General features: G+C 62.4%; 8 protein-coding genes across 11 annotated transcripts in view; 5 read left to right on the top strand and 3 right to left on the bottom strand.

Annotated features, from left to right (window-relative positions):
- LOC135293120 (protein Smaug homolog 2-like) overlaps positions 1-4,365 on the bottom strand; it is a gene marked incomplete at its 3' end in the record, with an annotated part of 9,598 nt that extends 5,233 nt beyond the window's left edge. The window contains 3 exon segments of the mRNA XM_064407112.1: positions 16-453; positions 2,627-2,976; positions 4,130-4,365. Of these exon segments, the coding sequence (XP_064263182.1) occupies positions 16-453; positions 2,627-2,822 (634 nt within the window).
- Positions 4,366-5,606: 1,241 nt separating this feature from the next.
- LOC135293119 (leucine-rich repeat and fibronectin type III domain-containing protein 1-like) lies at positions 5,607-11,631 on the top strand. The gene is made up of 4 exons (XM_064407111.1): positions 5,607-6,056; positions 7,671-7,718; positions 8,712-10,083; positions 10,857-11,631. The coding sequence occupies exons 3-4, from the start codon at positions 8,726-8,728 to the stop codon at positions 11,404-11,406; spliced, it is 1,908 nt and encodes a 635-aa protein (XP_064263181.1). The 5' UTR covers positions 5,607-6,056; positions 7,671-7,718; positions 8,712-8,725; the 3' UTR covers positions 11,407-11,631.
- Positions 11,632-13,648: 2,017 nt separating this feature from the next.
- Positions 13,649-14,592, top strand: SYCN (syncollin). The gene is given in 2 exon segments (XM_064407113.1): positions 13,649-14,018; positions 14,020-14,592. Coding segments are annotated over 2 exon segments (408 nt in total). The 5' UTR covers positions 13,649-13,700; the 3' UTR covers positions 14,110-14,592.
- A 737-nt stretch (positions 14,593-15,329) lies between these two features.
- On the bottom strand, positions 15,330-25,139 carry PAK4 (p21 (RAC1) activated kinase 4). Of its 4 annotated transcripts, XM_064407108.1 has the most exons (10): positions 24,733-24,779; positions 24,396-24,454; positions 20,483-20,699; positions 18,997-19,506; positions 18,054-18,428; positions 16,930-17,063; positions 16,732-16,858; positions 16,525-16,650; positions 15,701-15,835; positions 15,330-15,624 (listed from the first exon to the last, which is right to left on the bottom strand). In XM_064407108.1, the coding sequence occupies exons 3-10, from the start codon at positions 20,681-20,683 to the stop codon at positions 15,469-15,471; spliced, it is 1,764 nt and encodes a 587-aa protein (XP_064263178.1). In that variant the 5' UTR covers positions 20,684-20,699; positions 24,396-24,454; positions 24,733-24,779; the 3' UTR covers positions 15,330-15,468. The 4 variants fall into 4 exon arrangements, with proteins under 4 accessions (XP_064263178.1, XP_064263177.1, XP_064263175.1 ...); XM_064407107.1 differs by lacking the exon at positions 24,733-24,779 and adding an exon at positions 25,013-25,139 and having other exon boundaries at positions 16,525-16,858; XM_064407105.1 differs by having other exon boundaries at positions 16,525-16,858.
- An 11-nt stretch (positions 25,140-25,150) lies between these two features.
- MRPS12 (mitochondrial ribosomal protein S12) lies at positions 25,151-27,796 on the top strand. The gene is made up of 2 exons (XM_064407109.1): positions 25,151-25,320; positions 27,309-27,796. Exon 2 carries the CDS (start codon positions 27,351-27,353, stop codon positions 27,681-27,683), a length of 333 nt encoding a protein of 110 aa, XP_064263179.1. The 5' UTR covers positions 25,151-25,320; positions 27,309-27,350; the 3' UTR covers positions 27,684-27,796.
- Positions 27,797-28,936: 1,140 nt separating this feature from the next.
- SARS2 (seryl-tRNA synthetase 2, mitochondrial) lies at positions 28,937-33,142 on the top strand. Its single transcript, XM_064407104.1, has 16 exons — positions 28,937-29,185; positions 29,311-29,406; positions 29,531-29,560; positions 29,633-29,773; positions 30,286-30,340; positions 30,631-30,694; positions 30,791-30,896; positions 31,197-31,244; positions 31,325-31,433; positions 31,612-31,657; positions 31,772-31,859; positions 31,941-32,053; positions 32,134-32,227; positions 32,517-32,609; positions 32,699-32,764; positions 32,843-33,142. Exons 1-16 carry the CDS (start codon positions 28,937-28,939, stop codon positions 32,981-32,983), a joined length of 1,539 nt encoding a protein of 512 aa, XP_064263174.1. The 3' UTR covers positions 32,984-33,142.
- Positions 33,143-33,521: 379 nt separating this feature from the next.
- Positions 33,522-37,273, bottom strand: NFKBIB (NFKB inhibitor beta). Its single transcript, XM_064407103.1, is given in 7 exon segments — positions 33,522-33,744; positions 33,911-34,090; positions 34,092-34,169; positions 34,274-34,362; positions 34,644-34,890; positions 35,980-36,085; positions 37,004-37,273. Coding segments are annotated over 7 exon segments (954 nt in total). The 5' UTR covers positions 37,210-37,273; the 3' UTR covers positions 33,522-33,696.
- A 56-nt stretch (positions 37,274-37,329) lies between these two features.
- On the top strand, positions 37,330-43,910 carry SIRT2 (sirtuin 2). The gene is made up of 15 exons (XM_064407102.1): positions 37,330-37,576; positions 37,678-37,717; positions 40,036-40,152; positions 41,232-41,273; positions 41,362-41,468; positions 41,556-41,612; positions 41,704-41,772; positions 41,867-41,996; positions 42,466-42,525; positions 42,632-42,687; positions 42,813-42,889; positions 42,980-43,031; positions 43,125-43,189; positions 43,433-43,499; positions 43,588-43,910. The coding sequence occupies exons 1-15, from the start codon at positions 37,400-37,402 to the stop codon at positions 43,894-43,896; spliced, it is 1,425 nt and encodes a 474-aa protein (XP_064263172.1). The 5' UTR covers positions 37,330-37,399; the 3' UTR covers positions 43,897-43,910.
- Positions 43,911-66,607: the final 22,697 nt, after the last annotated feature.

Here is a 66,607-nt window from a genome sequence, read left to right as displayed (position 1 = left end):
CCCATTTCCCCATACCCTGAAACGGAGGGTGCCCGTTCTCCCTCGGCCCCGCTGTCCCTGCTGTCCCCGCATGCTGCTGCTGCTGCTGCTGCTGCTGCTGCTGCTGCTGCTCGGCCCAGCCCGCCGCGCCGGCCTCGGGGGGCTCGGGGGGCCACTCGCGGTGGGCGCGGCGCGGCGCCGGCGGCGCCAGGCGCTCCTCCAGGTGCCCCAGCCACAGGGCGAGCGCGCTGCGGTCGTCGGCCGTGGTGGCGGGGTGGATGAGCGCGTAGGAGAGCAGCTGCCGCGACTCCTCCACGCAGCGGTTGCTCTCGATGGCGTCGGCCAGCACCTTCTGCAGCCGCTTCATGTACTCCGCCTTGGCCGCCGCGTTGCCGGGCTGCAGCAGCGGCAGGTGGGCCAGCAGCAGCGCCACGGCCGCCTCGGCGGGCTCCTGGGGCCACTGCGAGATGGCAGCTGGGGACAGGGACACACACAGGGTCACACACAGCCAGCAGGGACACACACAGGGACACACACAGGGACATACACAGGGTCAGCAGGGACACAGGGGACACACACAGGGACACACACGGCCAGCAGCAGCGCCACGGCCGCCTCGGCGGGCTCCTGGGGCCACTGCGAGATGGCAGCTGGGGACAGAGGGGACACTGGGTCAGCAGGGACACAAGGGACACACACAGGGACACACACGGCCAGCAGGGACACACAGGGACACACACAGGGTCAGCAGGGACACAGGGGACACACACAGGGACACACACAGGGACACACACGGCCAGCAGCAGCGGCAGGTGGGCCAGCAGCAGTGCCACGGCCGCCTTGGCGGGCTCCTGGGGCCACTGCGAGATGGCAGCTGGGGACAGAGGGGACACAGGGGTCACACACAGCCAGCAGGGACACACAGGGACACACACAGGGACACACACAGGGACACACACAGGGACACACACAGGACACACACAGGGTCAGCAGGGACACACAGGGACACACACAGGGACACACACAGGGACACACACAGGGTCAGCAGGGGACACAGGGGACACACATAGGGACACACACGGCCAGCAGCAGCGCCAACGGCCGCCTTGGCAGGCTCCTGGGGCCACTGGGAGATGGCAGCTGGGGACAGAGGGGACAGCGGGTCACACACAGCCAGCAGGGACACACACAGGGGACAGGGCCAGCAGGGACACGGGGTCACACACAGGGTCACACAGGACCAGCAGGGACACACACAGGGACACAGGGACACACACAGGGTCAGCAGGGACACACAGGGACACACACAGGGTCACACAGGACCAGCAGGGACACACACAGGGACACAGGGACACACACAGGGTCAAGCAGGGACACACAGGGACACACACAGGGGACACAGAGACACACACAGGGTCAGCAGGGACACACAGGGACACACACAGCCAGCAGGGACATGGGGTCACACACAGGGTCACACAGGACCAGCAGGGACACACACAGAGCCAATGGGACGCGGCAATCAGGGACAGGGACACAGGGGGACACACACGGGACACACACCCCACACAATGTGGGACACCACGTGGGGACACACGTGGGACACAGAGGGCCACCAGGAGATGGCCACTGGGACAGGAACACACAGGGAACCCCTGAGGGCCCCATGACACCTCTGGGCAGACACAAGGGACCCCAGAGACCCCTGTAACCCCCCAGGACCCCTGTAACACCCCAGACCCCTGACAGCCCCGTAACCCCCCTGTAACTGCCCCAGGACCCCCGTAACCCCCCTGTAACTGCCCCAGGACCCCCGTAACCCCCCTGTAACTGCCCCAGGACCCCCATAACCCCCCTGTAACTGCCCCAGGACCCCCGTAACCTCCCTGTAACTGCCCCAGGACCCCCGTAACCTTCCTGTAACTGCCCCAGGACCCCCGTAACCTCCCTGTAACTGCCCCAAGACCCCCGTAACCCCCCTGTAACTGCTCCAGGACCCCCGTAACCTCCCTGTAACTGCCCCAAGGACCCCCGTAACCCCCCTGTAACTGCCCCAGGACCCCCGTAACCCCCCTGTAACTGCTCCAGGACCCCCGTAACCTTCCTGTAACCCTCTGTAACCCCTCCAGGACCCCCGTATCCTCACATAACCCCCCCATAACACTGCCAGGACCCCCGTAACCCCCCTGTAACCCCTCTATAACACCTCCAGGACACCTGTAACACTCTGTAACTGCCCCAAGACCCCTGTAGCCCCCCTGTAACATCTCCAGGACCCCTGTAACCCCCCTGTGACCTCTCTATAACTGCCCCAGGACCCCCGTAACCTCCTCAGGACCCCCGTAATCCCCCTGACACCCCTCTATAACACCCCCAGGACCCCTGTAACCCCCTATAACTGCCCCAGGACCCCCTGACAGCCCCGTAACCCCCCTGTAACTGCCCCAGGACCCCCATAACCCCCCTGTAACACCCCCAGGACCCCTGTAACCCCCCTGTGACCCCTCTATAACACCCCCAGGACCCCCTGTAACACTCTCTAACTGCCCCAGGACCCCCTGACAGCCCCGTAACCCCCCCTGTAACTGCCCCAGGACCCCCATAACACCCCCCTGACACCCCCCAGGCCCCGTGCCCGGCCCCTCACCGGCGCTGTTGGCCTCGGCCTCCAGCAGGTGGATGTCGGGGCAGTCGGCCAGCGAGTGCTCCAGGCAGAGCTGCAGGAAGCGCGCCTGCGTGCGCGTCACGCGCTTCAGCAGCGCCAGCAGCGCCACCGTCTGCTCGCACTCGCTCCAGCCGCGGAACCAGCCCGCCACGATGCCCACCTGGTCCCGGAACATCATGGCTGGGGGGGCCGGGGGGGCGCGCAAACGGCCCTGCCCCCCCTCAGGGGGCGGGGGGGCCCCCCCGGGCCGGGCAGCACATTGGGGGGTGTCGGGGCGGGGGGTGCCCAGGGGCCCCCCCGGGCTGGGAGCGCGGCGCAGGGTCCGGAGGGTCCTGTGGGGAGAGAGGGGGAAATGGGGGTGAGGGGGGAACTGGGGGGACAGACCCCCTCCCCAGGGTCAGGGGGAGGGACAGGGAGAGACCCCCCTGGGGGTTTATGGACCCCCAAGAGACACCAAGGACCCCCAAGAGGAATTAGGGACCCCCAAGAGACACCAAGGACCCCCAAGAGGAATTAGGGACCCCCAAGAGACACCAAGGACCCCCAAGAGGAATCAGGAACCCCCTAAGAGGCACCAGGGACCCCCAAGAGGAATTAGGGACCCCCTAAGAGGCACCAGGGACCCCCAGAAGGAGCCAAGGACCCCCAAAAGGAACGAGAGACCCCCCAAGAGGGCACCAGAGACACCCAGAAGGAACTGGAGACCCCCCCCCCAAGAATCCTCACCCTCCTAAGGATCAAGGACCCTCCCTCAGGGACAGAGACCTGCTGCTTTGGGGGGACAGGGACCCCTGAGGGTGCCCGGGACCCTTCATGGTCACCGGGACGCCTCACGGGGACCCCTCACAGTGACAGGGACCCCTGAGAGTGACAGGGACCCCTCACGGTGACCCCTCACGGTAACCGGGATCCCTCATGGTAACAGGGACCCCTCACGGTGACTGGGACCCCTGAGGGTGACCGGGACACCTCACGGGGACCCCTCACGGTGACAGGAACCCCTCACAGTAACGGGGACCCCTGAGGGTGACCGGGACCCCTCACGGTGACCCCTCACAGTAACGGGGAACCCTCACGATAATGGGGACCCCTGAGGGTAACGAGAATCCCTCACGGGGACCCCTCACGGTAACGGGGACCCCTCACGGTAACGGGGACCCCTCACAGTAACGGGGACCCCTCACGGTCACCGGGACCCCCAAACCCACCGGGGCCTCCCCACCACGGCCCAGCCCCCTCCCCGGCCCCGCAGGGATCCCCCCGTTCCCACCACCGCCCGCTGTCCCCTCACGGTACCGGGGCTCGCCGCCCGCCCCGCTCTGCCCTCAGCGCGGGGGGCGCGGGCCCGGCGGGGCCGGGCGCGGCGGCGGGCCCGGGGCAGGCGCGGGGAGCCCGCGGGGGGCGCGGGGGGCCCCGGGCCGGGCGGGGCTCGGGGGTCCCGGGGGTCCCGGGGGGTCCCGGGGGTCGCGGCCGCCCCTCACTCACCGCCGCCGCCGCCGCCGCCGCGCAACGTCAGCGCGCACGGCGCGCACGCTCGCGTCGCTGCGTCACGGCGCCGCCGCCGCCGCCGGGCCAATGAGAGGGCGGGGAAGGAGCGGGGCGGCCAATGGGGGAGCCCGGCGCAGGCGCGCGCGCGCCGCGGGGGCGGGGCCCGGTGCGGTGCGCACGCGGAGCCCCGCCCCTCGCGCTGGGCCACGCCCCCTCCCCCTGCGACAAGCGTCAATCAAGGAGGCCACGCCCCCTCCCCTCGTGGCCACGCCTCCCCGCGCCGGGGGCGGGGCCTGGGAGCCCCCCAGGAACCCCCCAGTAACTCCCAGTGCCCCCCAGTACCTCCCAGTAACTCCCAGTGCCCCCCAGTGCCCTCCCAGTAACTCCCAGTGCCCCCCAGTGCCCTCCCAGTAACTCCCAGTAACTCCCAGTGCCCCCCCCAGTAACTCCCAGTGCCCTCCAGTGCCCCCCCAGTAACTCCCAGTGTCCCCCCCAGTAACTCCCAGTGCCCTCCAGTGCCCCCCCAGTAACTCCCAGTGTCCCCCAGTGCCCCCCAGTAACTCCCAGTAACTCCCAGTGCCCCCCAGTGCTCCCCAGTGTGTCCGTCTGTCCATCCTGGTGTCCACCCCTGTCTCCATCCCCGTGTCCCCATGTCCGTCTGTCCGTCCGTGCGTCCATTCCCCTGTCCGTCTGTCTTTCCGTGTGTCCATCTACATGTCCCCGTGCCCACCCCCGTGTCCCTGTGTCCATCCCAGTGCCTGTCTGTCTGTCTGTCTGTCTGCCCATCCACGTGTCCCTGTGTCCATCCCAGCGCCTGTCTGTCTGTCTGTCCATCCCCGTGTCCCTGTGTCCATCCCAGCGCCTGTCTGTCTGTCTGTCTGTCCACCCCCGTGTCCCTGTGTCCATCCCAGCGCCTGTCTGTCTGTCTGTCTGTCCATTCCCCCTGTCCGCCTGTCCGTCCCAGCGTCCATCCCGGTGTCTGTCTGTCCCTCCCCGTGTCCGTCCGTCCGTGTGTCTATCCCCGTGTCCCTCTGTCCGTCCGTGTGTCTATCCCCGTGTCCCTGTGCCCATCCCGGTGTCCCTCTGTCCATCCCCGTGTCCGTCCGTCCGTCCGTCCGTCCACCCGCGCCCCCCCCGCGGCCCCGCCCCGCCCCGCCCGGCCCCACCCACCCCGGCCCCGCCCCGCCCGGCCCCGCCCCGCCGGTTCTGCGGCTCCGAGCGGCGGCCGCGGCCTCACCGGGGCCTCTCCGGGGCCTCTCCGGGGCCTCACCGGGGCCTCACCGGGGCCTCACCGGGGCCTCTCCGGGGCCTCACCGGGGCCTCACCGGGCGGCGGCACCGGGACCGGGGCTGCTCCGGGACCCCGGCACCGCCAGCCCGGCGGCCGCGCCCGGGATCCATCCCCGATCCCCGATCCATCCCCGATCCATCCCCGGATCCCCGATCCATCCCGGCTCCATCCCCGATCCATCCCCGATCCCCGATCCATCCCTGCATCCCGGATCCCTCCCCGATCCATCCCGGATCCTTCCCGCTCCATCCCCGATCCCGAATCCCTCCCGGATCCACTCCCGGCATCCATCCCTGCATCCCCGCTCCACCTCGATCCATCCCCGCATCCCGGCCCCATCCCCGGATCCCTGCCCGGATCCTTCCCGATCCCGAATCCCTCCCCGATCCATTCCCGGATCCATCCCCGATCCCTCCCGGCCCCATCCCGGGATCCATCCCCGATCCCGACTCCATCCCGGCCCCATTCCCAATCCCGGATCCATTCCCGGTTCCCCTCCCCCCTCCCGGCGCCCCCTCCCCAATTCCCGGCGCCCCCCCCGGTGCCCCCCGATGCCCCCCCGGTAGGGCGAGGCCCGGCCCCCCCTCCCCCCCCGGAGCAGCGATGGGAGCGTCCGTGGGCTGAGCCCCCCCAGGTACGGCCGGGGCCACACTGGGGGGCACTGGGGGGCACTGGGAGGTGCTGGGGGGTGCTGGGGGGTGCTGGGATGTACTGGGATGTACTGGGAGGTGCTGGGAGGTGCTGGGGGGCACTGGGAGGTACTGGGGGGCACTGGGAGGTGCTGGGATGTACTGGAGTGTACTGGGATGTACTGGGGGGCACTGGGATGTACTGGGATGTACTGGGATGTACTGGGAGGTGCTGGGATGTACTGGGCCATGCTGGGATGTACTGGGCCATACTGGGAGGCACTGGGATGTGCTGGGAGGTGCTGGGAGGTGCTGGGAAGCACTGGGATGTACTGGGATGCACTGGGCCATACTGGGAGGCGCTGGGGTGTACTGGGCCATACTGGGATGTACTGGGAGCTGCTGGGATGTACTGGGATGTACTGGGAGGCACTGGGCCATGCTGGGAGTTGCTGGGCCATACTGGGAGGTACTGGGATGTACTGGGAGGTGGTGGGCCTGCACTGGCCTGCACTGGGCCATACTGGGAGGCACTGGGATGTACTGGGTCTGTATTGGTCTGCGCTGGGCCATACTGGGGTGTATTGGGTCTGCACTGGCCTGTACTGGGCCATACTGGTCTGTGCTGGGCTGTGCTGGGCTGTGCTGAGTTATATTGGGCTATGCTGGGATGTACTCAGATGTACTGGGTTATACTGGGCCATACTGGTCTGTACTGGTCCGTGCTGGGCTGTGCTGGGCCGTGCTGGGCTGTGCTGGGCCATACTGGTCTGTACTGGGCCGTGCTGGGCTGTGCTGTAATGTACTCAGTTGTACTGGGTTATACTGGACCGTACTGGTCTGTACTGGGCTGTGCTGGGCCATACTGGTCTGTACTGGGCCGTGCTGGGCTGTGCTGGGCTGTACTGGGCTGTGCTGGGCCATACTGGTCTGTACTGGGCCATACTGGTCTGTACTGGGCCGTGCTGGGCTGTACTGGGCCATGCTGGACCATACTGGGCCGTACTGGGCCGTACTGGGCTGTGCTGGGCTGTACTGGGCTGTGCTGGGCCGTGCTGGGCTATACTGGTCTGTACTGGGCCGTGCTGGGCCATACTGGTCTGTACTGGGCCATGCTGGACCATACTGGGCCGTACTGGGCCGTACTGGGCTGTGCTGGGCTATACTGGTCTGTACTGAGCCATGCTGGGCTGTACTGGGCCGTACTGGGCCGTGCTGGGCCGTACTCGTCTATACTGGGCTGTGCTGGGATGTACTGGGCTGAGCAGTGTCTGTACTGGTCCATACTAGTCCGTTCTGGCCTGTACTGGTCCGTACTGGTCTGTACTGGTCTGTACAGATCCATACTGGCCCATACTGGCCCATACTGGTCCGTACTGGTCCGTACTGGTCTATACTGGTCCATACTGGTCCATACTGGTCCGTGCTGGTCCGTACTGGTCCATACTGGTCTGTACTGCTCTGTACTGGTCCATACTGGTCCATACTGGTCCGTACTGGTCCGTACTGGTCTGTACTGCTCCGAACTGGTCTATACTGGTCCGTACTGGTCTGTACTGGTCTATACTGGTCCATGCTGGTCCGTACTGGTCCATACTGGGCTGTCCCTGTCCCTGCAGGCCCCACGGCGACGCCCGGACAGGACCAGCATGGAGCCCTGAGAGGAGGTACTGGGACAACTGGGAGAACTGGGAGACCTGGGACAGCTGGGACAGCTGGGATCTACCTGGGATCTACCTGGGATCTAACTAACTGGGACCACTGGGATCTAACTGGGACAACTGGGAGAACTGGGATCTAACTGGGATCACTGGGATCACTGGGATCCCACTGGGCTGTACTGGGATCTGCTGGGCCCTGCTGGGATCCGCTGGGATCCGCTGGGATCTCGTGGGCTCTTCCGGGTTCTCCTGGGGTCCTCTGGGCTGTGCTGGGATCTGCTGGGATCCCCAGGGATCTGCTGGGCTGTACTGGGATCTGCTGGGCTGTACTGGGATCTGCTGGGCTGTACTGGGATCTGCTGGGCCCTGCTGGGCTGTACTGGGATCTGCTGGGCTGTACTGGGATCTGCTGGGCTGTACTGGGATCTGCTGGGATCCTCAGGGATCTGCTGGGCCCTGCTGGCATCTACCAGGATCCACTGGGATGTGTTGGGCCCTGCTGGGATCTGCTGGGATCTCCTGGGCCGTGCTGGGATCCGCCAGGATCCACTGGGATCCTCTGGGCTCTCCCGGTCTCTCCTGGGATCCCCTGGGATCTCGTGGGGTCACCTGGGCCCTGCTGGGCTGTGTTGGGATCTACCAGGATCTCCTGGGCCCTGCTGGGATCTCCTGGGATCCTCTGGGATCTCCTGGGCCCTACTGGGCTGTGCTGGGATCCTCTGGGCTCTTCCGGGTTCTCCTGGGCCCTGCTGGGATCTCCTGGGATCCTCTGGGCTCTCCTGGGCCCTGCTGGGATCCTCTGGGATGTGTTGGGATCCGCTGGGATCTCCCAGGCGGTGCTGGGATCTACTGGCCTCTCCTGGGCTCTGCTGGGATCCCCCTGCACCCCCGGTGCCCCCCGTGCCCCGCTCTCTCCTGGGCCCTGCTGGGATCCAGTGGGATCTGCTGGGATCCCCCGGTGCCCCCCGTGACCCGCGCTCTCTCTCTCCCCCGTGGCAGGCGCGGCCGCGGCCATGGCGAAGCTGCTGGTGCCGCTGGTGGTGCTGGGGGCCGTGTCGGGGGTCCCGGGGGTCCCGGCGGCGGCGCCGTCGCCGCGCTGCCCCCCGCGCTGCCTGTGCCCCGCGGCCGCGCCCAGCCCCACGCTGCTGTGCGCCCGCACGGGGCTGCTGGCCGTGCCGCCCAGCCTGGACCGCGGCGCCGTGGAGCTGCGCCTGGCCGACAACTTCATCGGCGCCGTGGGCCGCGCCGACTTCGCCAACATGAGCAGCCTGGTGCACCTGACGCTGTCGCGCAACGGGCTGCGGCGGCTGGCGCCCGGCGCCTTCGCCGACCTGCGCGCGCTGCGGGCGCTGCACCTCGACGGCAACCGGCTGCCGGCGCTGAGTGGCCCGCAGCTGCGCGGGCTGGCCAGCCTGCGCCACCTCATCCTGGCCAACAACCAGCTGGCCGCCATCGACGCCGCCGCCTTCGCCGCCTTCGCCGCCACCGTGGAGGACCTGGACCTGTCGCACAACAACCTGCCGGCGCTGCCCTGGGACGCCGTGGCCGCCATGGGCAGCCTGGCCACGCTGACGCTGGACCACAACCTGCTGGAGCGGGTGCCGGCCGGCGCCGTGGCGCGGCTGCCGCGCCTGGCCCGGCTGGACCTGACGGCCAACCGGCTGCGGGCGCTGCCGCCGGTGCCGGGGCCGCCGGGGCCGGCGCTGGCGGCCGGGGGGAACCCGCTGCACTGCAACTGCGAGCTGCTGTGGCTGCGCCGCGTGGCCCAGCCGGGCCGCCTGGAGACCTGCGCCACGCCGGCGCCGCTGGCCGGGCGGCTGCTGGGCGCCGTGCCCGAGGAGGAGCTGACCTGCCGGGCGCCGGCCGTCACCGCCGCGGCCGCGCACCCGCCGGCCGTCACCGAGGGGCAGCCGCTGCGCCTGGGCTGCGCCGCCGTGGGCGACCCGCCGCCCGCGCTGCACTGGCTGGGCCCCGACGGCCGCGTGGTGCAGAACGGCTCCCGGCGCTCGGTGGGCGCCGACGGCTCCCTGGAGCTGCGCGTGGCCACCCTGAGGGACCACGGCGGCTTCACCTGCGTGGCCGCCAACGCCGCCGGCGAGGCGGCCGCCCGCGTCGAGGTGGTGGTGGTGCCGCTGCCGGTGCCGCGCGGCGACGGCGACGGCGCGGCCGCCGAGGCCGGGCCCGGGCCCTCGGACATGGCCCAGGCGGGCGGCAATGACACCTGGGGGGGGCCCGGGGAGCGGCGCGTGGTGGCGGCCGAGGTGACGGGGTCCTCGGTGCGCATCCGGTGGCTGCCGCAGCGCCACGTGCCCGGCGTGCGCATGGTGCAGATCCAGTACAACAGCTCGGCCGACGACGCCTTCGTCTACAGGTGGGCGCCAGGGCCGGGAGGGGGCCAGGGGAGGCGCCGGGGGGGTCTTGGGGGGCTCCAGGGGGTCTGGGGGGAGCTCTGGGGGGAGGTGGAGTGGGTTTGAGGCAGGGCTGGGGAGGTTGGGGGGGCTTCAAGTGGATTTTGGGGGGTCTTGAAGGCTCCAGGGGGTCTGGGGGGAGCTCGGCTGGGGTTTGAGGGTCCCTGTGGGGGTCCAGGGGTATTTAGAAAGGGTCTGGGGGAAGCTTGAGTGGGTTTGGGGCAGTGCTGGGGAGGTTGGGGGGGCTTCAAGTGGATTTTGGGGGTCCTGGGGGCTCCAGGGGGGTGTTCAGGTGGGTATTGGGGGGTCCTGGGGGTCTTTGAATGGATGTGGGGGACATCAAGGCAATTCTCCCTGTCTGGGGGGGCTTCAGGGGGGGGTCCCTGGCGAGGGGCACTCAGGGGGGGTCTCTGAGGAGTCTTTGAGCTGTTTGGGGAGGGGGATTGAGGTGTTTGGGGGATCCTGGCTTGTCCTTGAGGGGTCCTGGGGGTCTCTGAGGAGCATCAAGGGAATTCTCTGTGTCTGGGGGGCTTCAGGGGGGGGTCCCTGTCGAGGGGCACTCAGGGGGGGTCTCTGAGGAGTCTTTGAGCTGTTTGGGGAGGGGGATTGAGGAGGCGTTTGGGGGCTCCTGGCTCGTCCTTGAGGGGTCCTGGGTGGATTTTCAGCTTCCTGTGGTGGGTGGGGGCTCCGGGGGTGGTGCGGGGGTCTCACCCCTGTCCCCTCGCCCCCTCCCCAGGCTGCTGCCGCCCTCCAGCCGCACCTTCGTGCTGCGGGACCTGGCCCCGGGCCGGCAGTACGAGCTGTGCGTGTCCGCGCTGCGCGTGGCCGGCGACCCCCCGCCCGCCCCCCGCCCGCTCGGCTGCGTCTCCTTCGCCACGGCCGCCGCCCCCCCGGGCTGCGCCGCGCCCCCGCGCCCCCACTTCTTGGGGGGCACCGTCATCATCGTCATCGGCGCCGCCATCGCCGCCTCCGTGCTCGTCTTCATCCTCATCCTCACGGCGCGCTGGAAGGCGGCGGGGGCGCGGCGCCCCCCGCCCGCGCTCGCCAGCGTCTGCTCGCAGACCAACGGCGGCCCCCGGCCCGCCGAGACCCCCGAGCTGCCGCCGCTGCCCCCGCCGGCGGGCGGGGGGCGCGGGCTGTTCCCCAGCCACAGCTACCCGCGGCGGGCGCGGCCCCGGCGGCACGGCTCGCTGCCGCGGCTGGACGCCCCCGAGGGGACCCCCCTGGGGCCCCCCCTGCGCCCCTCCTTCGGCAGCACGCACTGGATGCTGGAGAGCACCGTGTGAGGGGGGGGGGGCACGGCGGGGACCCCCCTCCCCACGCCCCGGGGTGGTCCCGGGTGAGCAAACGCAGCCGCGGCGGTTTTTTGTGGGGAGGGGGCGTCGCGGGAGCGCCGGATCTCGGCCGGGTGCGGCCCCCCCGGACCCCCGTGGGTGTAGCTGGGATCTCGCCAGGTGTCCCCCCCCCCCCCAATTCTGGGGGTACCTGTATGCAAACCTTCCCCCCCCCCCCCCAAAAAGCCGCGTGGGGACCCCCGACTTGTGCGGGCAGCGCGACACGCGTGGGGGGGGGGCGTGACGGGGACCGTGACAGGGACCACCGCCCCCCCCCGAACGGCGTGTCCCCCCCCCGAGATGCGCACTTGGGACTTTGTGTGTGCGCCCCGACATTTGCGAGCCCCCCGCGCCCCCCCCCCCCCCCCCGCGGTGCCTTCGGCCGGGCCGGGGGGGGCCCCGCGCACGCCCCCCGACATCTCTGCACAGATGACACGAGACCCGCAGCCCCCCCCCCAAAAAAAACAAACAAAACCCACCCCCCCCCCACCGTGGGGAGGGTAAAAAATGGGGAGGGGGCTCCCCCGGATGCCTGGGGACCCCCCCGTGGCCTCTCCCCCCCCCCCAAACTCGACCCGGGGGTTCCTATCTGGCTGGTCTGGATAACCCTGGGGGGGCGCCCCCAGCCCCCCCACCCATTTCCCTCCCAGCCCCATTCTCCCACCCCAACCCCCCCCCCCAAAAAAAAAAAAAAAAGCCTCAGCTCCTCCCCATCGCCCCCTCCCCAAAACGCCGCCCCCCCCACCAGCCGCCCCCCCCCCCGCAGTGTTTAACACGAGTTTTTACATTAAAAACCTGTGGCCCCCCCGGGGCAGAAAAACGCGAGTGTGAATTTTGGGGGGGGGTCCCGCTCGGTTTGGGGCTGGGCTCTGACTGCGGGTCCCCTCTCTCTTTTGGGGGTGGGGTCTCTCCGCCCCCCCCGAGGCTCTCCCACCCGTCTGTCCCCCTCCCATCCCAGCCCTGCAATGTGGGCGGGTCAGGGCTATGCTAATGAGGCAGCAATCCCCGCCCCCTGTGGTTGCCATGGTGACCGTCGCGGGGAACTCGGCGGGGACACGACGAGACCATGAATATGCAAATAAGGGGCGGAGCCCGCCGGCTAAAGCCACGGGTAATTACACCCTCATTTGCATACGGGACGCCGGGGCCCCACCGTGGCCTTGGGCTCTGCCCCCTACCCAGGGCCTGGGGGGGCTCGGGGGGGGCACCTGTGTCCATTCCCACGGTGAGGGGGGGGCTGCAGACCCCGGACCCCCCCCCACACACACCTGTGTCCATTCCCAAACTGGGGGGGCTGCAAATCCCGAACCCCCACCTGTGTTCTCTCCATGGTGGGGGGGGCCGCAAACCTCGCCTCCACCCCACACCTGTGTCCCTTCCCATGGCTGGGGTGGCTGCACACCTTGCCCCCCCCCAAACTGTGTGCCTTCCCATGGTGAGGGGGGGGGGGCTGCAAACCTCGCCCCCACATCTGTGTCCCTTCCCAAAATGGGGGGGCTGTGTCCCTTCCATGGTGGGGGGCTGCAAACCCCGGACCCCCCCCCAACCTGTGTCCATTCCATGGTGGGGGGGCTGCAGACGTGGGTTCCCCCCCCCCCAACCTCTGTTCCCTCCGTGGTGGGGGGCTGCAAACCTTGGACTCCCTCACAACGGAAGGGGGGGTCCCGGTTCCCGCGCCCCCACCCCACACCTGCGTCCCCTCCCATGGCAGGGGGGGCTGTAAACCCCAGACCCCCTCCCCATCCACGTCCTCTCCCGCTGAGCCTCCGCACACCTGCGTCCCCTCCCAAAATGGGGGGGGCTGTGTCCCTCCCATGGCTGGGGGGGCTGTAAACCCCAGACCCCCTCCCCATCCACGTCCCCTCCCGCACAGCCTCCGCACACCTGCGTCCCCTCCCAAAACGGGGGGGGCTGTGTCCCTCCCATGGCTGGGGGGGCTGCAAACCCCAGACCCCCTCCCCATCCCCGTCCTCTCCCGCGCAGCCTCCGCACACCTGTGTCCCCTCCCATGGCGGGGGGGCTGCACACGCCTCCCCCACCCCACACCTGCGTCCCCTCCCATGGCGGGGGGGCTGCAAACCTCACCCCCACCCCACACCTGCGTCCCCTCCCAGGTGCGGGGGGGGCTGCAAACCTCGCTCCCACCCCACACCTGCGTCCCCTCCCAGGTGTGCGCCGCCCCCCGGCCTTGGCCCGGGCTATAAGCGCCCCGCCAAGCCCCGGCTCGGCCCGGGCAGGTGCCAGCCATGGCGTGGGCACTGGTGACGATGCTGGCCGTGCTGGCGGCCGCGCTGGCACGGGGGGCAGAGGCGCAGTGCCCCGCGGCCGCCGACCTGCGCCCCGCCAACGGCACGCGGCTGTGCGCGCTGCTCTACGCCGACAACAGCCCCTACTACGAGCAGTGCTGCGCCGGGGACGCGCTGCCGGTGCTGCCGGGCAGCGACGTGCCCTACATGCCCCACGGCTGGGCCGGCCGCGTCTCCTCGCTGGTGGTGGGCACCCGCTGCGAGCTGACCGTGTGGTCGCGCCGCGCCAAGCGGGGCAGCACGCGGCGCTTCGGCGCGGGGCGCGGTGCCGCGGCTGCAGGAGGTGCGGCGCGGGCTCTTCGGGGACTGGAACGACGCCATCCGCGCCTTCTACTGCACCTGCAAGTGAGCGGCGGCGCGGGGCCGGGGCGGCGGTGCTGGCACGGGGGCACGCCGGGCAGCGGGAGGTGACAACGCGGGTCAGGATGTGCCAGTGTGGGCCAGAGTGGGTCAGCCTGAGCCAACGCGGGCCAGCGCGGGTCAGGATGTGCCAGCGCGTGTTACCATGGGCCAACGCGGGTCAGCGTGTGCCAACGTGGATCAGGATGTGCCAATGTGGGCCGACGTGGGTCAGCCTGAGCCAACGTGGGTCACAATGTGCCAGCGTGGGTCAGGACGTGCCAGCGTGCGCCACCACGGGCCGACGTGAGCCAGCGCGGGTCAGCCTGAGCCAACGTGGGCCAAACCACCCCCAAGCTGGCCAAGAGGTGTTGGCGTGAGCCAAGACGAGCCGACACAAACCAGCCAGCCCTGGCCAAGATTCACCATCGGGCGCCGACCCAGGCCAAGCCAAGCCGAGCCGAGCTGAGCCAAGCCGACCCAGGCCAAGCCAAGCCGGGCTGAGCCAAGCCGACCCAGGCCAAGCCAAGCCGGGCTGAGCCGAGCCAAGCCAGCCAAGCCGGGCCAAGGTGTTGCGAGACCCTGCGTGCCCCGTGGGCCACCAGAACCGTGCCCCCCCTGCCCCCCGTGCAGCCAATAAAGCCCTGAGGCAGCAGCAGCTCCTGCCTGGGGGGTCCTTTATTGGGGGGGGTGTCCCCGTGCCCCCCCCACCCCGTGGGCACGTCCCCCACCCCCCAAAGAACCACACGGCACACGGCGGGTCCAAAAGGACACGTGTAATCTGGGGGGGGCCCCGTGTCCCCCCGGGCCCCCCCATCCCGCGCGGTACAAAACCCGACCATATAAATATCACTTTGTTAAAAAACAAACCCGGGGGTGCAGGGGGGAGTTGCAGGGGGGAGGAACCAACCAAAAAAAAACCCCAAAATCAACAAAAACAGGCGAGGAAGGCCCGGGGGGGGGGACACACCCCCAGTCAGTAGTGTGGTGTGGTGGGGAAAGGTGGGGGGCTGTAGTTTTGGGGACCCCCCCTCTCACGGAGATGTAGGGGGGCCATACCCCAGTGCCCAAAGTGGGTAGAAAAGAGAAGGCTAAAAAAAAAAAAAACCCAAAAAAAAGGGGGAAATGCCCCAAAATGGGTCCCAAGGGCGGGAGGGACCAGGATGAGCCCGTGCACCCCCAGATCTCTGGGATGACAGCCACCCCTTCCCATCCCCCCAAAATCTCTGCTGTGGGGTCCCCAGCTCAGTAGTACAGGTTGGGGGGCCGGCGTCCCCCCAGAACACCCCGGTCCCGCTCCGGTTCGGGGGTGCCGCCGAGCAGGAGGAGCAGGAGGGGGCCGGGGTCTCCCCCGCGGTGGGGAGGGGTCTCAGCGCAGGCGGTGCTGCCGCATGAGGGGCACGATGCAGGCGGGGGGCCCCGCCACGCCCAGGAAGGGGTGGCGCAGCAGCTCGGGGGCGCTGGCCCGCTGCGCCGGGTCCCGCACCAGCATCCGCTCCAGGAACCCCTTCAGGGACGGGGACACCTGGGGGGAACGGAAAGGGGGTGTCAGGCACCCCCCGGGGCTGCCCGGAAATGGGGGGGGGGTCACCCCGAGGTACCTTGTGGCCGTTCTTGAGCCGGGGGGGAAGGTTGTCCCGGATCAGCTTCATGGCTTTGAGAGGGGGCTCGTTGAAGTAAGGGGGTTCCCCATCCACCATCTCGATGACCATCACTCCCAGAGACCAGATGTCCACCTGGGGGGGGGACAGTCACACCGAAAATGAGGAGGGGGTTACGGGGGAGCCCCTCAAACCCACTCCGTGCCCCCCCTCCCAAATATACAGCATCCAGAATGGGGGGGTCTGGAAGGGAGGCCACTTGGAGCCCCTCAAACGTACACTGGGTACCCCCAAACCCACACTGGGCAATCCTAAACCCATCCTAAATCCACCCTATGCTCCCCAAACCCACTCTGGGCACCCCTAAACCCACCCTGGGCAATCCTAAACCCACCCTGGCCAGCCCTAAACCCATCCTAAATCCACCCTATGCTCCCCAAACCCACTCTGGCCAGCCCTAAACCCATCCTAAATCCACCCTACGCTCCCCAAACCCACTCTGGGCAATCCTAAACCCATCCTGGGCACCCTCAAACCCATCCCAACCTCCCCACAAGACACCTCAAGCCGGCAGAGAAGGCAGGAGATGAACTTGGGGGCCACACGCCCACCCCAAACCCCCTGAAACCCACCCTAAACACCCCCCAATGAACCCCAGGAGCCCCAGGACTCCCCCAAGCCCCCTGACCCACCTCTGGGCCATAGGGCAGGCGGGAGATGAGCTCGGGGGCCCACACACCCACCCCAAACCCCCTGAAACCCACCCTAAACACCCCCCAATGAACCCCAGGACCCCCAGGACCCCCCCAAGCCCCCTGACCCACCTCTGGGCCGTAGGGCAGGCGGGAGATGAGCTCGGGGGCCATCCAGTAGGGCGTCCCCACCAGGGACTTGCGCCGCGGCACGTCCTTGTTCACTTGGGCGCAGAACCCGAAATCCGAGAGTTTCACCTGCCGGGGGGGCCGGGGCCACTCAGGGCGGGATCCCAAAGGGTCGGGGGGAGTTTGGGGGGGATTTCTGGGGGCTCCTACCCGCCCGTCGTGCGTGAGGAGGATGGAGTCGCTCTTGATGTCGCGGTGGATGACGCCCTGGGCGTGGAGCACGGCGAGCGCCCGCAGCACCGAGCGGCACACGGCCGCGATCTGCTCCTCGGACATCCTGGGGACAGCGCTGTCACCACCCTGTCACCACCCCGCCACCTCCCTGCCAGCCCTGCCGCCCCCAGCCACCTGGTGTGCGTGACGATGTCCGTCAGGGCGCCGCCCTCCAGGAACTCCATGACCACCCAGAGCTCGTCGCCCACCAGGTAACTGTTGTACATCTCCACCACGTTCTCGTGCTGGTGGTCCCTCATGATCACCACCTGAGGGGGGGGACACACGGGGATGAGAGCCTGGGACCCTCCTCGGGGGTCCCCAGGGCGTCAGGAGGTCCCTAGTGGGTCACCAAGAGGTCTTTGAGGGGCTTTGAGGGGTCCATGAGGGATCCAAGGGGTTCCTGAGGGACTCAGAAGTTCCCTTCCCGAGGGTCCCCAAGGCCCTCAAGGGTTCTCCGGGGCTCTCAAGGGTGCCCCAGGGCTCTCAAGGTGTCCCCAAGGATCTCAAGAGTTCCCCAAGTCCCTCAAGGGTTCCCCAAGGCCCTCAAGGGCTCCCCAAGGCCCTCAAGGGTTCCCCAGGGCTCTCAAGAGCTCCCCAAGGATCTCAAGGGCTCCCCAATTCCCTCAAGGGTTCCCCAGGGCTCTCAAGAGCTCCCCAAGGATCTCAAGGGCTCCCCAAGGCTCTCAAGAAGTTCCCAAGGCCCCCAAGGGCTCCCCAAGGATCTCAAGGGCTCCCCAAGGATCTCAAGGGGTTTCCAAGTCCCCCAAGGAGTCCCCATGGCTCTCAAGGATTCCCCAAAGGCTCCCCAATGATCTCAAGAAGTTCCCAAGGCCCCCAAGGGCTCCCCCAAGCATCTCAAGGGCTCCCCAAGGATCTCAAGGGGTTTCCAAGTCCCCCAAGGAGTCCCCATGGCTCTCAAGGATTCCCCAAGGCTCTCAAGGGTTCCCCAAAGGCTCCCCAATGATCTCAAGAAGTTCCCAAGGCTCTCAAGGTTTCCCCAAGTCCCCCAAAGGCTCCCCAAGCCCCCCAAGGGTTCCCCAAGACCCCCAAGGGTTCCCCACAGCCCCCAGGGTTCCCCAAGTCCCTCAAGGGTTCCCCAAGCCCCCCAAGGGTTCCCCAAGCCCCCCAAGGGTTCCGCAAGACCCCCAAGGGTTCCCCACAGCCCCCAGGGTTCCCCAAGTCCCTCAAGGGTTCCCCAAGTCCCTCAAGGGTTCCCCAAGCCCCCCAAGGGTCCCCAGGGCCGCCGCTGCCCTCACCTCGTTGAAGAGCAGCTCCCGCCGCTGCTGCTTGCGCAGGTCCATCTTTTTGACGGCCACCAGCTTGCCGGAGCCGCGCACGGTGGCGATGCACACCACGCCCGTGGAGCCCTCGCCGATCTTGATGAAGTTGTCCAGGTAGGTGCGGGGGTCGCCGGGGTCCACCACCATCTGCAGCGCCGCCCGGAACTGCTCGTGGGACACGCGCTGGGGGCCCCCGGCCGGGGCGGGCGCGGGGCCGGGGGCGCGCGGGGCCGGGGGCTCCGGGGCCGGGGGCTCCGGGGCTTTGGGGCGGGGGGCGCCGGGGGCCTGGGAGGCGCCGGGGACCGGCCCGTTGGGGGTCACCTCCTGCGGGCGCCCCGCGTGGGGCTCGGCCTGTGGGGACAGCGGAGAGGGGAGTCAGGAATTCCCGCGGGAATGTCGGGGGCTGCAGGGAAGGGCTGAGTGAGGAGGAGGAGGAGGAGGAGGAGGTGGGGGAGGAAGAGACTCTGGAGGCACAGACGCAGCAGCAGGAAGGAAGCGTGGAGCTGGGGGTCTTCAGGACACCCTGAGTCCAAGTGGGACAAGGGAAGCTGCGAGGAAGAGGAGCAGAGGAGCTGCTTCCAAGGAGGAAGAGGAGAGGCAGAGCGAGGAAGAGGAAACGGTTTCGGTGCCAGGGCAGGAGGTGGCCCCTGCACATCCCCACTCTGGGAGGCTGCGAGGAAGAGGAGCAGAGGAGCTGCTTCCGAGAAAGAACAGGACGAGCACAGTGAGGAGGAGGAGGCAGAAGAAGAAAAAGAAGAGGAAGCTGCTCCAGAGCCAAGGATGCGGCTGGGCAAGGAAGCTGCTGCCGATCCCAGCGGAGCACGGCAAGCCGTGAGGAAGAGGAGCAGAGAACCCGCTCTGCAAGAGCAAGGAGAGCAGCAAGAGCAGGACGAGGGAAGGCCGGGGCACACCCCTTTACCTGGGCGCTGCCCCCCGGGCCGGGGTCGGTGTCGGCGCGGGGGTAGGTGTGGAAGGGGCGTCCCGGCGCCGTCTTCGGCCCCGCTCCGGGGGCGCCGCCGGCGTCGGGGGGCCGCAGCTCGGGCCCCGAGAGCGGGCGCTGCTCGCGGGCCGGGGGCCGCGGGGGCCCCTCTCCGGCCGAGCTGGATTTGGGGCGGCCCCCGGGGGTGTGGGGGTGAGGGTGGGGGGGCTCCCGCCCGGCCGCAGCTTTGGGGTCCCCCCGGGGCTGGGACGGGGGGCTCGGCTCGGGGTCCCCGCGGCGGCTCTTGGCGGGCTCCGGGCGGGAGCGGGGGGGTCCCGGGGTCAGGCCGTTCTCCGGGGGGTGCCGGGCGGGGCAGGGGGGGCTGTCCCGGCGCAGGGAGTTGGAGCGGGACACGGAGACGGCGGCCAGCTCGTCCAGGAGCCACGCCAGGGTCCTGTCCCGGCCCCCGGGGGTCCCATCCCGCGTCCCCTTGGAGCCGCGCACGATGGGCTGCGGGAAGGGGGGGACACACGGGGGAAACGGGGGGAAAAGGGGAAAAAAGGAAAAAAAACAACAGAAAGATGACATGGAATGGCTGCAGGAGGGTGGCGGGATGGGCAGAGGGGAGGGGGCTTGGCTGGGGTGTCCCTCTGGGGAGAGTCGCAGAGCCCCAAATGATCCCGGGTGCTCCCCGGGGATTGGGGTCCGGCCTCGCGGGGAGGGTCCCAAAATATTGGGGGGTTTGATGGGGTGGGAACTGGGGGAACATCAGAGCTGAGGTGGGAATGGGTGGACGTGGGAATGGGGGGATGTGTGAACGGGGGGATGTGGGAATGAGGGCCTTAAACAGCTGGGAACACACAATGGGGAAGAGGTCAGGTGGGAATGACTCCAAGTTCCCACGGGGTGGGCTGGTTCCAGGTGTGGGGAAGGGTCTCACCAGGGGATCCCTGTCCTGGGGGACCCAATCGTCACCTCCCTGCCCCAAGACCCCCAAATTCCTCCCAGTTTGACCCCAAAGAGTATGCAGGATGCCCTTATACACTGCAAGACCCCAAATTCCCCCAAACCCACTCCTGGGACTGAATGAGCCCCCACGATCCCAAAATCCCCTGATCCATAACTCCCCCAGTTTGTCTTTTTGGCAGGTAGGAAAGGCATGGGGACCCAGCTCCCACCTCCCTGACCCCCAAATTCCCCCCAGTTTGGCTTTTCCAGTGGCTGACACAACCCCTGAACATCAACCCCTGACGCAACCTGCTCCACAACCCCTGAATACCAAACAACCCCAAAATCCCCTCGTCCCAGGACCCCCAAACCGCCCCCAGCTCAACCCTGCAGAGCACCCAGAACCCTGCTAACTCCTCCAAGACCCCAAACCCAGAGTGGCCACCTTGCCACGCCCTCCCCACCCCGTAACCACCCCGAATTCCCAACGCTCCCCAGTAACCCCGCGGGATTCCCAACGCTCCCGGTGCCCCCGCACCTTGTGGGCCCCGCGGATGGCGGTGATGCAGGCGGGGTCCACGAGGGGCTTGGGGCGCCGGGCGGACTCCTCGAGCAGCCCCTGCCACTGGCGGGGCAGCCCCGTGAAGCGCTGCTCCGAGGCGTCGTAGCCCGTGTGCACGCGGTGCTCGAAGTTGGACGGCGCCGAGATCTCCACCCGCTTCTTCTTCTTGGAGAACATGGCCCGGGACGCGCTCCTGGCAACCCAGAACGCCGGGGTTAGCGGGGTGGGAGAGGGGAGATGGCGTGGGGAACGGTGTCAGCCCCCCCAAATCCAGCCCTGGGAAGGGGAACGGACGCGGAAATCCGGTGTCGTAACGGGGAACGGCCCCGGGAGCGGGATGGGCGCCCAAATCCCATCGTTAGAGTGGAATAAATGGGAAATGCTGTTGGGATGAAGTGGGGAGGGGATCAGCCCCAAAATCCCGCTGTTCAAACGATCTTTATCCATTGTTGGGATGGACAGGATCAGCCCTGAAAATCCCGCTGTTGGAATTGTTTTTATCCACCGTTGGGATGGATGGGATCAGCCCCAAAATCCCGCTGTTCCACTGATTTTTATCCATCGTTGGGATCGACTGGATCAGCCCTGAAAATCCCACTGTTGGAGTGATTTTTATCCATCGACCACTTCCACTTTTATCCAATTACTTCCCATTTTCCCCCCAAGTCCAAGCTTGGAAATGCCAGGAGCACCAGAAATTCCCGTTGGAAATGGGATTAGTCCATTAACCCAACCCGAACCAACAAACAGATTTAAAACACCTCAAAAGCACACAAAAAAATCTGCTTTTCCTGGGATCCCAGCGCCGGGATCAGTGCTCTGGGTTTGGCTGATTTCATTCCCTGGTTTTCCATGTTTTTCCTGCAGTTTTCAGGCCAAGAACGAGCTGAGTTGGAAATGTTTTGGGTTCAGTGCGGGCAGGAATCCCACTGGGAATGGCCCCAAAATCCCATGGATCCTGCGTGGGTCCATTTTTCCCACTTTCACTGCTTTTTTCTGGTGGCAATTTCCCCGTTTCCTCACATTTTTTTCCAGCTTCTTGGCTCAATCCATTTTCCAGGCTCCAGAATCCCAGTGCTTCCAAGGTTTTCTCACAGTTTTTCCCAGTCTTTGAGGTTTTCTCCCTAAACCAATGATCCATTATGAAGTTTTTCTCCTCCTCCACTTCGAGCCCAGCCAAAAACTGCCAGAATTCTGTGTATTCTCCATTTTCCCTGCTCATCCCACGCTGATCCCTCCTTCCACCTTCCTAGGACACTGCTGGGATCCTCTCCAGATTGCCAAAATCCCATTTTCAGATGGAAAATTCTCCTGGTTTGGGGGAATTGCAGCTGAATTTGGAGTGGGAGGATTAAAATCTGCTGCATTTGGGCTTTTCCATGGGAAATATCCGAGGATGATCCAGGTCAGCCAGGACGTCAGGGAAGTGCAGTATCTGGACACCAAATCCGTGGGATTTCACCCCAAAAACCTCTTCCTTTCAGATGGTTGGGGAAAAACTGGTGGCACTTGGCAGGAGCAGAGAGGTCCTGAAGAATTCCAGAGGGTGGGATAGGGCCCAGGAGGGGGTGAACTCATTCCTCAGCCCTTCCCAGGTCGCATTCCTGGGATCCCAGCGGGGTTTAATTAGTAACCAATTAACAAGGAACTGAGTCCACACCGGGTGGAATAATCCCGTGTTTTCCCTAAAATTCCCAACAAAATCCCACAAATTCTCCCCAAAATCAGTGGCATTCAGGCTGTGTCCTGGTGGGAATCCTGCTGGCAGCTTCGGGATGAAAAAGAAAGGGAAAAGTAAAGGGAAAAAACGTGAACAGAGGCACTTCGTGCCCTCCCATAAAGCCCAAATCCAGGAAAATCAGATGTCACTGGGCAGCAGAGCATCCAGGAAGGGACCGAAATGGGATTTGCAGCAAATTTCAGGATTTTTAGACCCGAGCTGGGTGAATTTTAGGAAAACAAACACCCATTGTGGCATTCCAGGTGGCGTTTGGCTCCATCCCGCTGCCCAAAGTGGGAAGGGGCGCCGGGCGGTGCCAAAGCTGCAGCTCAATCCCCTGGGCTGGAATCCCGGGATTCCCCCCAAAAGGGGCCACAATTCCTGGGAAAGCCAGGCTGGGAAGGGGCTGGAATCCCCACAAAGGGGTCACAATTCCCAGGAAAACCAGGCCGGGAAGGGGCTGGAATCCCAGGGTTCCCCCCAAAAGGGGTCACAATTCCCAGGAAAACCAGGCTGGGAAGGGGCTGGAATCCCCACAAAGGGGTCACAATTCCCAGGAAAGCCAGGCAGGAAGGGGCTGGAATCCCAGGGTTCCCCCCAAAAGGGGTCACAATTCCCAGGAAAGCCAGGCAGGAAGGGGCTGGAATCCCAGGGTTCCCCCCAAAAGGGGTCACATTCCTGGGAAAACCAGGCTGGGAAGGGGCTGGAATCCCCACAAAGGGGTCACAATTCCCAGGAAAGCCAGCCCAGGGCCGGAGCAGTCCGGCCAGGAAGGGCGGGTTGGACTGGCCCAGCTGGATCTGCCGGAGGAGGAGGAGGAGGAGGAGGAAGAGGAGGAGAAGTGCCGGCCTTTGCCCCGGAGGAATCCCGGAATTCCAGGAATCTGGAGCCTCCAAAGCTCACGGGAACAGGAAAAAAAAATCCAGGAAGGGGAAGCAGGAGATGCGAGCTCCTGGGAAAAAGGGAAACCGGGAAAAGCGGGATGGGAGGGAGGCAGGAGAGGGAAAAAGTGTCAGAGGAAGGGGAAAAGGAGGAATTGCGGCGGAATTCCGCTCCTTTCCTGCAGCAGGAAGGTTCCCCAGAGCTGGAAGTGCAGGGAGAGGGAGGGAGGAACGTCGGGAATCTCCGGCTCAGGGCAGAGGAAGGGCCAGTTAATGGAGATCCAATTAATGGAGATCCAGTTAATGGAGATGCAGTTAATGGAGATCCAATTAATGGAGATCCAGTTAATGGAGATGCAGTTAATGGAGATCCAGTTAATGGAGATGCAATTAATGGAGATCCAGTTAATAGAGATGCAATTAATGAAGATGCAATTAATGGAGATCCAATTAATGAACACCCAGTTAATGGAGATCCAGTTATTGGTGATCCAGTTATTGGAGATCCAATTAATGGAGATCCAACTAATCAGTAACGATCCCGTCCACCCACAACGATCCAGGTCACCAAAATCCAGGAAAACGGCAAATCCCTGCTGGGAATTCCTCCAGAAAACCCAAATATTCCTCCCAGGGAACCCAGGTTCCACCCCGTGGGAAGCGAACAAATTAAAACATTAATCAAAGCCAGGGGCAGGAATATAATTGGAATTTCTTCCTGGAAACTCCTGCTCATTCTGCTGCTGTTAATGAGATGTTGGTGACCAAATTCCCACCTTTTAGCCCCAAACCCCAATAGGGAGTGGGGTTTTTGGCCATCTCCAAAGGATTGCTGGATCTTTTCCACATCTGGGTGTTCCCCAAAATCCCAATTCCCACTGATTTCCAAGCCCACCGCAGGCCAATCCCTCTATCCCACCATTGCTTATTTAAAATCTCACTAAATTTCAGGAAAAAAGCAACTAAAGCCCAGGTCCAGAGGCTTTTTTGATTTTTTTTCTCATTTTCCGTTGAGGAATGGCAGCAGGAGCACCACAGAAAACCAGTGGGGATGGCAATTTCCCTTCCCGCTGCACCAAAATTGGGGGAAAACTCCGTTTTTGATGAGTTTGGGAAGTCCTGAGGAGCTCCAGTGCCCCTCCGCCTTGGAGCTCCTGACCCAAACCCACAAGAAACTCTGGGAAAAACCCATCCGAGGGCTGAGGGGCTGGATGGGAGCGCGGGGAGGAGACCCCAAATCCCGGAGGGATGAGGAATCCCGGGAATTAATTCCGGATTCGCTTCCTACCTTCCACCGAGGGGAAAATTCTGCCTCAGCTCCGCATTCCGGGTCCTCCGGTCAAAGTGCTGCACGGGAAGAAGGGGAATTCCCTCAGGAGCAGCCCCCGGGCTCCCCTTTTGAGGTTTTTTTTTGGGGGCGGGGGGCGGCTGGATCCTCATCCCGCTGCTCTCCGGGAACCCCAGGCTGCGTCTGCCGCCCCTCGGGGGATTTGGGGAGCCCCCAAGCCCACCCCCAAGCGCCCTCCTTGGCCCTGGGAGGGGTCTCCGGAGCTCAGAGCCCCCCGATAGCCGCGAATCCCCACCCGGGGCCCCCTCAGCGCCCCCCGGGCCCCCTCAGGCCTCACTCGGCCGCCGCCGCCGCCATGTTGGGACCGGGGCACATCCGGGTCCTCCCACGCCCCGCGTCGCCGCGGCGACAGGCCCGCGCCCCCGAAGGGGCGGGGATACGGGCGGGAGGGGTGTGGCGAGCCATATATGGGCAATAAGCGCGGGGATGAGGAGCCATATATGGATAAGAGGCGTGGCCTAGGGCGGAGAGGAGCTCAATATGGGCGGGGAGCCGCCTTTGGGGCGGGGTTTACAGGAGGAGGGGCGGGGTTTATAGGAGGAGGAGCGGTGCCTAACGCGGAAGTTGCTGCTGAAGGGGCGGGTCTCCAGAGTACGGCTCTCCAGTCTGACCAATCACCGCGCGAAGCACGGAGATTGGCATCTCTGCTATCCAATCGCAGTGCGGCGCGCTGTGATCTGGGTAAGATGGCGGCGCGCTGAGGGGAACGTGGGGGCTCCTGTGTCGCCGCTGCCCGCTGCCTTCACACTGTGGGGCTCCGGTCCCGCCGCTCCCCGCTGCCTTCTGACCGCGCGTTCTCCCCTCAGAGCCTCGGAGATGTCGCTCCGCGCCGTGCTGAGGGCCGTCGCCTCGCTGCCGCGCTGCAGTGCGTAAATACCCCCAACCCCCCAAAAAAAACCCCCCCATAAACCCCAAAAGAACCCCCCCCAAAAATCCCTAAAAACCCCCCCCAAACCCCCCAAAAAATAAAAAAAACCAAAAAACCCCCCCCCATAAACCCCAAAAGAACCCCCCCAAAAAAACCCCCAAAAAACCCCCCACCAAACCCCAAAAAACCACCACAACCCCCCAACCACCCCAAAAAAAAAAAAAAAACCCAAAAACCCCCCCCAATAACTCCCAAAGAACCCCCCCCCAAAAAAACCCCCAAAATCAAAAAAAAACCCTAAAACCCCCCCCAAACCCCCCCAAAAAAATTAAAAAAAACCCCAAAAAACCCCCCCCAATAACCCCACAAGAACCCCCCCCCAAAAAAACCCCAAAAATCCAAAAAAAACCCCTAAAACCCCCCCAAACCCCCCAAAAAAATGAAAAAAAAAACCCCCCAAACCCCCCCACCCCAACCCCCCCCACCACAACCCCCCAACCACCCAAAACCCCCACACACAAACCTCCAACACCCCCCACACCACCCACAAACACCCCCACCCCCCCCCCACCACACACCCCCAACAAACCCCAAAAACCCCTACCAAAAAAACCCCAAAAAACCCCCCCAATACCCCCAAAAAACCCCCCCAAAAAAAAAACCCCAAAAAACCCCCCAAAAACCCAAAACCCCCTAAAAACCCCCCCAAACCCCCCAAAAAATTAAAAAAACCCCAAACCCCCCCCCCCCCAAACCCCAACCCCCCCCCCCAAAAACCACCCCCCACACCCCCACCACCCCCCCAACCACCCCAACAACCCCCCCCAAAAAAAAAAAAAAACCTCAAAACCCCCCCCAAAACCACCAAAAAACCCCTAAAAAAACCAAAAAAAACCCCAAAAAACCCCCGCAATAAACCCCAAAAGAACCCCCCCAAAAAAAACCCCAAAAAACCCCCCAAAAATCCAAAAAAACCCCTAAAAAACCCCCCAAAAAATAAAAAAAAAAACCCCAAACCCCCCCAAAACCCCAACCCCCGCCAAAAAAAAAACAAACCCAAAAACCTCAAAAAAAAACCCCTCAAAAGAACCCCCAAAAATAAAAAAAACAAACTCAAACCCCCCTCCAAAACCACCAAAAAACCCAAAAAAACAAAAAAAAAAACAAAAAAAAACCCCAAAAAACCCCCCCAATAAACCCCAAAAGAACCCCCCTTAAAAAACCCCAAAAAACCCCCCAAAAATTAAAAAAAAACCCTAAAAACCCCCCAAAACCCCCCAAAAAATTAAAAAAAAAAAACCAAAAAACCCCCCCAATAAACCCCAAAAGAACCCCCCCAAAAAAACCCCCCAAAAATAAAATAACCCTAAAAAACCCGCCCAAAAAATTAAAAAAAACCCCCAAACCCCCCCAAAACCCCAACCCCCCCCGAAAAAAAAACCAAACCCTAAAACCTCAAAAAAAAAACCCTCAAAAGAATCCCCAAAAATAAAAAAACAAACTCAAACCCCCCCAAAAAACCACCAAAAAAAACCAAAAAACCCCCTAAAAAAACCAAAAAAAAACCCAAAAAACCCCCCCAATAAACCCCAAAAGAACCCCCAAAAAAAAACCCCAAAAAACCCCCCAAAAATCCCAAAAAACCCCTAAAAACCCCCCCAAAAAATTAAAAAAAAAAACCCCAAACGCCCCCAAAACCCCAACCCCCCCCCCAAAAAAAAAACAAACCCAAAAACCTCAAAAAAAAAAACCTCAAAAGAACCCCCAAAATAAAAAAACAAACTCAAAACCCCCCCCAAAAAACCACCAAAAAACCCAAAAAACCCCTAAAAAAACCAAAAAAACCCAAAAAAACCCAAAAAAAACCCCAAAAAACCCCCCCAAAAAACACAAAAAAAAACAAAAACAAAAAAGAAAAACCAAAAAAACCCAAAAAACCAAAAAAACCAAACCCCAAAAACCCCCTGTGTCGTGTCCCCCCACAGGCGCGGGCCCGCTCCTGCCGCCCCCCCGCGCCCTCCTGCCCCATGGCCACCCTGAACCAGCTGCACCGGCAGGGCCGCCCCGCGCCCCCTCCGCGCCGCCTGGGGCCCACGCTGGGCCGGCCGCAGCTCAAGGCCGTGGTGCTCAAGAACCTGATCCGCAAGCCCAAGAAGCCCAACTCGGCCAACCGGCGCTGCGTGCGCGTGCGGATGGGCGGCGGCCGCGAGGCCGTGGCCTTCGTGCCCGGCGAGGGCCACGGCCTGCAGGAGCACCACATGGTGCTGCTGCAGGGCGGGCGCACGCAGGACCTGCCCGGCGTCAAGCTCACCGTGGTGCGCGGCAAGTACGACTGCGCCCACGTGCAGCCCAAGAAGTGAGCGCGGGACCCCCGGGGACCCCGGCCCGGCTCCGGGGGGTCCTGGGGTCACCCCCCGGGAGGGGATGGGAGCGGGCCGGGGGCGTGAAATCGGGATTAAAGCGGATTTGGTGACGCGGTGGTGTGGTGTGGAGTGGTGGTGGGGGAATGGGAATGCGGGTGGGACACTGGGAGGGGTGGTGGGGGTACTGGGAGGAGTCATGGGGAGACTGGGAGGGGTCATGGGGACAGTGGAAGTACTGGGAAGAGTGGTGAGGATACTGGGACGGGTACTGGGGAGACTGGGAAGGGCAGTGGGGACACTGGGAGGGGTCATGGGGACAGTGGAAGTACTGGGAAGAGTGGTGAGGATACTGGGAGGGGTTGTAGGGACACTGGGAATGGTGGTGAAGACACTGGAGGCACTGGGAGGGGTCATGGGGAGACTGGGAGGGGTACTGGGGAGACTGGGAAGGGCAGTGGGGACACTGGGAGGGGTCATGGGGACAGTGGAAGTACTGGGAAGAGTGGTGAGGATACTGGGAGGGGTTGCAGGGACACTGGGAATGGTGGTGAAGACACTGGAGGCACTGGGAGGGGTCATGGGGAGACTGGGAGGGGTACTGGGGAGACTGGGAAGGGCAGTGGGGGTACTGGGGAGGGTTATGGGGACACTGGGGAGGGGTGGTGGGGGGCACTGGGAGGGGTCATGGGGACAGTGGAAGTACTGGGAAGAGTGGTGAGGATACTGGGAGGGGTTGCAGGGACACTGGGAATGGTGGTGAAGACACTGGAGGCACTGGGAAGGGTCACGGGGAGACTGGGAAGGGCCCTGAGGTGACACTGGGGTCACTGGGGTGACCCTGGAGTGTCACTGGGGTCATGGGGGTGTCACAGGGGTGTCACTGAGGTCACTGGGGGGTCATGGTGGGTGTCACTGGGGGGTCACAGGGGTCACTGTGATCATGAGGGGGTCACTGGGGTGCACTGGGGGCACTGGGGGGGACACTGGGGTGTCACTGTGGTCACGGGGGGGTCATGGGGGCCACTAAGGTCACGTGGGGGTCATGGGGGGGGTCACTCCGGGGTCACTCCGGGGTCACCGGACCCGCAGCCCTTTGGGACCGAGGCCGGGGGCGTGGCCGGGACGAAAGGGGGCGTGGCCGAGCCCGCCCGCCGTGAGGGGAGGGTGTGCGCGCGTGCGCGTTCCGCGAGCGCGCGCCCGGCCCCGCCCCCCGGCTCCTCCACGTGACTCCCCTCACGCGGGTGGCCAAGATGGCGGCGCGCCGGGCGCTGCTGGCGGCGGGCCGGGCGGCGCGGGCCGGGCGGCGCGGGGCCGCGGGGGCCGCTCCGGGGCCGGGCCCCGCTCCCGCCGCCGGGGCCGCTCCCGCGGGGCGGAGCCGCCTCTACGAGCACGTGCGGGAGGGGCTGAGCGCGCGGCCGCGGCTCGACGTGAGCGCCCTCAGCGAGCGCGACCTGGAGCGGCGGCGCGGGCCGCTAGGGGGCGCCGCGCTCCGCGAGATCGTGAGTGGCGGGAGCGGCGGTGGGCGGGGCCTGCGTGTGGGCAGGGGGCGTGGCTTCCCCGGTGACCCCCGTTTGGGTGTGGCGGGACACGCCCACCCGAGCCACGCCCTTGCCACGCCCTTCAGGTACGGACGTGGTCGCGGCTGGGGCAGGTCCGCGATGGCATCGCCCGGCTGGAGGCCGAGAAGGGGCGCGTGGCCCAGGGGGTGCGTGAGATCATGGTGAGACCCCTCCCCGGGACCCCCCCCAAATCCCCACTGCGTCCCTCTGCCCCCCGCTCAGCCCCTCCTGGAACCCCCCAGACCCCCCCAAGGACCCCCTGACTCCTTTCCACCCCCTCTCCAGGCCTCCCACGACAAGGCAGCGGCCAAGACGGTAGGAATGGAGTTTTGGGGGGGCCGGGGGGGGTTGGTGGCCCCCCAGGCCCTCACGGTGGCCCTGTGGCAGCACCCGGAGCTGGCGGCGCTGCGGGAGCGGGGCCGGAGCCTCCGGGAGCAGCTGCGGGTGCTGGAGGCCGAGGAGGCTGAGCTGGAGCAGAGGTTCTACCTGGGGGCCCTGCAGCTGCCCAACAGGACGCACCCCGCTGTGGTGAGACCCCTGAAAGCACCCCAAAAACCTCCCCAAAATTACCCCAAAAACAACCAAAACCCACCAAACCCACCCAGCCCAACAGAACCCACCCCGCTGTGGTGAGACCCCAAAATCACCCTGAAATCACCCAGAACCCACCCAGCCCAACAGAGCCCACTTCGCTGTGCTGAGACCCCCCAAATCACCCCAAAATCACTCAGCCCAACAGGACGCACCCCGCTGTGGGGAGAACCCCGAAATCACCCCAAAATCAACCAAAATCACCCCAAAAACCTCCCCAAAATCACCCCAAGCCCACCCAGCTGTGCTGAGACCCCCAAACACCCCCCAAAACCCCCCTGCCCCGCCTCTGCTATGCCCTGGGGGTCTCCTGGCACCCCCAAACCTCCCCTTTGTGCCCCCCAAACCCCCCTTGTGCCCCCCAAACCCCCCTTTGTGCCCCCCCAAACCCCCCTTGTGCCCCCCAAACCCCCCTTTGTGCCCCCCAAACCCCCCTTTGTGCCCCCCAGCCCGTCGGGGACCAGAGCCAGGCCCGGCTGCTCGAGGTGGTTGGTGAGAAACCAGGTGAGGGCTGGGGGGGCTCTTTGGGGGGGTCCTGGGGGCGCTTCTTGTTGTGGGGAAGGAGGAGAAGGGTCCTTGGGGGGGGGCATTTGGAGGGTCTGGGGGCTTTGGGAGGGTCTGGGGGGAGTTTAGAGGGTCTGGGGGACAGGTTTGGGGGTCTGGGGGGTATTTGGGGGTCTGGGGGACAGGTTTTGGGGGTCTGGGATGTATTGGGGGGTTCTGGGGGGGTATTTAGGGGGTCTGGGGTCACCCAGGTGACAGGAGTGACAGAGGTGCCCCCTCCCCTCCCCCAGTGTTTGATTTTGAGCCAAAGGGACACCTGGAGCTGGGGGAGGGGCTGGACATCATCCGGCAGAGGTGAGCAGCCCCTGCAGGGGCACACCTGGCACACACCTGGCACACACCTGGCACACACCTGTCCCACACCTGTTCCACGTGTCCCCCACCCCACAGGCGCCTGTCCCACGTGTCGGGCCATCGCTCCTATTACCTGTGCGGGGCCGGGGCTCTGCTCCAGCACGCCCTCGTCACCTTCACCCTGCAGAAACTGCTCAGCAAGGTGGGGGGCACCCTGGGGGGGTCCCAGGGAGGGTCTGGGGGCATCCAGGGAGGCTCCGGGGGGATCCAGGAGGGTCTGGGGGGTCCCAGGAAAGGCCTGGGATGGTCTGGGGGTCCCAGGGAGGGTTTGGGATGGTCTGGGTGGATCCAGGAAGGGTTTGGGATGGTCGGGGGGGGTCCCAGGGAGGCTCAGGGGGGTCCCAGGGAGGGTTTGGGATGGTCTGGGTGGATCCAGGGAGGGTTTAGGGATGGTCTGGGGGTCCCAGGGGGGTCGGAGTCCCCCGATCTCCCTTTCTCCCAGGGTTTCCTGCCCATGACGGTGCCGGACCTGCTGCGCGGAGCCGTTTTTGTGAGTGCCCCCCCCCCGAGCCCCCTGAGACCCACCCCCGGCCCCCCTGCGGCCCCGGGTGACCCCCCTGTGCCCCCCAGGAGGGCTGCGGGGTCCAGCCCAGCGCCGCCCCCTCCCAGGTTTACACCATCGACCCCGCGCGCTTCGAGGATCTGTGCCTGGCCGGGACCTCGGAGGTGGGAATTGCAGGTGGGGAACGGGGGAAATCGGGGGGAAATCGGGAAAACCCAGGAGGAGGGGGAGAACTAAGGGGAAAATGGGAGAAAACTGGAGAAGAATATGAGGAAAATCCTAAAAAATAGGAGGTAAAAAGTGGAGAAAGGGGGAGCAGACGGATTTGGGGGTCACCCCGTGTCCCCCCACCCAGGGTATTTCATGGACCACGCGGTGCAGCTGCAGGACCTGCCTGTCAGGTACAGCGGGGCTGTGCCCCCCCAGGGACCCCCTCCCCTTGTGGGGGTCCCACCCCGCTCCCCTGGGGGGCTCTGGGGTGTTTTGGGGTCCCCCTGAGCCCCCTGCCCCTCCAGGGTCGTGTGCTCCAGCACCTGCTACCGCGCCGAGACCGACACGGGCCGCGAGCCCTGGGGGCTCTACCGCGTCCACCAGTTCACCAAGGTACTGGGAGCACTGGGAGACACTGGGAGAGCCCTGGGGAGGGGAGGGAGAGTTGGGGGTCACCCCTGTGCCCCCCCAAAGGTGGAGATGTTCGGGGTGACGGCGGCCGAGCGCGGCACGGAGAGCGAGGAGCTGCTGGACGAGTTCCTGGGCATCCAGAAGGAGATTTTCTCAGAGCTGGGGCTCCATTACCGGTGAGGGGGATTTGGGGGGGGTCCCCCCAATCTGTGGGACCCCGAAATCTCTCCTAACTGTCCCCCTCCGGGTCCCACAGGGTCCTGGACATGCCCACGGAGGAGCTGGGGCTCCCCGCCTACCGCAAGTTCGACATCGAGGCCTGGATGCCTGGACGGGGCAAATTTGGGGAGGTGAGGGGGGGGTCTGCGACCCCAATAATTCAGGGGGAACCCAAATAACTTGGGGAGAACCCTGATAATTCGGGGAGAGCACCAATAATTTGGGGAGGATCCAAAAAATTCTGGGAAAATCCCAAAAACTCAGAGGTGACGCCCCCCCTCACCCCCTCCCTCTGTTTGTGGCCCCCCCTTTATTCTCATCCTTGCTGCCGGATCAGGACCCCCATTTTGGGGGGTCCCTGGAGCTGAGGAGGGGGGTGCCCCAAACCTTCTGACTCCCTCTCCCCCTCATTCCCCCCAGATTTCTAGCGCTTCCAACTGCACCGATTACCAGAGCCGACGCCTGAACATCATGTACAGCGGGGAGGGGGGCCGGCTGAGCCACGCCCACACGGTGGGTGACCCCCCCCAAGACCCCTGGGAGACCCCCAAAACCCCTGGGGAGGGTCTCCAGGACCCCCCGAGCCCGTGTGTCCCCCCCAGGTGAACGGCACTGCCTGCGCCGTGGCGCGGATGCTCATCGCTCTCCTCGAGTGCAACCAGCTCCCGGTGAGTGTTCTGTGGGTGGGGGTCCCGCGGGGGTCTGGGGGCTCCGGGGGGCTCACCCTGCCCCGTGTCACCCCCCAGGACGGCCGTGTGCGGGTGCCCCCCGTGCTGCAGCCGCTGGTGGGGCGGGAGGTGCTGGCCCGGCCCCGCTCGCCCCTGCTGCGCTACATCGGCCCCAACCAGCCCGGGGGGGGCCCCCCCAAAACGGGGCGGGGGTCCTGAGGGGAGGGGGTCACCCTGGAGGAGGCAGAGCCAGGGCGGGGCACAGATGGAGCCGGGACATCGCGGGACAGGAAGCGAGGGACACGTGTGACAGCCCGTGTGACAGCGCCGCCCGCGGTGACAAATCCCGGGAATAAAACCTGGAAATCCCCTGTGTCACAGGCGTGTCCTCTGCTCCACGCGTGCTCTGGGGACACACAGGCGTCCCCTCAGTGTCCTCCAGTGTCACACCCGTCTCCGGAATTCACACAGGTGTCCCCAAGTGTCCCCTCAGTGTCACGCGTGTCCTGCACTCAAGTGTCCCCTCAGTGTCCCCCAGTGTCCTGCTCTGACACAGGTGTCCCCAAGTGCCACACGTGTCCTGCTCTCACACAGGTGTCCCCAAGTGCCACACCTGTCACCTGAATTCAGAGGTGTCCCCAAGTATCATACGTGTCCTGCATTCACACAGGTGTCCCCAAGTGTCACACGTGTCCTGCTCTCACACAGGTGTCCCCTCAGTGTCCCCCCCTCAATGTCCCCCATTGTCACACGGTCCTTTGTTCCCAGCGCCGCCTCTCCTTTATTTCCCATGCCCCCCCAAAACCCTTGGGGCTCCCCCAGGATTTTGGGGGGTGGGGGGCTCATCTTCAGGGGGTCCCCCTGGCTGGGGGGTGGCGGGGGAACCCCCAAGTCCATCCCGGGGGGCTCAGGGGGGGTCCCCGGGGGGGCCCTCAGGCCGGGCAGCGCCTGCTGTTGATGACAATGTCGTCGTACTCGTCCTGTGGGGGGAAGAGAAATTTGGGGGGGCTGCAAGAGTGTGTGTGTGTGGGGGGCTTGGAAGGGTTGGGGGTCCCTCTTGGGAGCCCCCCGGTCATGCTGGGGGATCCCTGGGGCCAGGGACAGGGCGGGGGTTGTCCCCTCAGTGTCCCGTTGTCCCCGACTGACCTCGCTGTCCTCGGCGCCGCCCTCGCTGTCGCCGCTGTCGCTGCTGTCGCTGTCGCTGCTGGGGGGGTCGCGGGCCCCGAAGCGGCGCAGGAGGGGGGGCAGCCGGGGGTCGGGGCGGCGCCGGGCGCTGTACAGGGGGGTGAACCCCGAGAAGGTGCGGGGGTCCGGCCGCGCCCCCGCCGCGCAGGAGGCACTCGGCCACCTCGGGGCTCTGCGCCTCCACGGCCAAGTGCAGGGGGCTGCGGCCGCAGCTCGGCTCCTGGCGGGGCACGGCGGGGTCAGGGGGGCGCGGAGAGGTCCCCGCCCCGCTCCCAGCTGTGTTTTTTGTTTGTTATGGGGGGTTTTTTTGGGGGAGGCACCCACCGGCCGGTCGGGGTCGGCGCCGGCGCGGAGCAGGAGCTGCACCAGCTCCAGGTCCCGGCGCAGCACGGCCACGTGCAGGGGGGTGTAACCTGTGGTGGGGGGGACACGGGGGGGCCCAAAGCCCTGCCTGAGCACGTGGGACCCCCCCCCAAACCATTCCCCTCCCGAACAGCGAGACCCCCCCCACCAAAAACCGACATTCCTCCCAAAATTCCAAACCCGTGTGACACCCCTGAGCCACATCCCCATCCCCAAAAACCCGCAGAAAACCGTGACCTCCCCTCAAAACCACGACGATCCCAAAGCCACACGACCCCAAAACTCTCCCCCCAACCCACAACCCCCCCCCAAAATCGCGCCCCTCCTGCACCGTCGTAGTTGACGCTCTCCAGCTGCACCCGCCGCTCCTCCTCCTCCTTCCGGGGGTCCCGGGGGGGGTCCCGGGGGTCGGGGGGTGTCCCCAGCAGGGCGCGGGCGCAGGCGGGGTGACCCTCGCGACAGGCCAGGTGCAGGGGGGTGTGACCGCCCCGCTCCCGCACGGCCACGGCCGCGCCCGCCGCCCGCAGGCGCCGCACGGCCCCGGCCAGCCCCAGCACCACGGCGATGTGCAGGGCGGTCTGCGGGGAAAAAGGGGTTAAACCGACCCGAAACGTACCCCAAAACATCGCCCCAAAACCTCAGCATCGCCCCAAGACCCCAGCACAAAACATTGCCCCAAAACATCACCCCAAAACCCCAGCATCGCCCCAAAACATCACCCCAAAACCCCAGCCCCAGCACCACGGCGATGTGCAGGGCGGTCTGCGGGGAAAAAGGGGTTAAACCGACCCGAAACGTACCCCAAAACATCACCCCAAAACCTCAGCATCGCCCCAAAACCCCAGCACAAAACATTGCCCCAAAACCTCAGCCCAAAACATCGCCCTGAAACCCCAGCATCGCCCCAAAACATCACCCCAAAACCCCAGTCCCAGGGCGATGTGCAGGGTGGTCTGCATGGAAAAAGGGGTTAAACTAACCTGAAACATAGCCCAAAACATCACCCCAAATCCTCAGCATCGCCCCAAAACCCCAGCACAAAACATTACCCCAAAACATTGCCCCAAAACATTGCCCCGAAACCCCAGCATCGCCCCAAAACATCACCCCAAAACCCCAGCCCCAGCCCCGGGCGATGTGCAGGGCGGTCTGCGGGGAAAAAGGGGTTAAACCGACCCGAAACGTACCCCAAAACCTCAGCCCAAAACCTCAGCATCGCCCCAAAACCCCAGCACAAAACATTGCCCCAAAACATCACCCCAAATCCCCAGCCCCAGCACCACGGCGATGTGCAGGGCGGTCTGCGGGGAAAAAGGGGTTAAACCAACCCGAAACATACCCCAAAACATCACCCCAAAACAGCACCATCACCCCAAAACCCCAAAACCCCAGCCCCACGGCGATGTGCAGGGCGCTCTGGGGGAAAAACGGGTTTAAACAGACCCAAAACATCGCCCCAAAAACCCAACCCCAAGACATCGCCATCACCTCAAAACCTCACCATCGCCCCAAAACATCACCTCAAAACAGCAGCATCACCCCAAAACCTCACCCCAGCACAACGTGCAGGGCGCTCTGGGGGTGCAGGGCGCTTCACGCCCCGGGGGGGTTCACAGCCCACCCCAAACCCCTCTCCCCAGCCCCCCCAGGTTTTGGGGAGCGCCCACCTGGCCCAGGTCGTTCTGCAGGTCCAGGTAGGGGCAGCGCTGCGTGTGCCGCAGGATGGACTCCAGGAACGCCTCGTGCTCGTGGATCACGGCCAGGTGCAGGGCCCTGGGGGGGGCACGCGCTGGCAGGGGGCCCCAAAAACTGACCGACACCACAGGGGGGGCCCCAGAAACCGACTGACACCCCCAGACACACGGGGGGTCCCCAAGAAGGGAATGAGAACCCCAGACCCACAAGGGATCCTCGATAAAGGACTGACACCAAAGGGGGTCCCAATAAAGGACTGACACCCCCAGACACACAGGGGGTCCCCAGAAAACTGTGTGGGGGGTGGTAAATGAGGGTCCTGGGCGTTACCGGGGGTTACCGAGCCTCCCGGGCCGTTACTGGGGGGTTACCGAGGGTCCTGGGCCGTTACTGGAGCCGTTACTGGGGCTCCCGGGCCGTTACCGGGCGTCCTGGGCCGTTACTGGGGGGGTTCCTGAGGGTCCCGGGCCGTTATTGGGGCGGTTACCGAGGGTCCCGGGCCGTTACCGGGGGGTTACTGGGGGTCCCGGGCAGTTACTGGGGCTCCTGGACCGTTACTGGGGGGTTACCGAGGGTCCTGGGCCGTTACTGGAGCCGTTATTGGGGGTCCCGGGCAGTTACTGGGGGGGTTCCCGAGGCTCTCGGGCCGTTATTGGGGGTCCAGGGCCGTTCCCAGGGGGTTCCCGAGGCTCCCGGGCCGTTCCCGAGGCTCCCGAGCCGTTACCGGGGTTCCCGGGCTGTTACCGGGGGGTTCCCTAGGGTTCCGGGCCGTTATTGGGGCCGTTCCCGAGGCCCCCGGGCCGCTCCTGGGGGGTCACCGAGGCTCCCGAGCCGTTCCCGGGCCGTTCCCGGGACACCCCGGGGCCTGCGGCGGTCCCGGGGGGATCGCACCGGCGCCCCGGGAAAAGGCCGAACCGTGGCCCCCCAACCCCAGGGCGTGCTCGGGGGTCCCACCCGGACCGGGGGCGGGGGTCCCTCGTCCCTCCCCGCCCTCACGTGTCGCCCTCCTCGGTGACGAAGCTCAGGACGTGCCGCAGCCAGGCCGCGGGGTCGGCCAGGGGCTCGGGGGGCTCCGCCGCGGGGCTGGCGGGCAGCGGCGGCCCCAGCGGCCCGTCGCCCAGCGAGCCCAGCCCGCTGTCGCACCACTCGTCGCCCTCGGGCCGCTTCTCCTCGCCGGGGGCCGCCGGGGCCGCGGCCGCCATCGCCGGGGCCGCCTCAGGCCGCGGCCGCCATCGCGGGCCGGGGAATCCCCGCCCCGGCGCGCGCCGGGACCCGTAGTCCTCGCCTTCTCTTCCGGGTGCCTCACCCAATCAACACCCTCGGCTCGGCCGCGCATGCGCTCTCCCTCCCAACGGAGCACGCCGGGAGTTGTGGTGCGGGCAGGCCGCGCCCATGGCGGAGCGGGACGGGGCCGGGGCCGGCGGGGCCGGCGGGGCCGGGGGCGGCCCGCGGGGTGCGGCTCCCTCCCCTCCCGCCCCCTCCGGGGACCCCCCCTCCGGGGAGCCCCCCAGCGCTCCCGCGGCTGCCGCTGCCCGCCGGGAGGAGGCGGAGCAGGACGCCAAGCCTCCGGTAACGCCCCCGGTGTCGTGTCCCCCCCTCAGCGGTCCCCGGCGGTCCCCAGCCCGGGGCCGCCCCGGCGCCGCCGTGACCGCTCGCACTGCTCCCCGCAGGTCCCGGAGCCCGAGCCGGGCACTTCGGCCGACGCTGACAGTGGGTCTGGGGGCGCCGGGGTCCCGCGGGGGACCCGGGCGGGGCCTGTGGGGACACCTGGGGACAGCTGGGGACATTCCGGGGACACCCCGGGGACACCTCGGGGACACCTGGGGACACGCTGGGGACATTGTGGGGACACCCCGGGGACACCTCGGGGGACACCTCGGGGACAGCTGGGGACATTGTGGGGACTCCTGGGGACACCTCGGGGACCCCCTAGGGACGCTTTGGGGACACCCTGGGGACAGCTGGGGACACCCCGGGGACACCCCGGGGACAGCTGGGGACATTGTGGGGACTCCTGGGGACATTCCGGGGACCCCCTGGGGACACTTTTGGGGACGCCCTGGGGGATGTTTTGGGGACACTTTGGGGACCCCCTGGGGGACATCTTGGGGACACTTTTGGAGACACCTTGGGGACATTGTGGGGACACTGGGGACACCTCAGGGACTCCTGGGGACACCGGGGGACACCCGGGGATACCTCGGGGACACATGGGGACACCCCAGGGACACTTTTGGGGACCCCCTGGAGGACGTTTTGGGGACCCTTTTGGGGACACTTTGGGGACTCCTTGGGGACACTCCGGGGACTCTTTGGGGGGACGTTTTGGGGACATTGTGGGGCCTTCGGAGATACTCGGGGGCTTTTGGGGACATTTGGGGACATTTCTGGGACAGGGCGCTCGGAATAAGACGTTTGGGGGCACTGAGGGTTGCTGAAGGGATTTTTGGGGCTGTTTTGGGCCATTTTGGGGGCATTTGGGTCCATTTTGGGGCCGTTTTGTGCCGTTTGGGGCCATTTTGGGGCGGTTTGGGTCCATTTTGGGTCCATTTTGGGGCGGTTTGGGTCCATTTTGGGTCCATTTTGGGGCGGTTTTGTGCCATTTGGGTCCATTTTGGGGCGGTTTGGGTCCATTTTGGGTCCATTTTGGGGCGGTTTTGTGCCGTTTGGGTCCATTTTGGGGCGGTTTTGTGCCATTTGGGTCCATTTTGGGGCGGTTTGGGTCCAGTTTGGGTCCATTTTGGGGCGGTTTGGGTCCAGTTTGGGTCCATTTTGGGGCGGTTTGGGTCCATTTTGGGGCGGTTTGGGTCCAGTTTGGGTCCATTTTGGGGCGGTTTGGGTCCATTTTGGGGCCGTTTGGGTCCATTTTGGGTCCATTTTGGGGCGGTTTTGTGCCGTTTGGGTCCATTTTGGGGCTGTTTGGGTCCATTTTGGGGCCGTTTTGTGCCGTTTGGGGCCATTTTGGGGCGGTTTGGGTCCATTTTGGGTCCATTTTGGGGCGGTTTGGGTCCATTTTGGGTCCATTTTGGGGCGGTTTTGTGCCATTTGGGTCCATTTTGGGGCGGTTTGGGTCCATTTTGGGTCCATTTTGGGGCGGTTTTGTGCCGTTTGGGTCCATTTTGGGGCGGTTTTGTGCCATTTGGGTCCATTTTGGGGCGGTTTGGGTCCATTTTGGGGCGGTTTGGGTCCAGTTTGGGTCCATTTTGGGGCGGTTTGGGTCCAGTTTGGGTCCATTTTGGGGCGGTTTGGGTCCAGTTTGGGTCCATTTTGGGGCCGTTTGGGTCCATTTTGGGTCCAGTTTGGGTCCATTTTGGGGCGGTTTGGGTCCATTTTGGGGCGGTTTGGGTCCAGTTTGGGTCCATTTTGGGGCGGTTTGGGTCCAGTTTGGGTCCATTTTGGGGCGGTTTGGGTCCAGTTTGGGTCCATTTTGGGGCGGTTTGGGTCCATTTTGGGGCCGTTTGGGTCCATTTTGGGTCCATTTTGGGGCGGTTTTGTGCCGTTTGGGTCCATTTTGGGGCTGTTTGGGTCCATTTTGGGGCCGTTTTGTGCCGTTTGGGGCCATTTTGGGGCGGTTTGGGTCCATTTTGGGTCCATTTTGGGGCGGTTTGGGTCCATTTTGGGTCCATTTTGGGGCGGTTTTGTGCCATTTGGGTCCATTTTGGGGCGGTTTGGGTCCATTTTGGGTCCATTTTGGGGCGGTTTTGTGCCGTTTGGGTCCATTTTGGGGCGGTTTTGTGCCATTTGGGTCCATTTTGGGGCGGTTTGGGTCCAGTTTGGGTCCATTTTGGGGCGGTTTGGGTCCAGTTTGGGTCCATTTTGGGGCGGTTTGGGTCCATTTTGGGGCGGTTTGGGTCCAGTTTGGGTCCATTTTGGGGCCGTTTGGGTCCATTTTGGGTCCAGTTTGGGTCCATTTTGGGGCGGTTTGGGTCCATTTTGGGGCGGTTTGGGTCCAGTTTGGGGCCGTTTGGGGGGTTTAGGGGCGCGGGGTGGCCGCGGTGGCCCTCGGGGACAGCCGGGTGTCCCCGCAGTGGAGCTGCTGCGGACGCTGCTGGCCCGGACCCTGGGGCTCGGCGGGGACAGAGCGGAGCCGGTGCTGGACGAGCTGAGCCTGGCGGGCGTCAGCCGCTTCCTGGGCAGCCCGCGGTGTAAGGACACCGGGATAACGGGAACGGGATAACGGGAATGGGATAACGGGGCCGCTTCCTGGGCAGCCCGCGGTGTAAGGAAACGGGATAACGGGAATGGGAACAGGAATGGGAACGGGGCCGCTTCCTGGGCAGCCCGTGGTGTAAGGACACCGGGATAACGGGAACGGGATAACGGGGCACCGGGAACGGGAACGGGGCCGCTTCCTGGGCAGCCCGCGGTGTAAGGACACCGGGATAACGGGAATGGGAACAGAAATGGGAATGGGGCCGCTTCCTGGGCAGCCCGCGGTGTAAGGAAACGGGATAACGGGAATGGGAACGGGATAACGGGGCACCGGGAATGGGAACGGGGCCGCTTCCTGGGCAGCCCGTGGTGTAAGGAAACGGGATAACGGGAATGGGAACAGAAATGGGAATGGGGGCGCTTCCTGGGCAGCCCGCGGTGTAAGGAAATGGGATACCAGGAGTGGGAATGGGAACAGGGCACCGGGAATGGGAACAGGGAATGGGGTACCAGGAAGGGGAATGGGAACGGGGACAGGAACAGGGCCAGTTCCTGAGGAGCGAGCCCTGTAGGGATACCGGGACTGGGGCCAGGAATGGCAATGAGGACAGGAGCGGGAATGGGGACAGGAACGGGAACAGGAGTGGGGCCAGGAACGGGAATGGCAATGAGGACAGGAGCGGGAATGGGGACAGGAACAGGGCCAGTTCCTGAGGAGTGAGCCCTGTAGGGATACCGGGACTGGGGCCAGGAATGGCAATGAGGACAGGAGCGGGAATGGGGACAGGAACGGGAACAGGAGTGGCGCCAGGAACGGGAATGGGAACGGGGACAGGAGCGGGGCCGGTTCCTGAGGAGCGAGCCCTGTAGGGACACCAGGAATGGGACACCGGGAATGGGAATGGGGGGCACCAAGAACGGGGAGGAGGCTGCAGGAAAACCAGGAGCGGGGCCAAGGAGAATCTGGGGGAGCAGCAGAACGGGCGTGGATCTGGGGGCTCGCTTTAGGGGCACATTTGGGGTTCTCAAGGGCGAATTTGGGGTTCACCCCTTTGTGTTCCCCCCCCCCCAGGTAAGAACGTCATCTGCATGGTGGGCGCCGGCATTTCCACTTGTGAGTGCTGTTTGTGGGGGGCCCTGGGGGGGCTGGAGGACCCCCGGGGTGGGTCCTGACCCCCCCGGATGGGCCCTGACCCCCCCAGCTGCCGGGATCCCGGATTTCCGCTCCCCCGGCACCGGGCTCTACTCCAACCTGCAGAGCTACAACCTCCCCTACCCCGAGGCCATCTTCGAGATTGGCTTCTTCAAGGTAACCCCCACTTTCCTCCCCAAATTCTGGTGGGGGGCTCTGAGTTTCTGGGGGCTCCCCCCTGACCTCCCTGTGCCCCCTCCCCAGAAACACCCAGAGCCCTTTTTCGCCCTCGCCCGCGAGCTCTACCCGGGGCAGTTCAAGGTAAAACACCCCCAAACCTCCCTCCAAACCCCTCCCCAATTTGGGGGGGGACCCAGGAGAGCCTCAAACGACCCCCCCAATTCCCCCCCAGCCCACCGTGTGCCACTACTTCATGCGGCTGCTGCAGGACAAGGGGCTCTTGCTGCGCTGCTACACCCAGGTGAGACACACCCTTCTCTTCTCCCATCTCTTTTGGGGGGGTCACGGGGATTTTGGGGACCCCCTGACCCCCCCCTTCATGGACCCTCCCCCAGAACATCGACACCCTGGAGAGGGTGGCGGGGCTGGACCCGGAGCTGCTGGTGGAGGCTCACGGCACCTTCTTCACCTCCCACTGCCTGCGGGCCTCGTGCCGCCAGCGCTACAGCCTGGCCTGGATGCGGGGTACGGGGGGCTCTGGGGACCCTCCCGAGTCCTGGGAACCCCCCCCGGGGCCCCCCAAAATTCCCCTGAATGGCTGCGGGGGTGTCCCCCCCCCACTCTGCCACAGGGTGGGAACGGCAGGTTGTTGTCCCCCAGTGCCCCCCCAAAAGTCCCTGTGACCCCCCAAAATGCCCCTGTGCCCCCCTAAATGCCCCTGTGCTCCCCTAAATGTCGCTGTGCCCCCCATAAATGCCCCTGTCCCCCCCAAATGTCCGTGCCCCCCAAAATGCCCCCTAAATGTCTCTGTGCCCCCCTACATGTCCCTGTGCCCCCCTAAATATCCCTGTGCCCCCCGAAATGCCCCTGTGCCCCCCATAAATGTCTCTGTGCCCCCCTAAATATCCCTGTGCCCCCCGAAATGCCCCTGTGTCCCCCCCAAATGCCCGTGCCCCCTTTCCCCACCGAGGTTCTCCCCCCTCCTCCTTCCCAGAGCGGATTTTCTCCTCCCTCATCCCCAAATGTGAGAAGTGCCAGGGACTGGTGAAACCTGGTGAGTTTTGGGTGGTGGGGAGGGGGTGGGGGGGGACACGCTCAGCAGGGATTTGGGGGGGGGGGCTCACCCTCCCCATCCCCTGAGCCACCCCCCTCTTCCCCAGACATTGTGTTTTTTGGGGAGAACCTCCCCTCGCGCTTCTTCGCCCTCCTGGAGTCGGTGAGTGGGGGCTTTGGGGGAGCCCCAAATCCCACCCCCACCCCCCCAGACTGAATTTGGGGGCTGGGCTGAGGTGATCTGGGGAGTGGGAGGGGGCTCAGTGACGTTCCCCCCTCCCTCCACAGGACTTTGAGAAGGTTGACCTGCTGCTCATCATGGGCACCTCGCTGCAGGTGCAGCCCTTTGCCTCCCTCATCAGCAGGTGAAGCCCCCCCCCAAATCCCCCCCCGGACCCCCCCCCCCCCCTCCCCAGACCCTGGGGAGCCCCCTGTGACTGTCCCCCCTCCCACAGGGTCCCCAACAACACCCCCAGACTCCTCATCAACAAGGAGAAAACGGGGCAGGTAAGGTGGGGGGGGGGAGGTTGGGGGGCACTGGGGGGGGGAAGGCTTGCAGCAGCTGCCCCCCCTCTTGTCACCCCCGTTTGTCTCCCCCAGAGTGACCCCCTGATGTCCCTGATGGGCTTCGGTGGCATGGACTTTGACTCAGACAAGGCCTACAGGTACAGGCAGGTTGGGGGGGTGGTCTGTCCCCACCCCATGGTTTTGGGACCCCCTCCTTGCCCAGGGTGGTTTTGGGGATCCCTGAAGGCAGTTTGGAGGACTTCCATCAAGGTTTGGGACACCCCGAGGTAGTTTGGGGGTAGTTCCAGGTGGTTTTGGGCACCCTCAAGGTGATTCCAGGCCCCCCCAGGATTTTTAGGGTCCCCCCCAAGGTGACTTTGGGGGTCCCCGTGTCTGCACAGGGACGTGGCCTGGCTGGGGGACTGCGACAGCGGGTGCCTGGCTCTGGCTGAACTGCTGGGCTGGAAGGTAACTCCCCTCACCCCCAAATTCTGGGGGTCCCCCTGCCCCCCCAAACCCTTCTGGGACCCCCCAAACCCCGAAATTTTGCCCTCAGGAGGAGCTGGAGGAGCTGGTGCGGAGGGAACACGCAGCCATCGATGCCAAGGCAGGGCACAGCGACAGGGGTGCCCCCCAAAAGCACCGGGGGGATGAGGACAAGGACGGGGGGAACCCCAAAAAGAGCCTGGGAGACAAGGAAAAAGATCAAAGTGACCCCGAGAAGAGCCTGGCGGGCAAGGCCGAGGCTGAAAAGGACCCAAAAAAGCCTCAGGGGAACGAGGACAAGACTCAAAATGACCCAGAAAAGTCGCAGCGGGGCAGTGAGGACCCTCCCCATGGCACAGGGGGGACAACTCAAAATTAAATGGTCACAGAGGAGTTTTTGGCTTTGTGTGGTCACTTTGGGGGCTGGAGGGGCTGGGGCTCTTTCTTTCCTTAAAGAAGAAAGAGGAAAACAAAATAAAAATACAGAAAAGGGGGGGAATAAGTTAAAAAAAAAGGGGTAAGTTGAGGGCCCAGAAAGGTTTTTTGCTTCCCCTAAAAAGGGGTGTTACAGCTCCAAAATGTGTTGGAATTCATAGGAGGGTATGGGGGGATGCGTGTGCAAAACACTGCAACCTGTAAAGTTTCTCACTTTTATATCTACTGAGAAATAACATTGATTTACATTAAAAAAAATGGTTTCAAAACAAAGCTCTGTATCTGCTGTGTGATAACCTGGGATTTTGGGGTGGAAGGAAGAGTGGATATGGATCTGAGGGGTTGGAAAATGCATATATGACTTTTTTGGAATGGCAAATGGGAGTCGTTGTCCCACCCGGGCAGGATGGGATGATGATGGAGCAGGGATAGATTCCAAAATACCAAAGTAAGCCACTCTGCAAATACCAGAACAACAACTTCCAAAATATCAAAAAGACCCAATTTCAACATATCGATTTCCAAAAGCATTATAGTAGCCAGATTCCCAAACCCAAAAGAATCCATTATTGTCACAATGAGATCTGTGCTAAAAAAATTGATATCTTCTGTTGTGTAAAGCATTCCCCCATTGACAATAAATAGATATATTTATTTTCTTTGTACAGCCAAACGTAGTAAAAGTTTTACTTTAAAAGCAAACACTTGTAGAAGTTTACTACATAGGTGGAGACTGAGACAGCAGGCACTTGGGGAGAAACGATGGAGTGAATCTGTTCCCGGAGTGCACAGGGAAAGAATGAGGAGCAAGCAAAGGGAGTATTTATAAACAGCACCAACATTTCACCGAAACTCCGCAGCCCATGTTCCTGATGTCAGTTTGCAGGAGGCACTTGGCACTGTCAAACCAGACACAGTTGCCTGTGGGTGCTCCTTGCATCTGGGAGATATCCTGAAGCATGCGGAATTTCAGCAGGCAGCCGGCCACTCCGGGCCACCGGGCCCTGGACACGAACCATGCCCTTTCCCCTGAGAAACAAAACTCACCAGGCCAGGTTCCTGATGTCAGTTTGCAGGAGGCACTTGGCACTCTCAAACCAGACACAGTTGCCTGTGGGGGCACCTTGCATCTGGGAGATATCCTGAAGCATGCGGAATTTCAGCAGGCAGCCGGCCACTCCGGGCCACCGGGCCCTGGACACGAACGATGGCCTTTCCCCTGAGAAACAAAACCCACCAGGCCAGGTTCCTGATGTCAGTTTGCAGGAGGCACTTGGCACTGTCAAACCAGACACAGTTGCCTGTGGGGGCACCTTGCATCTGGGAGATATCCTGAAGCATGCGGAATTTCAGCAGGCAGCCGGCCCCTCCGGGCCACCGGGCCCTGGACACGAACCATGCCCTTTCCCCTGAGAAACAAAACTCACCAGGCCAGGTTCCTGATGTCAGTTTGCAGGAGGCACTTGGCACTGTCAAACCAGACACAGTTGCCTGTGGGTGCTCCTTGCATCTGGGAGATATCCTGAAGCATGCGGAATTTCAGCAGGCAGCCGGCCAATCCGGGCCACCGGGCCCTGGACACGAACCATGCCCTTTCCCCTGAGAAACAAAACTCACCAGGCCAGGTTCCTGATGTCAGTTTGCAGGAGGCACATGGCACTGTCAAACCAGACACAGTTGCCTGTGGGGGCACCTTGCGTCTGGGAGATATCCTGAAGCATGCGGAATTTCAGCAGGCAGCCGGCCACTCCGGGCCACCGGGCCCTGGACACGAACCATGCCATTTCCCCTGAGAAACAAAACTCACCAGGCCAGGTTCCTGATGTCAGTTTGCAGGAGGCACTTGGCACTGTCAAACCAGACACAGTTGCCTGTGGGGGCACCTTGCATCTGGGAGATATCCTGAAGCATGCGGAATTTCAGCAGGCAGCCGGCCACTCCGGGCCACCGGGCCCTGGACACGAACCATGGCCTTTCCCCTGAGAAACAAAACTCACCAGGCCAGGTTCCTGATGTCAGTTTGCAGGAGGCACTTGGCACTCTCAAACCAGACACAGTTGCCTGTGGGGGCACCTTGCATCTGGGAGATATCCTGAAGCATGCGGAATTTCAGCAGGCAGCCGGCCACTCCGGGCCACCGGGCCCTGGACACGAACGATGGCCTTTGCCCTGAGAAACAAAACTCACCAGGCCAGGTTCCTGATGTCAGTTTGCAGGAGGCACTTGGCACTGTCAAACCAAACACAGTTGCCTGTGGGTGCTCCTTGCATCTGGGAGATATCCTGAAGCATGCGGAATTTCAGCAGGCAGCCGGCCACTCCGGGCCACTGGGCCCTGGACACGAACGATGGCCTTTCCCCTGAGAAACAAAACTCACTAGGCCAGGTTCCTGATGTCAGTTTGCAGGAGGCACTTGGCACTCTCAAACCAGACACAGTTGCCTGTGGGGGCACCTTGCATCTGGGAGATATCCTGAAGCATGCGGAATTTCAGCAGGCAGCCGGCCACTCTGGGCCACCGGGCTCTGGACACGAACCATGCCCTTTCCCCTGAGAAACAAAACTCACCAGGCCAGGTTCCTGATGTCAGTTTGCAGGAGGCACTTGGCACTCTCAAACCAGACACAGTTGCCTGTGGGGGCACCTTGCATCTGGGAGATATCCTGAAGCATGCGGAATTTCAGCAGGCAGCCGGCCACTCCGGGCCACTGGGCCCTGGACATGAACGATGCCCTTTCCCCTGAGAAACAAAACTCACCAGGCCAGGTTCCTGATGTCAGTTTGCAGGAGGCACTTGGCACTGTCAAACCAGACACAGTTGCCTGTGGGGGCACCTTGCATCTGGGAGATATCCTGAAGCATGCGGAATTTCAGCAGGCAGCCGGCCACTCCGGGCCACCGGGCCCTGGACACGAACCATGCCCTTTCCCCTGAGAAACAAAACTCACCAGGCCAGGTTCCTGATGTCAGTTTGCAGGAGGCACTTGGCACTGTCAAACCAGACACAGTTGCCTGTGGGTGCTCCTTGCATCTGGGAGATATCCTGAAGCATGCGGAATTTCAGCAGGCAGCTGGCCACTCCGGGCCACCGGGCCCTGGACACGAACGATGCCCTTTCCCCTGAGAAACAAAACTCACCAGGCCAGGTTCCTGATGTCAGTTTGCAGGAGGCACTTGGCACTCTCAAACCAGACACAGTTGCCTGTGGGGGCACCTTGCATCTGGGAGATATCCTGAAGCATGCGGAATTTCAGCAGGCAGCCGGCCACTCCGGGCCACCGGGCCCTGGACACGAACGATGCCCTTTCCCCTGAGAAACAAAACTCACCAGGCCAGGTTCCTGATGTCAGTTTGCAGGAGGCACTTGGCACTGTCAAACCAGACACAGTTGCCTGTGGGGGCACCTTGCATCTGGGAGATATCCTGAAGCATGCGGAATTTCAGCAGGCAGCCGGCCACTCCGGGCCACCGGGCCCTGGACACGAACGATGCCCTTTCCCCTGAGAAACAAAACTCACCAGGCCAGGTTCCTGATGTCAGTTTGCAGGAGGCACTTGGCACTGTCAAACCAGACACAGTTGCCTGTGGGGGCACCTTGCATCTGGGAGATATCCTGAAGCATGCGGAATTTCAGCAGGCAGCCGGCCACTCCGGGCCACCGGGCCCTGGACACGAACGATGGCCTTTGCCCTGAGAAACAAAACTCACCAGGCCAGGTTCCTGATGTCAGTTTGCAGGAGGCACTTGGCACTGTCAAACCAGACACAGTTGCCTGTGGGGCCATCTTGCATCTGGGAGATATCCTGAAGCATGCGGAATTTCAGCAGGCAGCCGGCCACTCCGGGCCACCGGGCTCTGGACACGAACGATGCCCTTTCCCCTGAGAAACAAAACTCACCAGGCCAGGTTCCTGATGTCAGTTTGCAGGAGGCACTTGGCACTGTCAAACCAGACACAGTTGCCTGTGGGGGCACCTTGCATCTGGGAGATATCCTGAAGCATGCGGAATTTCAGCAGGCAGCCGGCCACTCCGGGCCACCGGGCCCTGGACACGAACCATGCCCTTTCCCCTGAGAAACAAAACTCACCAGGCCAGGTTCCTGATGTCAGTTTGCAGGAGGCACTTGGCACTCTCAAACCAGACACAGTTGCCTGTGGGGGCACCTTGCATCTGGGAGATATCCTGAACCATGCGGAATTTCAGCAGGCAGCCGGCCACTCCGGGCCACCGGGCCCTGGACACGAACGATGCCCTTTCCCCTGAGAAACAAAACTCACCAGGCCAGGTTCCTGATGTCAGTTTGCAGGAGGCACTTGGCACTGTCAAACCAGACACAGTTGCCTGTGGGGGCACCTTGCATCTGGGAGATATCCTGAAGCATGCGGAATTTCAGCAGGCAGCCGGCCACTCCGGGCCACCGGGCCCTGGACACGAACGATGCCCTTTCCCCTGAGAAACAAAACTCACCAGGCCAGGTTCCTGATGTCAGTTTGCAGGAGGCACATGGCACTGTCAAACCAGACACAGTTGCCTGTGGGGGCACCTTGCATCTGGGAGATATCCTGAAGCATGCGGAATTTCAGCAGGCAGCCGGCCACTCCGGGCCACCGGGCCCTGGACATGAACGATGCCCTTTCCCCTGAGAAACAAAACTCACCAGGCCAGGTTCCTGATGTCAGTTTGCAGGAGGCACTTGGCACTCTCAAACCAGACACAGTTGCCTGTGGGGGCACCTTGCATCTGGGAGATATCCTGAAGCATGCGGAATTTCAGCAGGCAGCCGGCCACTTCGGGCCACCGGGCCCTGGACACGAACGATGGCCTTTCCCCTGAGAAACAAAACTCACCAGGCCAGGTTCCTGATGTCAGTTTGCAGGAGGCACTTGGCACTCTCAAACCAGACACAGTTGCCTGTGGGGGCACCTTGCATCTGGGAGATATGCTGAAGCATGCGGAATTTCAGCAGGCAGCCGGCCCCTCCGGGCCACCGGGCCCTGGACACGAACCATGCCCTTTCCCCTGAGAAACAAAACTCACCAGGCCAGGTTCCTGATGTCAGTTTGCAGGAGGCACTTGGCACTGTCAAACCAGACACAGTTGCCTGTGGGTGCTCCTTGCATCTGGGAGATATCCTGAAGCATGCGGAATTTCAGCAGGCAGCCGGCCACTCCGGGCCACCGGGCCCTGGACACGAACCATGCCCTTTCCCCTGAGAAACAAAACTCACCAGGCCAGGTTCCTGATGTCAGTTTGCAGGAGGCACATGGCACTGTCAAACCAGACACAGTTGCCTGTGGGGGCACCTTGCGTCTGGGAGATATCCTGAAGCATGCGGAATTTCAGCAGGCAGCCGGCCACTCCGGGCCACCGGGCCCTGGACACGAACGATGCCATTTCCCCTGAGAAACAAAACTCACCAGGCCAGGTTCCTGATGTCAGTTTGCAGGAGGCACTTGGCACTGTCAAACCAGACACAGTTGCCTGTGGGGGCACCTTGCATCTGGGAGATATCCTGAAGCATGCGGAATTTCAGCAGGCAGCCGGCCACTCCGGGCCACCGGGCCCTGGACACGAACGATGCCCTTTGCCCTGAGAAACAAAACTCACCAGGCCAGGTTCCTGATGTCAGTTTGCAGGAGGCACTTGGCACTCTCAAACCAGACACAGTTGCCTGTGGGGGCACCTTGCATCTGGGAGATATCCTGAAGCATGCGGAATTTCAGCAGGCAGCCGGCCACTCCGGGCCACTGGGCCCTGGACACGAACGATGGCCTTTCCCCTGAGAAACAAAACTCACCAGGCCAGGTTCCTGATGTCAGTTTGCAGGAGGCACTTGGCACTCTCAAACCAGACACAGTTGCCTGTGGGGGCACCTTGCATCTGGGAGATATCCTGAAGCATGCGGAATTTCAGCAGGCAGCCGGCCACTCTGGGCCACCGGGCTCTGGACACGAACCATGCCCTTTCCCCTGAGAAACAAAACTCACCAGGCCAGGTTCCTGATGTCAGTTTGCAGGAGGCACTTGGCACTCTCAAACCAGACACAGTTGCCTGTGGGGGCACCTTGCATCTGGGAGATATCCTGAAGCATGCGGAATTTCAGCAGGCAGCCGGCCACTCCGGGCCACTGGGCCCTGGACATGAACGATGCCCTTTCCCCTGAGAAACAAAACTCACCAGGCCAGGTTCCTGATGTCAGTTTGCAGGAGGCACTTGGCACTCTCAAACCAGACACAGTTGCCTGTGGGGGCACCTTGCATCTGGGAGATATCCTGAAGCATGCGGAATTTCAGCAGGCAGCCGGCCACTCCGGGCCACTGGGCCCTGGACATGAACGATGCCCTTTGCCCTGAGAAACAAAACTCACCAGGCCAGGTTCCTGATGTCAGTTTGCAGGAGGCACTTGGCACTGTCAAACCAGACACAGTTGCCTGTGGGGGCACCTTGCATCTGGGAGATATCCTGAAGCATGCGGAATTTCAGCAGGCAGCCGGCCACTCCGGGCCACCGGGCCCTGGACACGAACCATGCCCTTTCCCCTGAGAAACAAAACTCACCAGGCCAGGTTCCTGATGTCAGTTTGCAGGAGGCACTTGGCACTGTCAAACCAGACACAGTTGCCTGTGGGTGCTCCTTGCATCTGGGAGATATCCTGAAGCATGCGGAATTTCAGCAGGCAGCTGGCCACTCCGGGCCACCGGGCCCTGGACACGAACGATGCCCTTTCCCCTGAGAAACAAAACTCACCAGGCCAGGTTCCTGATGTCAGTTTGCAGGAGGCACTTGGCACTCTCAAACCAGACACAGTTGCCTGTGGGGGCACCTTGCATCTGGGAGATATCCTGAAGCATGCGGAATTTCAGCAGGCAGCCGGCCACTCCGGGCCACCGGGCCCTGGACACGAACGATGCCCTTTCCCCTGAGAAACAAAACTCACCAGGCCAGGTTCCTGATGTCAGTTTGCAGGAGGCACTTGGCACTGTCAAACCAGACACAGTTGCCTGTGGGGGCACCTTGCATCTGGGAGATATCCTGAAGCATGCGGAATTTCAGCAGGCAGCCGGCCACTCCGGGCCACCGGGCCCTGGACACGAACGATGCCCTTTCCCCTGAGAAACAAAACTCACCAGGCCAGGTTCCTGATGTCAGTTTGCAGGAGGCACTTGGCACTGTCAAACCAGACACAGTTGCCTGTGGGGGCACCTTGCATCTGGGAGATATCCTGAAGCATGCGGAATTTCAGCAGGCAGCCGGCCACTCCGGGCCACCGGGCCCTGGACACGAACGATGGCCTTTGCCCTGAGAAACAAAACTCACCAGGCCAGGTTCCTGATGTCAGTTTGCAGGAGGCACTTGGCACTCTCAAACCAGACACAGTTGCCTGTGGGGCCATCTTGCATCTGGGAGATATCCTGAAGCATGCGGAATTTCAGCAGGCAGCCGGCCACTCCGGGCCACCGGGCTCTGGACACGAACGATGCCCTTTCCCCTGAGAAACAAAACTCACCAGGCCAGGTTCCTGATGTCAGTTTGCAGGAGGCACTTGGCACTGTCAAACCAGACACAGTTGCCTGTGGGGGCACCTTGCATCTGGGAGATATCCTGAAGCATGCGGAATTTCAGCAGGCAGCCGGCCACTCCGGGCCACCGGGCCCTGGACACGAACCATGCCCTTTCCCCTGAGAAACAAAACTCACCAGGCCAGGTTCCTGATGTCAGTTTGCAGGAGGCACTTGGCACTCTCAAACCAGACACAGTTGCCTGTGGGGGCACCTTGCATCTGGGAGATATCCTGAACCATGCGGAATTTCAGCAGGCAGCCGGCCACTCCGGGCCACCGGGCCCTGGACACGAACGATGCCCTTTCCCCTGAGAAACAAAACTCACCAGGCCAGGTTCCTGATGTCAGTTTGCAGGAGGCACTTGGCACTGTCAAACCAGACACAGTTGCCTGTGGGGGCACCTTGCATCTGGGAGATATCCTGAAGCATGCGGAATTTCAGCAGGCAGCCGGCCACTCCGGGCCACCGGGCCCTGGACACGAACGATGCCCTTTCCCCTGAGAAACAAAACTCACCAGGCCAGGTTCCTGATGTCAGTTTGCAGGAGGCACATGGCACTGTCAAACCAGACACAGTTGCCTGTGGGGGCACCTTGCATCTGGGAGATATCCTGAAGCATGCGGAATTTCAGCAGGCAGCCGGCCACTCCGGGCCACCGGGCCCTGGACATGAACGATGCCCTTTCCCCTGAGAAACAAAACTCACCAGGCCAGGTTCCTGATGTCAGTTTGCAGGAGGCACTTGGCACTCTCAAACCAGACACAGTTGCCTGTGGGGGCACCTTGCATCTGGGAGATATCCTGAAGCATGCGGAATTTCAGCAGGCAGCCGGCCACTCCGGGCCACCGGGCCCTGGACACGAACGATGGCCTTTCCCCTGAGAAACAAAACTCACCAGGCCAGGTTCCTGATGTCAGTTTGCAGGAGGCACTTGGCACTCTCAAACCAGACACAGTTGCCTGTGGGGGCACCTTGCATCTGGGAGATATCCTGAAGCATGCGGAATTTCAGCAGGCAGCCGGCCCCTCCGGGCCACCGGGCCCTGGACACGAACCATGCCCTTTCCCCTGAGAAACAAAACTCACCAGGCCAGGTTCCTGATGTCAGTTTGCAGGAGGCACTTGGCACTGTCAAACCAGACACAGTTGCCTGTGGGTGCTCCTTGCATCTGGGAGATATCCTGAAGCATGTGGAATTTCAGCAGGCAGCCGGCCAATCCGGGCCACCGGGCCCTGGACACGAACCATGCCCTTTCCCCTGAGAAACAAAACTCACCAGGCCAGGTTCCTGATGTCAGTTTGCAGGAGGCACATGGCACTGTCAAACCAGACACAGTTACCTGTGGGGGCACCTTGCGTCTGGGAGATATCCTGAAGCATGCGGAATTTCAGCAGGCAGCCGGCCACTCCGGGCCACCGGGCCCTGGACACGAACGATGCCATTTCCCCTGAGAAACAAAACTCACCAGGCCAGGTTCCTGATGTCAGTTTGCAGGAGGCACTTGGCACTGTCAAACCAGACACAGTTGCCTGTGGGGGCACCTTGCATCTGGGAGATATCCTGAAGCATGCGGAATTTCAGCAGGCAGCCGGCCACTCCGGGCCACCGGGCCCTGGACACGAACGATGCCCTTTGCCCTGAGAAACAAAACTCACCAGGCCAGGTTCCTGATGTCAGTTTGCAGGAGGCACTTGGCACTCTCAAACCAGACACAGTTGCCTGTGGGGGCACCTTGCATCTGGGAGATATCCTGAAGCATGCGGAATTTCAGCAGGCAGCCGGCCACTCCGGGCCACCGGGCCCTGGACACGAACGATGGCCTTTGCCCTGAGAAACAAAACTCACCAGGCCAGGTTCCTGATGTCAGTTTGCAGGAGGCACTTGGCACTGTCAAACCAAACACAGTTGCCTGTGGGTGCTCCTTGCATCTGGGAGATATCCTGAAGCATGCGGAATTTCAGCAGGCAGCCGGCCACTCCGGGCCACTGGGCCCTGGACACGAACGATGGCCTTTCCCCTGAGAAACAAAACTCACCAGGCCAGGTTCCTGATGTCAGTTTGCAGGAGGCACTTGGCACTCTCAAACCAGACACAGTTGCCTGTGGGGGCACCTTGCATCTGGGAGATATCCTGAAGCATGCGGAATTTCAGCAGGCAGCCGGCCACTCTGGGCCACCGGGCTCTGGACACGAACCATGCCCTTTCCCCTGAGAAACAAAACTCACCAGGCCAGGTTCCTGATGTCAGTTTGCAGGAGGCACTTGGCACTCTCAAACCAGACACAGTTGCCTGTGGGGGCACCTTGCATCTGGGAGATATCCTGAAGCATGCGGAATTTCAGCAGGCAGCCGGCCACTCCGGGCCACTGGGCCCTGGACATGAACGATGCCCTTTCCCCTGAGAAACAAAACTCACCAGGCCAGGTTCCTGATGTCAGTTTGCAGGAGGCACTTGGCACTGTCAAACCAGACACAGTTGCCTGTGGGGGCACCTTGCATCTGGGAGATATCCTGAAGCATGCGGAATTTCAGCAGGCAGCCGGCCACTCCGGGCCACCGGGCCCTGGACACGAACGATGGCCTTTGCCCTGAGAAACAAAACTCACCAGGCCAGGTTCCTGATGTCAGTTTGCAGGAGGCACTTGGCACTGTCAAACCAGACACAGTTGCCTGTGGGTGCTCCTTGCATCTGGGAGATATCCTGAAGCATGCGGAATTTCAGCAGGCAGCCGGCCACTCCGGGCCACTGGGCCCTGGACACGAACGATGCCCTTTCCCCTGAGAAACAAAACTCACCAGGCCAGGTTCCTGATGTCAGTTTGCAGGAGGCACTTGGCACTGTCAAACCAAACACAGTTGCCTGTGGGGGCACCTTGCATCTGGGAGATATCCTGAAGCATGCGGAATTTCAGCAGGCAGCCGGCCACTCCGGGCCACCGGGCCCTGGACACGAACGATGGCCTTTGCCCTGAGAAACAAAACTCACCAGGCCAGGTTCCTGATGTCAGTTTGCAGGAGGCACTTGGCACTCTCAAACCAGACACAGTTGCCTGTGGGTGCTCCTTGCATCTGGGAGATATCCTGAAGCATGCGGAATTTCAGCAGGCAGCCGGCCACTCCGGGCCACCGGGCCCTGGACACGAACGATGCCCTTTCCCCTGAGAAACAAAACTCACCAGGCCAGGTTCCTGATGTCAGTTTGCAGGAGGCACTTGGCACTGTCAAACCAGACACAGTTGCCTGTGGGGGCACCTTGCATCTGGGAGATATCCTGAAGCATGCGGAATTTCAGCAGGCAGCCGGCCACTCCGGGCCACCGGGCCCTGGACACGAACGATGCCCTTTGCCCTGAGAAACAAAACTCACCAGGCCAGGTTCCTGATGTCAGTTTGCAGGAGGCACTTGGCACTCTCAAACCAGACACAGTTGCCTGTGGGGGCACCTTGCATCTGGGAGATATCCTGAAGCATGCGGAATTTCAGCAGGCAGCCGGCCACTCCGGGCCACCGGGCCCTGGACACGAACGATGGCCTTTGCCCTGAGAAACAAAACTCACCAGGCCAGGTTCCTGATGTCAGTTTGCAGGAGGCACTTGGCACTGTCAAACCAAACACAGTTGCCTGTGGGTGCTCCTTGCATCTGGGAGATATCCTGAAGCATGCGGAATTTCAGCAGGCAGCCGGCCACTCCGGGCCACTGGGCCCTGGACACGAACGATGGCCTTTCCCCTGAGAAACAAAACTCACCAGGCCAGGTTCCTGATGTCAGTTTGCAGGAGGCACTTGGCACTGTCAAACCAGACACAGTTGCCTGTGGGGGCACCTTGCATCTGGGAGATATCCTGAAGCATGCGGAATTTCAGCAGGCAGCCGGCCACTCTGGGCCACCGGGCTCTGGACACGAACCATGCCCTTTCCCCTGAGAAACAAAACTCACCAGGCCAGGTTCCTGATGTCAGTTTGCAGGAGGCACTTGGCACTCTCAAACCAGACACAGTTGCCTGTGGGGGCACCTTGCATCTGGGAGATATCCTGAAGCATGCGGAATTTCAGCAGGCAGCCGGCCACTCCGGGCCACTGGGCCCTGGACATGAACGATGCCCTTTCCCCTGAGAAACAAAACTCACCAGGCCAGGTTCCTGATGTCAGTTTGCAGGAGGCACTTGGCACTGTCAAACCAGACACAGTTGCCTGTGGGGGCACCTTGCATCTGGGAGATATCCTGAAGCATGCGGAATTTCAGCAGGCAGCCGGCCACTCCGGGCCACCGGGCCCTGGACACGAACCATGCCCTTTCCCCTGAGAAACAAAACTCACCAGGCCAGGTTCCTGATGTCAGTTTGCAGGAGGCACTTGGCACTGTCAAACCAGACACAGTTGCCTGTGGGTGCTCCTTGCATCTGGGAGATATCCTGAAGCATGCGGAATTTCAGCAGGCAGCTGGCCACTCCGGGCCACCGGGCCCTGGACACGAACGATGCCCTTTCCCCTGAGAAACAAAACTCACCAGGCCAGGTTCCTGATGTCAGTTTGCAGGAGGCACTTGGCACTCTCAAACCAGACACAGTTGCCTGTGGGGGCACCTTGCATCTGGGAGATATCCTGAAGCATGCGGAATTTCAGCAGGCAGCCGGCCACTCCGGGCCACCGGGCCCTGGACACGAACGATGCCCTTTCCCCTGAGAAACAAAACTCACCAGGCCAGGTTCCTGATGTCAGTTTGCAGGAGGCACTTGGCACTGTCAAACCAGACACAGTTGCCTGTGGGGGCACCTTGCATCTGGGAGATATCCTGAAGCATGCGGAATTTCAGCAGGCAGCCGGCCACTCCGGGCCACCGGGCCCTGGACACGAACGATGGCCTTTGCCCTGAGAAACAAAACTCACCAGGCCAGGTTCCTGATGTCAGTTTGCAGGAGGCACTTGGCACTCTCAAACCAGACACAGTTGCCTGTGGGGCCATCTTGCATCGGGGAGATATCCTGAAGCATGCGGAATTTCAGCAGGCAGCCGGCCACTCCGGGCCACCGGGCCCTGGACACGAACGATGCCCTTTCCCCTGAGAAACAAAACTCACCAGGCCAGGTTCCTGATGTCAGTTTGCAGGAGGCACATGGCACTGTCAAACCAGACACAGTTGCCTGTGGGGGCACCTTGCATCTGGGAGATATCCTGAAGCATGCGGAATTTCAGCAGGCAGCCGGCCACTCCGGGCCACCGGGCCCTGGACATGAACGATGCCCTTTCCCCTGAGAAACAAAACTCACCAGGCCAGGTTCCTGATGTCAGTTTGCAGGAGGCACTTGGCACTCTCAAACCAGACACAGTTGCCTGTGGGGGCACCTTGCATCTGGGAGATATCCTGAAGCATGCGGAATTTCAGCAGGCAGCCGGCCACTCCGGGCCACCGGGCCCTGGACACGAACGATGGCCTTTGCCCTGAGAAACAAAACTCACCAGGCCAGGTTCCTGATGTCAGTTTGCAGGAGGCACTTGGCACTGTCAAACCAGACACAGTTGCCTGTGGGGGCACCTTGCATCTGGGAGATATCCTGAAGCATGCGGAATTTCAGCAGGCAGCCGGCCACTCCGGGCCACCGGGCCCTGGACACGAACGATGCCCTTTCCCCTGAGAAACAAAACTCACCAGGCCAGGTTCCTGATGTCAGTTTGCAGGAGGCACATGGCACTGTCAAACCAGACACAGTTGCCTGTGGGGGCACCTTGCATCTGGGAGATATCCTGAAGCATGCGGAATTTCAGCAGGCAGCCGGCCACTCCGGGCCACCGGGCCCTGGACACGAACGATGGCCTTTCCCCTGAGAAACAAAACTCACCAGGCCAGGTTCCTGATGTCAGTTTGCAGGAGGCACTTGGCACTGTCAAACCAGACACAGTTGCCTGTGGGGGCACCTTGCATCTGGGAGATATCCTGAAGCATGCGGAATTTCAGCAGGCAGCCGGCCACTCCGGGCCACCGGGCCCTGGACACGAACGATGCCCTTTGCCCTGAGAAACAAAACTCACCAGGCCAGGTTCCTGATGTCAGTTTGCAGGAGGCACTTGGCACTGTCAAACCAAACACAGTTGCCTGTGGGTGCTCCTTGCATCTGGGAGATATCCTGAAGCATGCGGAATTTCAGCAGGCAGCCGGCCACTCCGGGCCACCGGGCCCTGGACACGAACGATGCCCTTTCCCCTGAGAAACAAAACTCACCAGGCCAGGTTCCTGATGTCAGTTTGCAGGAGGCACTTGGCACTCTCAAACCAGACACAGTTGCCTGTGGGGGCACCTTGCATCTGGGAGATATCCTGAAGCATGCGGAATTTCAGCAGGCAGCCGGCCACTCTGGGCCACCGGGCTCTGGACACGAACGATGGCCTTTCCCCTGAGAAACAAAACTCACCAGGCCAGGTTCCTGATGTCAGTTTGCAGGAGGCACTTGGCACTGTCAAACCAGACACAGTTGCCTGTGGGTGCTCCTTGCATCTGGGAGATATCCTGAAGCATGCGGAATTTCAGCAGGCAGCCGGCCACTCCGGGCCACCGGGCCCTGGACACGAACCATGCCCTTTGCCCTGAGAAACAAAACTCACCAGGCCAGGTTCCTGATGTCAGTTTGCAGGAGGCACTTGGCACTGTCAAACCAGACACAGTTGCCTGTGGGGGCACCTTGCATCTGGGAGATATCCTGAAGCATGCGGAATTTCAGCAGGCAGCCGGCCACTCCGGGCCACCGGGCCCTGGACACGAACGATGCCCTTTCCCCTGAGAAACAAAACTCACCAGGCCAGGTTCCTGATGTCAGTTTGCAGGAGGCACTTGGCACTGTCAAACCAGACACAGTTGCCTGTGGGGGCACCTTGCATCTGGGAGATATCCTGAAGCATGCGGAATTTCAGCAGGCAGCCGGCCACTCCGGGCCACCGGGCCCTGGACACGAACGATGCCCTTTGCCCTGAGAAACAAAACTCACCAGGCCAGGTTCCTGATGTCAGTTTGCAGGAGGCACTTGGCACTCTCAAACCAGACACAGTTGCCTGTGGGGGCACCTTGCATCTGGGAGATATCCTGAAGCATGCGGAATTTCAGCAGGCAGCCGGCCACTCCGGGCCACCGGGCCCTGGACACGAACGATGGCCTTTGCCCTGAGAAACAAAACTCACCAGGCCAGGTTCCTGATGTCAGTTTGCAGGAGGCACTTGGCACTGTCAAACCAAACACAGTTGCCTGTGGGTGCTCCTTGCATCTGGGAGATATCCTGAAGCATGCGGAATTTCAGCAGGCAGCCGGCCACTCCGGGCCACTGGGCCCTGGACACGAACGATGGCCTTTCCCCTGAGAAACAAAACTCACCAGGCCAGGTTCCTGATGTCAGTTTGCAGGAGGCACTTGGCACTCTCAAACCAGACACAGTTGCCTGTGGGGGCACCTTGCATCTGGGAGATATCCTGAAGCATGCGGAATTTCAGCAGGCAGCCGGCCACTCTGGGCCACCGGGCTCTGGACACGAACCATGCCCTTTCCCCTGAGAAACAAAACTCACCAGGCCAGGTTCCTGATGTCAGTTTGCAGGAGGCACTTGGCACTGTCAAACCAGACACAGTTGCCTGTGGGTGCTCCTTGCATCTGGGAGATATCCTGAAGCATGCGGAATTTCAGCAGGCAGCCGGCCACTCCGGGCCACCGGGCCCTGGACACGAACCATGCCCTTTGCCCTGAGAAACAAAACTCACCAGGCCAGGTTCCTGATGTCAGTTTGCAGGAGGCACTTGGCACTGTCAAACCAGACACAGTTGCCTGTGGGGGCACCTTGCATCTGGGAGATATCCTGAAGCATGCGGAATTTCAGCAGGCAGCCGGCCACTCCGGGCCACCGGGCCCTGGACACGAACGATGGCCTTTGCCCTGAGAAACAAAACTCACCAGGCCAGGTTCCTGATGTCAGTTTGCAGGAGGCACTTGGCACTGTCAAACCAGACACAGTTGCCTGTGGGTGCTCCTTGCATCTGGGAGATATCCTGAAGCATGCGGAATTTCAGCAGGCAGCCGGCCACTCCGGGCCACTGGGCCCTGGACACGAACGATGCCCTTTCCCCTGAGAAACAAAACTCACCAGGCCAGGTTCCTGATGTCAGTTTGCAGGAGGCACTTGGCACTGTCAAACCAGACACAGTTGCCTGTGGGGGCACCTTGCATCTGGGAGATATCCTGAAGCATGCGGAATTTCAGCAGGCAGCCGGCCACTCCGGGCCACCGGGCCCTGGACACGAACGATGCCCTTTCCCCTGAGAAACAAAACTCACCAGGCCAGGTTCCTGATGTCAGTTTGCAGGAGGCACTTGGCACTGTCAAACCAGACACAGTTGCCTGTGGGTGCTCCTTGCATCTGGGAGATATCCTGAAGCATGCGGAATTTCAGCAGGCAGCCGGCCAATCCGGGCCACCGGGCCCTGGACACGAACCATGCCCTTTCCCCTGAGAAACAAAACTCACCAGGCCAGGTTCCTGATGTCAGTTTGCAGGAGGCACATGGCACTGTCAAACCAGACACAGTTGCCTGTGGGGGCACCTTGCATCTGGGAGATATCCTGAACCATGCGGAATTTCAGCAGGCAGCCGGCCACTCCGGGCCACCGGGCCCTGGACACGAACGATGCCATTTCCCCTGAGAAACAAAACTCACCAGGCCAGGTTCCTGATGTCAGTTTGCAGGAGGCACTTGGCACTGTCAAACCAGACACAGTTGCCTGTGGGGGCACCTTGCATCTGGGAGATATCCTGAAGCATGCGGAATTTCAGCAGGCAGCCGGCCACTCCGGGCCACCGGGCCCTGGACACGAACGATGCCCTTTGCCCTGAGAAACAAAACTCACCAGGCCAGGTTCCTGATGTCAGTTTGCAGGAGGCACTTGGCACTGTCAAACCAGACACAGTTGCCTGTGGGGGCACCTTGCATCTGGGAGATATCCTGAAGCATGCGGAATTTCAGCAGGCAGCCGGCCACTCCGGGCCACCGGGCCCTGGACACGAACCATGCCCTTTCCCCTGAGAAACAAAACTCACCAGGCCAGGTTCCTGATGTCAGTTTGCAGGAGGCACTTGGCACTGTCAAACCAGACACAGTTGCCTGTGGGTGCTCCTTGCATCTGGGAGATATCCTGAAGCATGCGGAATTTCAGCAGGCAGCTGGCCACTCCGGGCCACCGGGCCCTGGACACGAACGATGCCCTTTCCCCTGAGAAACAAAACTCACCAGGCCAGGTTCCTGATGTCAGTTTGCAGGAGGCACATGGCACTGTCAAACCAGACACAGTTGCCTGTGGGGGCACCTTGCATCTGGGAGATATCCTGAAGCATGCGGAATTTCAGCAGGCAGCCGGCCACTCCGGGCCACCGGGCCATGGACACGAACGATGGCCTTTCCCCTGAGAAACAAAACTCACCAGGCCAGGTTCCTGATGTCAGTTTGCAGGAGGCACTTGGCACTGTCAAACCAGACACAGTTGCCTGTGGGGGCACCTTGCATCTGGGAGATATCCTGAAGCATGCGGAATTTCAGCAGGCAGCCGGCCACTCCGGGCCACCGGGCCCTGGACACGAACCATGCCCTTTGCCCTGAGAAACAAAACTCACCAGGCCAGGTTCCTGATGTCAGTTTGCAGGAGGCACTTGGCACTCTCAAACCAGACACAGTTGCCTGTGGGGGCACCTTGCATCTGGGAGATATCCTGAAGCATGCGGAATTTCAGCAGGCAGCCGGCCACTCCGGGCCACCGGGCTCGGGACACGAACCATGGCCTTTGCCCTGAGAAACAAAACTCACCAGGCCAGGTTCCTGATGTCAGTTTGCAGGAGGCACTTGGCACTGTCAAACCAAACACAGTTGCCTGTGGGTGCTCCTTGCATCTGGGAGATATCCTGAAGCATGCGGAATTTCAGCAGGCAGCCGGCCACTCCGGGCCACCGGGCCCTGGACACGAACGATGCCCTTTCCCCTGAGAAACAAAACTCACCAGGCCAGGTTCCTGATGTCAGTTTGCAGGAGGCACTTGGCACTCTCAAACCAGACACAGTTGCCTGTGGGGGCACCTTGCATCTGGGAGATATCCTGAAGCATGCGGAATTTCAGCAGGCAGCCGGCCACTCTGGGCCACCGGGCTCTGGACACGAACGATGGCCTTTCCCCTGAGAAACAAAACTCACCAGGCCAGGTTCCTGATGTCAGTTTGCAGGAGGCACTTGGCACTGTCAAACCAGACACAGTTGCCTGTGGGGGCACCTTGCATCTGGGAGATATCCTGAAGCATGCGGAATTTCAGCAGGCAGCCGGCCACTCCGGGCCACTGGGCCCTGGACACGAACGATGCCCTTTCCCCTGAGAAACAAAACTCACCAGGCCAGGTTCCTGATGTCAGTTTGCAGGAGGCACTTGGCACTGTCAAACCAGACACAGTTGCCTGTGGGGGCACCTTGCATCTGGGAGATATCCTGAAGCATGCGGAATTTCAGCAGGCAGCCGGCCACTCCGGGCCACCGGGCCCTGGACACGAACGATGGCCTTTGCCCTGAGAAACAAAACTCACCAGGCCAGGTTCCTGATGTCAGTTTGCAGGAGGCACTTGGCACTGTCAAACCAAACACAGTTGCCTGTGGGTGCTCCTTGCATCTGGGAGATATCCTGAAGCATGCGGAATTTCAGCAGGCAGCCGGCCACTCCGGGCCACCGGGCCCTGGACACGAACGATGCCCTTTCCCCTGAGAAACAAAACTCACCAGGCCAGGTTCCTGATGTCAGTTTGCAGGAGGCACTTGGCACTCTCAAACCAGACACAGTTGCCTGTGGGGGCACCTTGCATCTGGGAGATATCCTGAAGCATGCGGAATTTCAGCAGGCAGCCGGCCACTCCGGGCCACCGGGCTCGGGACACGAACCATGGCCTTTGCCCTGAGAAACAAAACTCACCAGGCCAGGTTCCTGATGTCAGTTTGCAGGAGGCACTTGGCACTGTCAAACCAAACACAGTTGCCTGTGGGTGCTCCTTGCATCTGGGAGATATCCTGAAGCATGCGGAATTTCAGCAGGCAGCCGGCCACTCCGGGCCACCGGGCCCTGGACACGAACGATGCCCTTTCCCCTGAGAAACAAAACTCACCAGGCCAGGTTCCTGATGTCAGTTTGCAGGAGGCACTTGGCACTCTCAAACCAGACACAGTTGCCTGTGGGGGCACCTTGCATCTGGGAGATATCCTGAAGCATGCGGAATTTCAGCAGGCAGCCGGCCACTCTGGGCCACCGGGCTCTGGACACGAACCATGCCCTTTCCCCTGAGAAACAAAACTCACCAGGCCAGGTTCCTGATGTCAGTTTGCAGGAGGCACTTGGCACTGTCAAACCAGACACAGTTGCCTGTGGGGGCACCTTGCATCTGGGAGATATCCTGAAGCATGCGGAATTTCAGCAGGCAGCCGGCCACTCCGGGCCACCGGGCCCTGGACACAAACCATGCCCTTTCCCCTGAGAAACAAAACTCACCAGGCCAGGTTCACGATGTCAGTTTGCAGGAGGCACTTGGCACTCTCAAACCAGACACAGTTGCCTGTGGGGGCACCTTGCATCTGGGAGATATCCTGAAGCATGCGGAATTTCAGCAGGCAGCCGGCCACTCCGGGCCACCGGGCCCTGGACACGAACCATGCCCTTTCCCCTGAGAAACAAAACTCACCAGGCCAGGTTCCTGATGTCAGTTTGCAGGAGGCACTTGGCACTGTCAAACCAGACACAGTTGCCTGTGGGGGCACCTTGCATCTGGGAGATATCCTGAAGCATGCGGAATTTCAGCAGGCAGCCGGCCAATCCGGGCCACCGGGCCCTGGACACGAACCATGCCCTTTCCCCTGAGAAACAAAACTCACCAGGCCAGGTTCCTGATGTCAGTTTGCAGGAGGCACATGGCACTGTCAAACCAGACACAGTTGCCTGTGGGGGCACCTTGCATCTGGGAGATATCCTGAACCATGCGGAATTTCAGCAGGCAGCCGGCCACTCCGGGCCACCGGGCCCTGGACACGAACGATGCCCTTTCCCCTGAGAAACAAAACTCACCAGGCCAGGTTCCTGATGTCAGTTTGCAGGAGGCACTTGGCACTGTCAAACCAGACACAGTTGCCTGTGGGGGCACCTTGCATCTGGGAGATATCCTGAAGCATGCGGAATTTCAGCAGGCAGCCGGCCACTCCGGGCCACCGGGCCCTGGACACGAACGATGCCCTTTGCCCTGAGAAACAAAACTCACCAGGCCAGGTTCCTGATGTCAGTTTGCAGGAGGCACTTGGCACTCTCAAACCAGACACAGTTGCCTGTGGGGGCACCTTGCATCTGGGAGATATCCTGAAGCATGCGGAATTTCAGCAGGCAGCCGGCCACTCCGGGCCACCGGGCCCTGGACACGAACGATGGCCTTTGCCCTGAGAAACAAAACTCACCAGGCCAGGTTCCTGATGTCAGTTTGCAGGAGGCACTTGGCACTGTCAAACCAAACACAGTTGCCTGTGGGTGCTCCTTGCATCTGGGAGATATCCTGAAGCATGCGGAATTTCAGCAGGCAGCCGGCCACTCCGGGCCACTGGGCCCTGGACACGAACGATGGCCTTTCCCCTGAGAAACAAAACTCACCAGGCCAGGTTCCTGATGTCAGTTTGCAGGAGGCACTTGGCACTGTCAAACCAGACACAGTTGCCTGTGGGGGCACCTTGCATCTGGGAGATATCCTGAAGCATGCGGAATTTCAGCAGGCAGCCGGCCACTCTGGGCCACCGGGCTCTGGACACGAACCATGCCCTTTCCCCTGAGAAACAAAACTCACCAGGCCAGGTTCCTGATGTCAGTTTGCAGGAGGCACTTGGCACTCTCAAACCAGACACAGTTGCCTGTGGGGGCACCTTGCATCTGGGAGATATCCTGAAGCATGCGGAATTTCAGCAGGCAGCCGGCCACTCCGGGCCACTGGGCCCTGGACATGAACGATGCCCTTTCCCCTGAGAAACAAAACTCACCAGGCCAGGTTCCTGATGTCAGTTTGCAGGAGGCACTTGGCACTGTCAAACCAGACACAGTTGCCTGTGGGGGCACCTTGCATCTGGGAGATATCCTGAAGCATGCGGAATTTCAGCAGGCAGCCGGCCACTCTGGGCCACCGGGCTCTGGACACGAACCATGCCCTTTCCCCTGAGAAACAAAACTCACCAGGCCAGGTTCCTGATGTCAGTTTGCAGGAGGCACTTGGCACTCTCAAACCAGACACAGTTGCCTGTGGGGGCACCTTGCATCTGGGAGATATCCTGAAGCATGCGGAATTTCAGCAGGCAGCCGGCCACTCCGGGCCACTGGGCCCTGGACATGAACGATGCCCTTTCCCCTGAGAAACAAAACTCACCAGGCCAGGTTCCTGATGTCAGTTTGCAGGAGGCACTTGGCACTGTCAAACCAGACACAGTTGCCTGTGGGGGCACCTTGCATCTGGGAGATATCCTGAAGCATGCGGAATTTCAGCAGGCAGCCGGCCACTCCGGGCCACCGGGCCCTGGACACGAACCATGCCCTTTCCCCTGAGAAACAAAACTCACCAGGCCAGGTTCCTGATGTCAGTTTGCAGGAGGCACTTGGCACTGTCAAACCAGACACAGTTGCCTGTGGGTGCTCCTTGCATCTGGGAGATATCCTGAAGCATGCGGAATTTCAGCAGGCAGCTGGCCACTCCGGGCCACCGGGCCCTGGACACGAACGATGCCCTTTCCCCTGAGAAACAAAACTCACCAGGCCAGGTTCCTGATGTCAGTTTGCAGGAGGCACTTGGCACTCTCAAACCAGACACAGTTGCCTGTGGGGGCACCTTGCATCTGGGAGATATCCTGAAGCATGCGGAATTTCAGCAGGCAGCCGGCCACTCCGGGCCACCGGGCCCTGGACACGAACGATGCCCTTTGCCCTGAGAAACAAAACTCACCAGGCCAGGTTCCTGATGTCAGTTTGCAGGAGGCACTTGGCACTCTCAAACCAGACACAGTTGCCTGTGGGGCCATCTTGCATCTGGGAGATATCCTGAAGCATGCGGAATTTCAGCAGGCAGCCGGCCACTCCGGGCCACCGGGCCCTGGACACGAACGATGCCCTTTCCCCTGAGAAACAAAACTCACCAGGCCAGGTTCCTGATGTCAGTTTGCAGGAGGCACATGGCACTGTCAAACCAGACACAGTTGCCTGTGGGGGCACCTTGCATCTGGGAGATATCCTGAAGCATGCGGAATTTCAGCAGGCAGCCGGCCACTCCGGGCCACCGGGCCCTGGACATGAACGATGCCCTTTCCCCTGAGAAACAAAACTCACCAGGCCAGGTTCCTGATGTCAGTTTGCAGGAGGCACTTGGCACTCTCAAACCAGACACAGTTGCCTGTGGGGGCACCTTGCATCTGGGAGATATCCTGAAGCATGCGGAATTTCAGCAGGCAGCCGGCCACTCCGGGCCACCGGGCCCTGGACACGAACGATGGCCTTTGCCCTGAGAAACAAAACTCACCAGGCCAGGTTCCTGATGTCAGTTTGCAGGAGGCACTTGGCACTGTCAAACCAGACACAGTTGCCTGTGGGGGCACCTTGCATCTGGGAGATATCCTGAAGCATGCGGAATTTCAGCAGGCAGCCGGCCACTCCGGGCCACCGGGCCCTGGACACGAACGATGCCCTTTCCCCTGAGAAACAAAACTCACCAGGCCAGGTTCCTGATGTCAGTTTGCAGGAGGCACTTGGCACTGTCAAACCAGACACAGTTGCCTGTGGGGGCACCTTGCATCTGGGAGATATCCTGAAGCATGCGGAATTTCAGCAGGCAGCCGGCCACTCCGGGCCACCGGGCCCTGGACACGAACGATGGCCTTTCCCCTGAGAAACAAAACTCACCAGGCCAGGTTCCTGATGTCAGTTTGCAGGAGGCACTTGGCACTGTCAAACCAGACACAGTTGCCTGTGGGGGCACCTTGCATCTGGGAGATATCCTGAAGCATGCGGAATTTCAGCAGGCAGCCGGCCACTCCGGGC

The sequence above is a fragment of the Passer domesticus genome, unplaced genomic scaffold (genome assembly GCF_036417665.1).
Source record: "Passer domesticus isolate bPasDom1 unplaced genomic scaffold, bPasDom1.hap1 HAP1_SCAFFOLD_72, whole genome shotgun sequence".
Lineage (NCBI taxonomy): Eukaryota > Metazoa > Chordata > Aves > Passeriformes > Passeridae > Passer > Passer domesticus.
This window is presented reverse-complemented; position numbering and strand designations above follow the sequence as displayed.

Coding starts and splice junctions, on each gene's coding strand:
- LOC135293119 (XM_064407111.1), top strand. CDS start 8,726: ATGGCGAAGCTGCTGGTGCCGCTGGTGGTGCTGGGGGCCGTGTCGGGG. Junction 10,084..10,856: donor GACGACGCCTTCGTCTACAG/GTGGGCGCCAGG, acceptor CCCCCTCCCCAG/GCTGCTGCCGCCCTCCAGCC.
- PAK4 (XM_064407107.1), bottom strand. CDS start 20,683: ATGTTCTCCAAGAAGAAGAAGCGGGTGGAGATCTCGGCGCCGTCCAAC. Junction 19,507..20,482: donor CCATCCGCGGGGCCCACAAG/GTGCGGGGGCAC, acceptor CCCTTCCCGCAG/CCCATCGTGCGCGGCTCCAA. Junction 15,625..15,700: donor GGCTCAAGAACGGCCACAAG/GTACCTCGGGGT, acceptor CGTTCCCCCCAG/GTGTCCCCGTCCCTGAAGGG.
- MRPS12 (XM_064407109.1), top strand. CDS start 27,351: ATGGCCACCCTGAACCAGCTGCACCGGCAGGGCCGCCCCGCGCCCCCT.
- SARS2 (XM_064407104.1), top strand. CDS start 28,937: ATGGCGGCGCGCCGGGCGCTGCTGGCGGCGGGCCGGGCGGCGCGGGCC. Junction 31,658..31,771: donor CTGCAGGACCTGCCTGTCAG/GTACAGCGGGGC, acceptor CTGCCCCTCCAG/GGTCGTGTGCTCCAGCACCT. Junction 31,860..31,940: donor GCGTCCACCAGTTCACCAAG/GTACTGGGAGCA, acceptor GCCCCCCCAAAG/GTGGAGATGTTCGGGGTGAC.
- SIRT2 (XM_064407102.1), top strand. CDS start 37,400: ATGGCGGAGCGGGACGGGGCCGGGGCCGGCGGGGCCGGCGGGGCCGGG. Junction 37,577..37,677: donor AGCAGGACGCCAAGCCTCCG/GTAACGCCCCCG, acceptor TGCTCCCCGCAG/GTCCCGGAGCCCGAGCCGGG. Junction 41,274..41,361: donor GGGCGCCGGCATTTCCACTT/GTGAGTGCTGTT, acceptor TGACCCCCCCAG/CTGCCGGGATCCCGGATTTC.